At 45.1% G+C, this 71,126-nt stretch overlaps 4 protein-coding genes across 4 annotated transcripts in view; 1 reads left to right on the top strand and 3 right to left on the bottom strand.

Annotated features, from left to right (window-relative positions):
• Positions 1 to 3,021: 3,021 nt before the first annotated feature.
• npm3 (nucleophosmin/nucleoplasmin, 3) lies at positions 3,022 to 8,283 on the bottom strand. Its single transcript, XM_063191806.1, has 5 exons — positions 8,107 to 8,283; positions 7,806 to 7,891; positions 7,474 to 7,593; positions 7,207 to 7,300; positions 3,022 to 4,114 (listed from the first exon to the last, which is right to left on the bottom strand). The coding sequence occupies exons 1-5, from the start codon at positions 8,183 to 8,185 to the stop codon at positions 4,014 to 4,016; spliced, it is 480 nt and encodes a 159-aa protein (XP_063047876.1). The 5' UTR covers positions 8,186 to 8,283; the 3' UTR covers positions 3,022 to 4,013.
• A 77-nt stretch (positions 8,284 to 8,360) lies between these two features.
• On the top strand, positions 8,361 to 11,001 carry setd6 (SET domain containing 6, protein lysine methyltransferase). Its single transcript, XM_063191805.1, has one exon. The coding sequence runs from the start codon at positions 8,562 to 8,564 to the stop codon at positions 9,978 to 9,980; it is 1,419 nt and encodes a 472-aa protein (XP_063047875.1). The 5' UTR covers positions 8,361 to 8,561; the 3' UTR covers positions 9,981 to 11,001.
• A 1,431-nt stretch (positions 11,002 to 12,432) lies between these two features.
• Positions 12,433 to 50,104, bottom strand: oga (O-GlcNAcase). The gene is made up of 19 exons (XM_063190965.1): positions 49,400 to 50,104; positions 48,640 to 48,691; positions 48,419 to 48,516; positions 48,174 to 48,304; positions 47,095 to 47,266; positions 46,820 to 46,918; positions 46,480 to 46,597; positions 43,856 to 44,022; positions 38,152 to 38,310; positions 34,494 to 34,768; positions 34,152 to 34,343; positions 32,504 to 32,752; positions 30,182 to 30,356; positions 23,272 to 23,357; positions 21,577 to 21,681; positions 18,505 to 18,599; positions 17,661 to 17,859; positions 16,690 to 16,849; positions 12,433 to 13,985 (listed from the first exon to the last, which is right to left on the bottom strand). Exons 1-19 carry the CDS (start codon positions 49,563 to 49,565, stop codon positions 13,849 to 13,851), a joined length of 2,835 nt encoding a protein of 944 aa, XP_063047035.1. The 5' UTR covers positions 49,566 to 50,104; the 3' UTR covers positions 12,433 to 13,848.
• A 5,033-nt stretch (positions 50,105 to 55,137) lies between these two features.
• The window catches only part of pprc1 (PPARG related coactivator 1), a 20,881-nt gene continuing 4,892 nt past the window's right edge, over positions 55,138 to 71,126 (bottom strand). The window contains exons 4-14 of the mRNA XM_063191588.1: positions 70,968 to 71,051; positions 67,579 to 70,300; positions 67,367 to 67,420; positions 63,907 to 63,967; positions 63,447 to 63,514; positions 61,915 to 62,602; positions 58,451 to 58,690; positions 57,644 to 57,719; positions 56,955 to 57,076; positions 56,646 to 56,797; positions 55,138 to 55,667 (exon numbers count right to left, since the gene is read on the bottom strand). Of these exons, the coding sequence (XP_063047658.1) occupies positions 55,567 to 55,667; positions 56,646 to 56,797; positions 56,955 to 57,076; positions 57,644 to 57,719; positions 58,451 to 58,690; positions 61,915 to 62,602; positions 63,447 to 63,514; positions 63,907 to 63,967; positions 67,367 to 67,420; positions 67,579 to 70,300; positions 70,968 to 71,051 (4,368 nt within the window). The 3' untranslated portion in view covers positions 55,138 to 55,566. The remainder of the gene's footprint in view (positions 55,668 to 56,645; positions 56,798 to 56,954; positions 57,077 to 57,643; positions 57,720 to 58,450; positions 58,691 to 61,914; positions 62,603 to 63,446; positions 63,515 to 63,906; positions 63,968 to 67,366; positions 67,421 to 67,578; positions 70,301 to 70,967; positions 71,052 to 71,126) is intronic.

Below are 71,126 nucleotides of genomic sequence, written 5' to 3'. Positions count from 1 at the left end.
AAACCACATGTATAACTCAGTGTGTGCCGAGCGCAAACTTAACAATGGGCATGTGTGATGGACTGGGACAGGATGTGGTGATACCCAGCTGTGTTGAGGGGATAATCCAGTGTGTGGGTACGTTCCAATATGCGACCTTGCGTCCTCCACTTGAGCATGTGGCCCTGTACCAGGAAATGATACGTCATGATGACATCACTGACAACAGCATTATATTTCAATATCTTGCAAAAGCTCAATTGTAAAGATATTCTCATTTGCAAACTGGATGGTGAATGAAGAATAGTCCCCCAAAAGTTGTTTTGGCTAGGCTGACAGCTGGGAAACTTTCTTGCTTTCTCCACAGAGGAGGGGCCAGGAGGCGGGGGGAAGCCACAAGCACAAGTGGAGGATGAAAGGTCGCATATGGGAATGCACCCTGTGTGTGTGTGTGTTCTTCACACCACCTGTGCACTGTAAGAAGGAATGTGTCATTTGTTTGACACATGCATTGTGTTATGGTGATTTTAACACATAGTGTGTGGAATGTGACACAACATAGGCTATGTATTATTTAGTTAAAATAGCCTACTGTGTCTGACACATTTTGTGTTGCAAAATAATTATTATTTGAATGTATTTAAAATTTACAACGTAGCCAAATACTCATCACAGACAAGGAATGTGAGTTACAGTATATGACTCAACAACTACTTATTCAATTGACTCCTTGTTTTTTTTGCTTTTAAAAAAAGTATTTTCAAGCTATTCGATTCTTTATTATTTTATTTTTTTATGAGACAGGATAGTGGAGATACAGGAAGTGAGTTGGGAGATAGAGATGGGGGAGGGCTGACAAAGGACCTGGACCAGGAATCGAACCCGGGTCGGCCACGTAGCAGAGGAGTTAGCACCACGGTAGGGCCCATCGATCCTTGTTATTACACAATTATTAGGCCTACAGTTTTCTTACATTCTGTTTCTTACAGTATGTGCAGTCAGACTGTTACAGACATAGGCCTCTATGACACATCTAACAATTGACAAAAAATGTGTTGTCCCTGAGCACACACAAGCAAGAGCAAAGCATTTTTGACACAGTAAGCCCTACTTCTTAGATCAGGGGTGTCAAACTCAGGCCCGGGGGCCAAATCTGGCCCGCGAAGCCATTTTATTCGGCCCGCGAGATCATTTCAAATGTGTATTACAGTTCGCCTTGGCCCACATACACCATTAATTTCATGGTGAAAAAAGACTTGACCAAGAAATTTGGTGTGTCACATGATGTGCAGATACATTTCAGCTATCATATATGATGGGAAAGAGGGTGTGTGAAATTTAACTCTGAGTATGACGCGCATGTACTCATAATTTAAGTCCAGATTTTAATATAAATGTTGGGTTCGGCCCGCGACCTTGTTCCAGATTTTGATTTTGGCCCTCAGTCAATTTGAGTTTGACACCCCTGTCTTAGATTGTGTAGGGCAGTGGCTCTCAACCTTATTTGAACAAACGCCCCCTTGACCTCATAAGCCTCCAAACGCCCCCTGGCCTCATCATAAGCCTGCCAATGCCCCTTAGTATTGAAAAATAGAATAGACTAATGCTCCCAATGGTGAATAAGCCTGTGGCCCCGCCCCCACTCAGTTGTGTCCTTCTCAACGCCCTAGTACCCCCATTGAGAAACACTAGGGGTTAAAGCCCTGAGACGCCAGCTGTTTGAGAAGAGAGGTTTTAATGACCTCCGTTATCTAACCCCAGCAATAGGATACGCACCTCCCGTTCCAGAGCACTTCTTTAATATTCGGGGAAAAAAAAGGTCAGGAGACCCTGCAAATTATATTTGCAAATGAACTCTGTGACGACTCCTCTGGACACATTGTTCGATAATGAATGTGTTGACTTAATGGGAAAAGCACGAGACAATAGGCCCAAAGGTCCGCAAAATTACATGAATAATATTCCGATTTTCTTCAAAAAACAAAAAAGCATGAAAAATATCTTGTGTTCTATTTAGAAATTGGTCACGTGTGCCGCATCAATTTGCACATTTTTCGTGATTGTTTTAGAGCACCATCATGAACGTCCTTGCCCAAATAGGTGATAGGAAAAACGGTCTCCTGAATGGATGACTCAGTGGTAACACAGGGATGACATGGAGCTGAGTGGCAGGGCAAATGCAAAGTTCACACACTGAAAGGTATGTCAGCTGATTGGCAATGACAAATTGGTGTCTGTGTAGGCTATCTACAGATCATATTTCCTGTGAACAGGTAATATGGGCTTGATTGGCAAGCCTAGGAATCAGTAGGCCTAACCCTTATAACCAACATGCATTCCTCCTTCTTCTCAATTTTTAAATACATTAAGTCACAGCACCTTATCAGTTTTTCCCCTAAACAAACTACATATGCCTAACAAGGGAAATCATATGGCAATGCAGTGCCAAAGAAATGAAATGGAGAAAACAATTATCACGTGCTGTGCTGTGCAGAACCGTAGGCCTACACGCAGCCTTGCTCACATGCCCTCATGACTACCCCCTAGTGGCCACATGCTGCTATCAAACACAAAGGGCTGGTGGTGACAGAGGCTGGGCCGATACACAGGGCCTCCAACATCTCTTTGCATGCATGATTGAAAAAACATAAATATGACTCGGGGAAAATACATTACTGAAAAGAGAGGAGATAAAGGCACCATCTTCAGCGTCAGTGTCATTTTTCCGGACAATATCACAACGGCCACATCATGGGCCCCCCAAAAATAGAGGGATAATGGAAAGAGCAGCAGTCTGCACACTGCAGCTCCGCTTTGAACATTTATTCAGGTCGTACAACGTTTCGCAAGATCCTGTTGGGTCGAAATGTTGTATGACCTGAATAAATGTTCAAAGTGGATCTTCCCTTTCCAATGATCAGATACACCTTTGTCCTGAACCTGGCCTCAGAGAGGTGGGATGTGCATGAAGTTTCCCCCAAAAAGTATTCAGGTTAAGAAAATGTTTACCTATAAACCAATAAAGACAAGCCAGTTTCTGTCTCAATTTACGTACGGTCAATAAAAAAGGCACATTTATTTACAGTTTTTAAAATGTACAAAATGGCAAACCTAAACTGTGTCGCAGTAGCCCATACCCAACATGCAATAGACCACCAGCTTTTAAAAACTAGCTGCCAGTACTAAGGACACAAACTGCATTAGTCATGATGCAAAAAAATAATGGTGAAATGGCAAATTGACAAATGTGCACTGAAAAATATCATGTGTTCTATTTAGAAATTAGTCACGTGTGCTGCATCAATTTGCTAATTTTTTCGTGATTGTTTTAGAGCACCATCATCATGACCACGGCTAAATGTGCACCTAACTTGCTTTGCAATTACATCCCTTCAGGGCTGAAACGTTTGAAGAGGAGTCAGAAAAGAGCACTGCAGAAAATCTACACAGCCCCCAGGTAATTCACAGATAAATGCAGGGTAATAAAAAAAACAAAAACAAAACAGGGCTCTAAATTAACACCAGCCAATTGGCCAAAGTTGGTGAGATTTCAGTTTGGCTGGTAGGAAAATACCAACTTACTAGCCACTTTGACCATGGTGAGTCCATGTTTGGCTAGTAAGATTATGACAACATCTACAAGCCATTTTGGCAGGTGATTAAAAAAAAATAATAATAATTTAGAGCCCTGAAAAGGCGTATAAACACATCCTACAATTCGTTTATAAGATCATAAAACATCCGACACCGCATGCAAGTAAATTACTCTACTAAAATAAAAAGTCCTCTCCCACAACATCTGTTTCCCTTATTGGGAAAGTACCCCTTCTGCATGGCCATAGTTGTACAAAAACAAAAAAACTGTTCACAACTATCCATGTTTTATCACCGTTGTAAAATCATTCCCCAAATGTTGCTGCTGGTGGCATATAATGTGTATAATGGGGAAAACATAATCCTTTGAATGTCGCTGAAGGGGAAAAAAACTTCACAGTCCAAGATTTGTTGAATTTGAAGCGTCTGTCTGAAGGTTATCATAACTTCTGTTTCTTCTTGGCAGGTTTAATGGGTTCCAGTTCATCCTCAAGGTCATCTTCGTCGTCAGTTATGTCCGACTCCTCACCATCCTCAGAGGCTAACAGAGAGAAAGACCAGTTATTAGACAATAACCATAGTATGAGTGTTAATGGAACAAAAGGCTAAGTTACTCAGACACAGCTTTCAGACCGACAAGAACGGAGCCGGTGCCGGGTCGGGTGCCCGCCATTTACGTTAGGCACTAAAGTGCTTAATCTGCAGGAACGGGCACCGGCACGGTTCTCAGTCGGCCTGAATGCGCTAAGAGTGAAACTGGCAAAGAAATTGTCACTCGCCACTGCTAACTTTGAAGTTTGAAGGAGTGGGTTAAAGCCAGCACAGCACACCCAAACGGCTGACCTGGGAGCAGGACAATCAAGAAAAAAGTCTGCTTCAAACAGGATTTTTTTGCTTTTCTGTGACGTTTTGGGTTAAAACCCTTCTTCGGACGTGAGTGACAGCACCCCAAGTTTAACAGTGTGGTGAGACGGTACCATGCTCAGTTTACCTCATGGAGGAGAGCACGGTTAATTATTCCCCCCAACAGCCTGGCAGGTCAATAATCAAACCAGTAACCCTTATGGCAACAAGCCAAACCGTAAATTCAAGTATTAGAACTGTATTACACTTTGTTAACATCAAGGAATATTCAGTAAATCGACAATTCAAGAGACCCAGGTGAAATGGGCATGTGAAGAGTGTGTGTGAAGAGGGGTGTGAATAGTGGGAATATTTAAATCACCTTAGGATTAAAGAATTTAAATAGAATTCATGTGGTATTTTATCTCAATTTTGAAAATATTTTTTTTACATTTAGTAGTTTTTTGCCGAGAAACATTGAAATTTGGGGGGGAAAACGACGCTTATCAATTAATCGTAAGTCGATCGATAAGGCTATCAACTAATGATTAATGAATTAATCGATAATTTGCATCCCTAATAAAAAATAAGAGCACTCTAGAGCCGACAACCTGCTGCCAACACTACTTGCAGTTATGGGTAAGTAGCTAGGGTGTCAGACTTGCAGCCCAAAGGTTGCCGCAGAAATGGTATAAGAAGGAGATAAGTCAGGCTCGTTGTTTTCCGGTATCCCGTTGACGTCAGGTGAACGCCCCTTTAGGAGACCATCCGAGTTTGAGAGTGAATTACGCCTCTAGAGTGCATTTGTGGGATTGAATCCTTGGATGACAGTTCAGATTTCGGATGTCAACATGCAAATTGACGTGTGTCCTCCTCGACACTTCCACCTTGAAATGCTCTTATGGAAATAAAACAAAGGGGTGAAATAGGTTTGTGTTGTGTGTCTTAGGCCTATTCATTGCACATCATCCAAAGACGGAACACAGGTGTGTTTCACATACTATTTAATTATGCCATCGTATATTTTTGGGTAACAGCAACTGTGTAGATGAGGTAGCCTAATGAGCAATATTACATAACATTGGTTGCTCTTTCTATCGTAATTTGGCGATAACGTCCAGCATGTTCACAATGTAGGCTAGCTTCAGCGCAATTCACAGAGAAAAGGCTCCCAATTCCGCACACTTTTCAGGTCACGGTATTTCCGTTGTTTATTATTCCTTTAGGCCTACTGTTGTGCTGATTTCGCTCACACTTGCAGTCCTGGCTTTACTGCTGCGGGAACTGTGATTAGTTTGGTCGTTGCTGTGGAAACGGTTGAATAATTTTAGTCCTAAAGTTAAATAGGGAAGCGGCCAGGGCGAGTTTGAAGCCAGAATGTCGTCGTGAAATTAAAGTTCCATCTCTTTCCAGCTGCCGTTACGACACCCTTCATTGCAATGCTGTCTATGGCCGTTTGACTCGGTTTTAAATGTCATCACCGTTTCAAATTGTAGGCCTAGGTTATAGCCTTGACATCTCTTTAGTAGGCTATTTCATACACATATGGTGTCCCATGTAAAGTGTTACAGACTTCTCGCGAATAGGCCTATTTCCTCACTGCCTAGCCAAAAAAGGGGACAACTAATGTGGCTTCACTGACAACTGCAACAGTTACTGCAAGCAACTGATATCTACCTGGAGTTGCATAAACAAACCAAAATACGAAAAGTGCATTAAACACCGCACACTGTGTAGGCCTAGTACTACTACCCCTACTGTTCTCTCCCCCTCTTCAAAGCACGCGTTTCGCCCAGTGCGTCTTCAGGTTCCCGAAGACGCACTGGGATAAGAGCTAATCTGAAGACGCACTGTGCGAAACGCGTTGCTCGCTCAGGGGGAAAAATACAAAAGAAGTAGGCTATCCAGTGTGCGATGTTTAATGAACTTTTCGTATTGATCAAGTTTTTCTGCCTTGCACCTGGAAGGGTTGTGCACAATACAAGGACTTCCATGCACAAATAAATAAATACTAGGCCTATATATATATATGACAGGATATTACAATAAATGTACAATGAAAACAACGTGAATGTCAACTGGGATTACTATAGGGCAGACAGTTACCATGAGCGACGCGTACCCATCCCATCCGTCTCCGCCACGCCTCTTCACAGACTACGAATCCCACCTCAGCCCTTTGGATGGCGGTAATACGCAACCCTTGTCAGCTGCCACCAAACGCAACAGTAAGAGAAGAAGAAGGGGGGACAACGCCCCCTTAGGAGACCCAAACTTGAGCACATCCATTTACATTGTGTGGGCGGAGTTCAGGGTATCTCCTTCTTATACCATTCTCTGGTTGCCGGTTCGACTCTCGACCCACCAGGTTGGTGGGGGGAGTAATCAACCAGTGCCCTCCCCCATCATGACTGAGGTACCCTGAGCATGGTACCATCCTGCCGTACTGCTCCCCAGGGGCGCCATTGAGGGCTGCCCCCTTGCACAGTTGAGGTATAAATGCAATTTCGGTGTGTGCAGTGAACACTTGTGTGCTGTGGAGTGCTGTGTCACAATGACGATGGGAGTTGGAGTTTCCCAGTTGGGCTTTCACTTCACTTCACTTCACTTCACTTCACTTCACTTCACTTCACTTCACTTCACTTTTCAGATGCATGTGATGTGTATGGTGGCCCCTGTAGATCACCCACAGACACAGCAGGCAGGGAGACAAACAAACAAACAAACAAACAAACAAACAAAGACATTTGTTTTCACACATTTGTGAAATTATCTTTAAGTGATCCTTACCAACAAGATGCATGCCACTGATAGTCACAGGCCCAGTTCCGGACTTCAGGCGAAGGGTGACTGGAGCCATCAGTTCAAATCCCCCAAGGCTCAACTGCAGTGAAATAGGGTTAAATTAACAGCAACCCTGACACCCCATTATCAAGACAACCAGTGAAAGGTAGCTAATATAGAACAACACCTGCAGAGAGGGGTATGAAACCTGGGAAATCATGACACTTGGATGTAGAGCACAGGTGTAACTGTGCTGTAAGCTCAGAACCTTACCATTGGCAAGCGGGAGATGTGAAGATTTGCTATGGGCACAGCAGTTTTCTTTCCTTGGTAATTAAATGCAGTCACTTCAACGACGTTAAACTCGTCTTTGGCACCTTCTCCGACGCAAGCCTGAGATTTGAGAAATGACACAGATGACACCTCAACGTGCAGACAAATAAATCAGTCTTGGATTTTTTTTTTTTAAATCATCATCCAGGGAACAGCGTGTTCTGCTACGGTAAGATGACACTCCCACTTTACCTAATTCGCCGCGTGTTGTTACTTTCAAGAGTTACGAACGGAGTTATTTATATATAACCTGCAAATTGCAACAAACTTACCGTTCGTAGTTCAAGGAAGTGTTCGAGGTCCTCGTCTTCATCTGCTTGAAAAGTGTAAAATGGAACCTCCGATGACAATTCACAAGCTGGAAAGTTTGGAAGTGGAGAGTTTAAAAGGAATGAAGTCAGGTAACAAACACCCCAAAGCAACTGAATACAACACGCAGAATATTGATCACCGATTATTTTTTGAAAGGGCATATTTCAATTGACCAAATTCGTATGCCATTTTAAACGTTAAACGTCCACGTGTGTGTTAAAATGAGTTCCCCACATACTACATTGAGAAAAGGGGCCTTACAGAATAGATAACTTTCCAGCCTGGACTGGCCAGGCATGCTTCCAGCGTCAGAACCCTCGTCAGCCATCATCGCCATCATTTATACGATATACATAAACTGAAGAAAAGCAAAATAACGTTATGTTTCAATGTCTGATCACGTAAATGGCTCCGTGAGAAACCATTCAGCACGCGAAGTGTCGCATAATATAGACGTCACAGTTCAGAGGCGCTTGTTATGGTGACGTTGTAATGCGGCGACACATGCTTCATCTTGGAGAGAGACTGCAAAGAGAAAACGTGGGTGTCTTGTCAAACTTAGTAAAATGCCTTGCTGACTCGCAAGACTAGTTGTAAAAAAAAAACCCTGGGAAAAAGTATAACCGAAAACGGCGGCTGGTACGTAGTTTCCACCTTTTGTGGTTTGTTGTTTTCTCCACGCATCATCTGTCTTTGTGTTGGGGGAAGAGATCATCATGTCAAGTGAGGCAAAAAGACCAAAAATAGAGGGAGACAATGTGGAGACTGGAGACAAACGCTTACAAAACTTTATACAGTGGTGCCATGAAGTTGAACTTACACTTAGCCACAAGGTCTACCTTTCCAAAGAGGACACAGTGGCACAGTATGGAATGATGGCCAAGCAGGATATTGAGGAAGGAGAAGTGCTCTTCTCTATTCCCAGAAATGTGTTACTTCACCAGCAGACTTCCAAAGTGAATGCAGTGCTTGAAAAGAGCAAAGAGACTCTTGAGAACACGTCCGGATGGGTCCCGCTTCTCCTTTCTCTTATGTACGAGTACACTGCTCCACAGTCCCTCTGGAAACCATATCTGTCCCTCTGGCCTGACTTCAAGGCCCTGGACCACCCCATGTTCTGGTCAAAAGAGGAGAGGAACAAACTTCTAAGGGGAACAGGAATTTGTCAGGCAGTGGAGACAGATCTTACCAACATTCAGAAGGAATACACAGCCATTGTTTTGCCATTTATGAAGTCCCACCCAGACCTGTGGGATCCAGAGAAGCACACACTTGACCTCTACAAGAGCCTAGTCGCCTTCGTCATGGCTTACAGTTTCCAGGAGCCTTTGGATGAGAAGGAGGCAGACGATGGTGATGATGAAGAGGACGACGAAGAAGAGAGACCCAATCCTCCAATGATGGTCCCGATGGCTGACATGCTGAATCATGTGTCCAATCACAATGCAAAACTGGTGTACTCGCCTGACTGTCTGAAGATGGTGGCCGTGCGCAGCATCAGGGCGGGAGAGGAGGTCTTCAACACCTACGGCCAGATGGCGAACTGGCAGCTCCTTCACATGTACGGCTTCACAGAGCCTCACCAGGAGAACATGCACGACACCGCCGACATCAAGCATTCAGTCCTGCACCAAGCAGCAGAGCAGCTTTCTCAGTCCGAGGAAGACAAAGATCTGCTCGCTGACAAGTGGGGGACACTCTGCGAGATGGGCGCAGTTGCAGACGAAGAAGGGGCCTTCATCTTTGGCAAAAATGGTTGCCTCACTGACACAGAGCTCCATACCGCGTTGAAGGTGCTCTGCATGGGGAAGGAGGAACTGGAGGTGTTCCAGGACGAGGATTGGCAGGAGGCTGAGGACGACGAGGAAGAGGTGACACGGGCCTTGTCCAACGAAGGCCTGCCAGCGTTGGCGCCCACCTGGCGCAGTTTGCTGCACGCCGCTGCAGGCATTGCTCTGGGCGCCTACGCAGAGGGCATAGAGGCTGACCAAAAGCTTCTGGAAGATGAGGACGTTATGGGCAGGATGAACAGCCGCAACAGGCGGGCCCTGCAGGTGCGCTATGGCCAGAAGAGGATCCTACAGCAGATTCAGCATCTCACACAGTCAGGGGCCAGCACATCCACAATGCCATAAACAAACAGGACACATACTGGACAGATTGTAATCTCACTTTTTCAGTAAATAAATACACATTCTTTGTGTGGTTATGGTATGACCCGCCCATAACACTTCTCTTCATTTGTATTCATGGTCTGGAGGTTCTTTGACCTGACGCTATTAGGGCAGAAGGGAGGATTGCCCTCAGTTCTGTTTTGAAACAATCGTTCGCTTATTGTCTGGCCGCCTGGAGACCGACAAGAACCTCCAGAGTCTGTGTTTCTCAAAGTGGGGCGTAAGCCCCCCTGGTGGGGCGCGGACGTATCTAAGGGGGGGGCGTGTGACATCTGATTTGGGCTTTTTTGCCCCAAGGAAATTATTTTCGGTCTCGCCAATAAGTCAATAATTTTAAAGCCCTCACCAACATTATATTATTAATTGTCATGAATTTGAATAGCATAGGAAATGAACACGTCTGCATTCGACTGCAGTCCCTCTTTGTTTAATCTCACCAGTACTGCTGTTGCTTGAGGGGGCTCGGAAGCATTCAGACCCTCTGAAGGGGGGAATGATGGAAAAAGTTTGAGAACCACTGCTCCAGACCATGAATACGAATGAAGAGAAGTATTATGGCTGGGTCACTAGGCTAATTAAAAGTCAGGACATGCAACAAAATGGACAAATTGTAAATAAATTCCAAAAGCTTCTGGAAGATGAGAACGTTATGGGCAGGATGAACAGCCGCAACAGGCGGGCCTTGCAGGTGCGCTACGGCCAGAAGAGGATCCTACAGCAGATTCAGCATCTCACACAGTCAGGGGCCAGCACCTCCACAATGCCATAAAAAGACAGGACACAAACAACAAAATGGACAAATTGTAATCTCACTTTTTCAGTAAATAAATACACATTCTTTCTTTGGGTGTTTACACACGTTTGTGTCAGTAAGAGTAAGCTTATTGACACAAGCCGTCCAATCCTGCCATCGAATAAAAAAACTACAAAATGGACAAATTGTAATCTCACTTTTTCAGTAAATAAATACACATTCTTTCTTTGGGTGTTTACACATGTTTTTGTCAATAACCGTAAGCTTACCACCAATAAAGTTGGAGGTTTATCATCATGGGACCCAAGAAATGCACTTTTTATCCATTCTATTCATATTGAACCAAGAGTGGTCCTTGAAATAAAAAAATAAAAAATCTTTCTATTCTATATGCATGCTTTCTGAATGGAAATGTGTATGGATATGTGTAAAACTCACTGCTAGTTAAGTAAGCCGAAGACACAAATCGGAACACTTTTTAGTTGAGTCGTAGCGTTACACATTGAAATCACGGGACCGAGACAGACATGTTACTTGAACAGGTTTTATTAACATTATTAATAATAATAACCATCTTACATACAAATCTTACAGAAAGTATACCTACATGACTGGTCTTCCCCCAACATTCCATGACAGGAAATGTTAAACTTTTAAATGTATTTACACACCAATACACTTGCCATGAATGTTTTTGAACATCAGAAACTCTTTTAAATTCTGGGTGAGCTGACCTTCCTCCTCATTAAGGGCATGGAGGTAAGATTTGAGAACTGTTTCAGGCCAACGCTTATGTTTCTATTTACAAAAAATAACAAAGAAAGAAAGAAAAGAAAAGGAAAAGAAGTCATCAACAAGTCGAGATCAAATTTACAGACGGATATGAAGTAAACGGAAGACCAATCGGCAGTCTGATTGGGCAAAGATGCCCACTGGGAGTGAAATCCACTTCACCATTTGCCATGCTTTATACATAAAGACAATACAAAAAACAAACCAACAAATGCCATGGAGGAAAATGCACTTTTTTGTTAAGATTGTGCGCCTAAAATCCAAATCTTTTGGCCAGAGTGCTCAAACTTCCTGTTGAACCTTGAAAACAAAATCCCCAATTTGCGTAACACATGGGCAATTTGTACAACGTGCCGACCCCAAATGTAGCACGGCACCAGTCACCCTAGACAGACGTACATTTCTCCTCACTTTGGCAAACATACTGGACACAACGGTAACACTTTACTCGACGCGGTGTCATAAGCATGTCACTACAGTGTCATAATAGCATTATGCACGTGTCAAACATTATGTCCATGTCATAAACATTTTATGACTGTTGGCCTTAGTCTTACTGAATGTCACTTAAGGCTGACAGTCATAAAATGTTTATGACTTATCTATGACTGTCATGACACCATTATGACACTGTAATGACATGCTTATGACACCGGCGTCAAGTAAAGTGTTACTGACACAACAGACAGCAGCAGAGAACAGCCAGAACAAAACAACTCTTAGATATATATAGGTTACATCACAGGACCAACACACCTGGCTTTAAAATGCCTGACTGGCTGCATCAAAGTAATTGGTAACGGGATGCTGGTCTGTTTGGAAGCTCTTCACAGTATACACCACCAAGAGCAAATTATCTGAGAGGAGTTGCGATGAAATACTTAAGTTGGTCAAAATTTTGGAACAGGCGTATGATCATTAGATTGGCTGTCATGACAGCCTAAAAATTCCACATTTTCCCGGTCCTCCCAACATTTCAGAAAAAAAAGAAGGAAAACAAAAAAATCCCATTACATGAGTGTATATATGGGAGAAGGCAGCAGGCCTAAAGGCATTTCTGTGCTTGAGCGGATCTGTCCCAGGGCTGGGCCAGCCCCGTCCTGAAGCCAACCGTGGGGAGAGCAGGGCTCTAAATTAACTTTATCCCTTACCAGCCAAAATGGCTGGTAGATGTTAAATCTTACTAGCCAAACACACACTCACTAACAAGTCAAAGTGGCTAGTAAGTTGGTCTTTTTAATAACTAGCCAAACTGAAAGTTCACCAGCATTTGGCCGGTTGGCTGGTGGTAATTTAGAGCCCTGGTGTGGTGTGGACTATATGGATGGCTGGCTTGAGACCACACTGTGCTCCTCTGGCACTGCTGTATTACAGTCCGTATGAACTGAAGGTCACCATCTTGAGGAACCTACGAACGGGGTCGCATTCCCAGACACATGGGCGCCATGACTGATGATCTTCCATTTGGAAGGGGGACTGACAAGCCCACTGAGTGACCACCCTGCCTTCAGTGCCTTGCCTCAGATGGCATAGCGCACGTCTGAATGGCTTAGCTGACTGTGCCGTCTGAGCCGTCTGAATGTACCGTGATGTGTGCTTTGTTGTTGGCGGCTGACTGTGAAACGGGTGTGGGATAAGAATGGAACTAAAAGCTGCAGAAAGGCCAATCTGTGGGCGATTTAAGCCATTGCTGTACACAGCAGCACGTCTTTAGTTTTTTTTTTCAGTTACATTCGCTTCATTCTTAAGTGTTCATTCTCACACTCTCTCGCACGCACGCACGCACACAACACAGTCTCTAACAAAACACAACTCACCCACACGCGTCCAAATCCTTTCCCACAACACACTCCCATACACGCAAAATGTACAGGGAAGACTGACATTAGTAATTCAGCCTCAGCCCATGTTTGTGTATGCGAAACACAAGTGCTCTCAGCATAGACAGGGGAGAGAGAGCAGAGAGAGAGAGCCATGCCTCAACCATCCTAACCTCCAGTGCACAAGATAGAGAGTAAGCTACCTTGGTTAAAACCTTACTGTTGAGGTGAACTACATGAAATATTTAAAAATAAAAACTCAAGGAAAAGCTTAAGTACCCACTAGGGCTTGAAAGATGGAAGGCATGTTGAAGGCCGTGTTGTTCCGACACACATACACACTCTCTGTGCTCATTCCCCGCCCCCAACATCTATCTTTTTTTTGTTCCTTAAAAAGATGTCACTCCTCCCCACTCCTCCTGTTTTTTTTCCTTCTTCTTCACCATCAAACGATTTGATTGGCTCATAACCTGCGGCCCATGATGATGATGTCCTTGGGAAAGCCCTCCATCTTGGCCACTTCGAAGCAGCCCAGCTTGCTGTAGAAGTCCAACATCCGCTTGTCGACCTGCCTCACTTCACAGAAGGCACCGGCAGAGCCTGGGAAAAGCAAAACAAATTGTACAGGAGAAGGGGAAAAAAACGAAAGAAAAGAAGAGAGGATGAGTGTGAAAGATAAGGCAGAGAAAGACAAGGAGAATGATGGAGAAAAAAAAACAATCAGGCAAAATGAAACCACCCCGATCACACACACACACATTTTTTTCCCTTTCAAAAAACATTATCAGTTTTCCCAACGCTAATGGTACTCAAGGTCAGTGCTCCTCATTTTACAAGGCTAGGGCCTGAAATCCAGCACCCTCTTAAAGAAAAGGAAAAAAAAGAAAGCGATGAGAATGAAAGGGGTTGTGGAGGGGACCCTGCCAGAGGCTACATTTAGAGAGGTGAGGTAGAAAGGACCACACACCGACCAAACCCCACGACAGCACTTAACTAGGAGCAACACACACACCTCCAGGGTCCACTAGACCGGGGCCTCTCTACTGCCACTCCCCTCCTGCCTCCATCTCTTCATTCCTTCCCTGCCATTCTCCTCTTTCCCCTTCCATCTCTCTCCACCCTTCTCCCTTCTTCTCTCTCCTCCACCCTTCTCCCTTCTTCTCTCTCTCCTCCACCCTTGTCTCTTCTTCTCTCTCTCCTCCACCCTTGTCTCTTCTTCTCTCTCTCCTCCACCCTTCTTGTTCTTCCATCTCTCCAGTCTACACCCTTCTCCCTTCTTCTCTCTCCTCCACCCTTCTTCTCTCTCTCCACTCTTCTCTCTTGTCATCCTCTCTCATCTGTCACTCATATTAAATGATGTTGTTCTTCCATCTCTCTCCACCCTTCTCAATTCTTCTCTCTCTCCTCCACCCTTGTCCCTTCCATCTCTCTCTCCTCCACCCTTGTCCCTTCCATCTCTCTTCTCCACCCTTCTCTCTCCACCCTTCTCTCTTCTTCTCTCTCTCTCTCCTCCAACCTTGTCCCTTCCATCTCTCCACCCTTGTCCCTTCCATCGCTCTCCACTCTTCTCTCTCTCCTCCACCCTTGTCCCTTCCATCTCTCTCCACTCTTCTCTCTTGTCATCCGCTATCATCTCTCACTCATATTAAATGATGTTGTTCTTCCTTCAGGGTGGCAGTATTCATGAGGCCTGGAGGACTTGTGTCTGACAGCCAGCAGTCATGCACTGAGAGATGGGTCTGACTCACCCTTCCTCTCCTCTCCTCTCCTCTCCTCTACCCTCTCCCTCTCCCCTCCCCTCTCCTCTCCCCTCCCCTCCCCTCCCCTCTCCTCTCCTCTCCTCTACCCTAGCCTCCCCTCTCCTCTCCCATCTCCTTTCTCATTTCCTCTCCTCTCCTCTCCTCTCTCTTCTCCTCTCCTCTCCTCCCCTCTCTCCTCTCCTCTCCTCTCCTCTACCCTAGCCTCCCCTCTCCTCTCATCTCCTCTACCCTCTCTTTTCTCATCTCATCTCATCTCCTCTCCTCTCCTCTAACCTAGCCTCCCCTCCCCTCCCATCTCCTCTCCTCTCCTCTCCCATCTCCTCTCCTTTCTCATTTCCTCTCCTCTCCTCTCCTCTCCTCCCCTCTACCCTAGCCTCCCCTCCCCTCTCCTCTCCTCTCCTCTCCTCTCCTCTCATCTCCTCTCCTCTCCTCTTCTCTCCTCTACTCTCCTCCCCTCTCTACTCCCCTCTCTACTCTCCCCTCTCCTCTACTCTCCCCTCTCCTTTCTCCTCCCCTCTCCTCTGTTCCAATTGGCTCTGCTGCTCTAATATGCATCTCACTAATTATTCAGTGCCTTGATGGGGTCCAACTGGGCAGACTCTATAAAGGTTAGCAGACGGCCACTAGGATGCAGTAATTCCAAATGGTGCTCCAAATGGGCACATAAGGCATCCATGGGCGTAATTTTAGGTGTGGATGGTGTAGTAGACACTAGACATGTCCATGCCACTTTTGCGATAAAGATGGCTTGTCCCCATCTCACTTTTTCACTAATATAATGGAAAAATAGCATACCTGGACAATTTGCCATTCTAAATGTCCCCACCACTTTCCAAGCCAAACCTACACCTTCGTAGGCATCTATACCTTCTTTTGACTCAAAGTGCTTTTGTTTTGTTAATTGTTCCCCTATGTCAGGGGGCTATTCCAAGAACATGGTTAAGACATTAACCCGCGTAGGTTAACCTTCATGAAGTGGTAAATGTGCTAATAGATAGCACACGGCTGTCGTTTAGAGAAGAAAATAAGGACTCTACGCGCTTGTATTAAATGATGTATCACTATACCTCAAGGTTAACATACCCTGGATTACTTCTTGTCCAGGTTTGCGGCATACTCCCCAAGTTAGGTTCTAACAATAACATTAAATTATGTCAAACAATTAGTTTGGACACAACCACTACTGAAACTGGATCGAGACAACCATCAAATCATTGCTAACCAGGGGTGCGTTTCTTGTTCTTGACAACATTGTTGCTATCTAAGTTTACAACTTACTTGTTTGCAATTTCTCATTGGAAACCTTGTAGGTTGTTAAAAACAAACCCTTCCCCTGTACGTCTAGTACAGTACTTGGGTTACGTTCTGTGGTGTAGTCTACTTTTTTAAGGTGGGTATACTGTATATATTTGTGCTATTCTAATTCACGGATCAATCAATTTTAAGTGAGTATACTGAAATCCCTGAAATTTTGAAGTGGGTATACTGCGTATACCTGCGTTCTACGTAGACTACACCACTGGTTATGTTCCTGTTGAACCTACCGTTGGCTTTCAGTGACGAGAGGAGGCATCCCATCATGCTCTTGGCCACGCTGGGGTCCGTGACCTTGGCGTGAATATCGACCTTGATGAGGGAGGGGAAGTTGTGCAGGAACGACTCGGGCAGACCCTCCTCCTCTTCGTGGAAGCTCAGCATCATTTTCTACAGCGGAGATTGATTGATTGATTACATTTATTGCCATTTCAGCAGCTATGACTATATCATGGCCAATACAGGTTAAAAAAAACCCATCACATCACATTTACAAAACCAAAAATTCAAAACCTTTAAAGGTGGGACCTTGTTAAAAATATCAAAAACAGTATCTTTCTTAAAAAAAACTGCTGCCTTTTCATTCTCAGTGCAGAGCAAGTTAAAATATGTTTAATAGAAAGAGGGCTACAACAAAAATTACAAAGAGGGGGCACATCTCCAGTTAACAAAAAATTGTAGGTTAATCTGCAATGACCAATTCGACACCTTGTATATGCAACTTGGTCACGCCTACATGAAAAGGACTGGATTCTACAGCAGAGAGAGAGAGAGAGAGAGGGGGGGGGTCTGTTAGTTCAATAAACACAGAGAGGGGGTGACTAGAAACAACGTGGCCGGCTGGCTGGCCGTGGGATGCTGGAATTCTGAGAACAGTGACTCACTCGGCAGCATACTGGAAATGATACTGTGTGTGTGTGTGTCTTAAGTGTTTGTCATACCCTCACACACACACACGCACACACGCGCACACGCCCGCACACACACACACACACACACACACACACACACACACCTGCCTACAAACCTCAACACACACACACACACACACACACACACACACACACACACACACACACACACACACACACACACACACACACACACACACACACACACCTACAAACCTCAACACACACACACACACACACACACACACACACACACACACACACACACACACACACACACACAGCCTTACCTCGGCCTCTGAGAGCTCTTTGTCGTCGCCCTCCTCCGGCTTGCCGTACTTCTCCTGCATGAAGGGGATCCAGCTGGCTTTGCACTTCTTGACAAAGGGCTTGACGTCCACGGTGCCCAGAGCGTAGCCACAGATCCCCTCCTCGTCCTCCAGCACGAAGCCGTAGTCCGGGCTCACCGTCAGGAAGCCTCCTACCAGCCTGATGAGGAGGTGGTGGAAGAGGAGGAGGCGGAGGAAGAGGAGGAAGAAGAGGAGGAGGTGGAGGTGGAAGTGGAGGAGGTGGAGGTGGAGGTGGAGGAGGAGGAGGAAGTGGAAGTGGAGGAGGTGGAGGAAGAGGAGGAGGAGGAGGAGGAAGTGGAGGAGGTGGAGGAAGTGGAGGTGGAGGTGGAGGAGGAGGAGGTGGAGGAGTAGGAGGAGGTGGAAGTGGAGGTTGAGGAGGAGGAGGAGGTGGAAGTGGAGGAGGAGGAGGTGGAAGTGGAGGAGGTGGAAGTGGAAGTGGAGGTGGTGGAAGAGGTGGAGGTGGAGGTGGAGGAGGTGGAAGTGGAGGTGGTGGAAGAGATGGAGGTGGAGGAGGCGAATAGAGAATATCAGATTTGTGCAGAAAAAAATAATACATGAAATGTAATGGAAGGAACTCAGAAAGGTCAAAAGTGAAGGTTGACAGGTCTGTCTTTCAGTCTTTCTTTTCTTTCACCAAATTATTAAAATTAAATCATGACATGAAAAAATATATAAAAATAGATTTTCTGAATGATTAAACACTAGCAACTGCTACTGGTATAGTAATGGCGCCACCCCTGTAAGCATGGACAAAGTGCTGGAGGAAAGCCTGGCGTGCACCTACCGATCTCCTATCAGGTCTGCTTGAGAGCCGTCTGAAAAAGGTATGCCATCACAGCCTTCGCTATACATCTCTTTGCAGATCTTGTAAACAGAAGCCTGAAGTAAAAAAAAAAAGAAAAACCATTACAAACCATTTAGAACATGAAAAGTGTACATCGCTAAACTCAGTGGGCATCGCTAAACTCAGTGGACATCCCTAAACTCAGTGGGCATTGATAAACTCGGGAGTGAAGAGAGCGTACTCTTTGAACATGCAGGTGGAGTGTGTGTGTGTGTGTGTGTGTGTAGGACTGCTGACTCTGCAAAATGGATCAGTAACTTGGCAGATTAACCTCAAAGTGCCAAGAAACTGGAACGCCTCAGCAGGGAATAGGAGGTGGCCGTGGCCTAGTGGTTGGAGATTTGGTCTTTCACCCCAGGGGTTGCAGGTTCGAATCCCCCCCTGACTTCTCCCTACATCTCCATCCATGGCTGAAGTGCCCTTGAGCAAGGCACCTAACCCTACACTGCTCCAGGGACTGTAACCAATACCCTGAAAAATAATAACTGTAGCTTTGAATAAATGAAAGCGTCAGCTAAGTGCAGTGTAATGTAATGTAATCAGTCCCCCCAGGAAATCGCGATGTTGCGATCGCGTCGTTTTTCGCAACTTCAATGAATTCCCGCGAATTCTGCGCGAGAGCGCAACTTTAACCAATCACCGCGATTTTCCGCAACTTTGAACACTTTGAACCAATCCATGTTGCGCTGACTTCACTGACGTCGACAAACTTCCTTTCAAAAAGGATAATACAATAAAAAATACAATAAAAAAGTAACCTAGCAATCAGTCCCAGCACTTTACTATGCATGTACAAAGTTGTCGGTGAGGGGGAAAAAACTAATAAATACGAATGTAGGAAACGCCATGTTCTCATTGCGCGTCTGCTCGGGGAAAATGTAGGCCTATGACTAGTCTGGCATAACCAATAGGCCTACATTTTTAAAATGTGCTAGGCCTACAATATATAATTAACACTTCATGACAGTCATCTACATTACGCCAAGTATAGGGCTCCTACAACAAGATGTGTTTTCTTTTTTCTAAAGCGGTCCACCTGCTGGACCACTTTGGTGTTTGACTTGTGCGCATACAGAAGGCAACATTTTCCCTCCGAATTGAGATGCGCAAATGCCTTGTCCACAACAAAGCAGTAATTTCCATCCTTCATTGTGAATGTTGCGTGCGTGCCTGGCCGATATAGTAATCTCTTTCGCGCAAATTGGGCTATGGCTGGATACTGTATTGTTTGAATGTAACTTCAAATGTAATGCGCATGCAGGATGTAGTTTTGACAGTTGATGTTACAGTTACGACAGGAGTCGGCTGTGTGTTTTGGGTCTCGCTTAATAAACCTCCAAGAAAGACAGAAGTTGTCCGCTCGTCCATCTAAGGAAAATACTACAGATACCAGCACTTGGTGACCGTGGTGACCATGTCGTGAAATCACTTTCGTTTAACCTGGCGCGGTCAAACGGACAAGGAACACTGAACATGAATAAATCCAGAGCAGACACGTTGGAAAGCTGTGGGAGTAAGTTGGAAAACTACTTTCTGTCTCTCCTTGCGCGATTGACGGTATTGATTGACAGCTGAGACCTCCGTTCTGCAGGCGACGTGGTGTTTTATAGATAACAATGTCGTCGTCTTTTATATTCACAAGAGCACCAAAATTAATATAATTTCTGAGCATTATTCAGCAAGCACCCTTCACAAAAGGAAATCTGTGAACTCCATCCTCGTTACATTGAATGATGATCATCAGCCGTTAATTTAAAGCCGGCTGACGGCGCGGGAGAAGAAAAAAAAAATCCTAGGCTATGCCTTCTTTCGAAAGCGACCCCTCTCTCTGCTTTTATTTGTGTTGCTTTTGACAAGCTTGAAAATTAAACGCCGACACAGGCAGGCTATGTGTAGCAGACGACTCACATTAACCAGGATTTCAGTCACAAGAGTTCCTGTCGCGCAGCCTCTTCAACTGGGTGGACATGCCCAATTCCGCCCGCCTACTTATAGTTAATTATGTATCCACTTTTTTAAGTCAGGAATGGATATCGACATGATACGAAGTTTGTATGCTTACAATTTGAAACGGTGATGACATTTAAAACAGAGTCAAACGGCCATAAACAGCATTGTAATGAAGGGTGTTGTAATGGCAGCATGAAAGAGATGGAACTTTTCACGACGACATTCTGGCTAAAAACTCGCCCTGGCAGCTTCCCTGCTTTGCCTAAGAACCAAAATTATAATATAAAAATGGAAATAATATAAAAACACCAGAGAACTGGAATGTGGCAGTGTCCTTTACTTTCAAGCGTGGGGAAACACATTAAAAATCGCAACAAAAATAGCACCTTTCACTTCATGTCGCAACAAAATCGCAACAACACAGTAAGAAGCTCCGCAACTTTTATCGCGATTTTCTGGAAATCCTCGTGCACCATCTGGCAATTCCGACCGCGATTTTTTGAGAAAATGCCCGCGATTTTCTGGTGGGACTGAGTAATGGAGTCAGCCGCCAGCCTATGACTACACACACACTGGAGTCAGGACTCAGGCTGCAAGTGTCTCCTCTAGCATTACATCAGGAAAACACCAAATAACCAGATAGGCCTTGACTGACTACCGGTAACTTACTGTTTTGCAGTTTTTAACCTTGCTGTTAATCTTGAGCATTTCACTTTAAGTACAAATAACCTAATAACTCCCAACATTTGAACAAGAACTTTAAGATTATTTACACTTCTTTTCAGAAATTGGTCCATGGAGCAAGTCATTTTTCTTGATGTTTTTAAACTTGTTTCAAGCAAATGCTTGATTTACTTCAACTTACTATTCAAGTAAATTTCAAGCTTTTACTTTCAAGCAAATGTACTTGAAACTTGATAAATAAGCTTGCCTTTTTTTTGCAGTGTGGTATGCACAATCTGAACATGTGCACGATATAGAGAATAAGAGGCTAAAGAGAGAGAGAGAGAGAGAGAAAAGAAAGAGAGAGGTGTAAGAGTAAGAGGAGGAGGTGGTACTGACCTCGTCTTTAGGGTAGTATGGTCGTATGGAATAGAGTTTGGAGGTGGGCATGGAGGGAGGAGGCTGGTAGAAAAGATCGTTTGCCCCGTCTATGGGCAAAAGACGCTGTGGAGGTGCCAAGCAGAGGAGAGAGCGTTCAGAGCGGCCCACAACAGACCCCAGCAAGAATTAGGAACTAGAACCAGAACATAGAACTAGAACCAGATTCCAGCACTGAGGCCAATCGGACCTCGAGTCTGCTCACCACTGCTGGGCCAGAGTCAAGACGAGAGAGAACCACAAGCTCCGGCTAGCTAAAGGAATAGCCCCAAATTCTGGGTTCTCTACAGTGGAGGGATTATTATTATCATCAAGATGAAACATTTATTGTGCCAACTCTTGCAATGTCCAGCAAAGGTGAGCAGAACTCTCAGTTGTTTGTTGATTTTTTTCCCCCTTGTCTTTTATGCTTTTGTTCCACACAGCAAAGTGTGAAGGCAGCAGCGCGCAATAATACACACACAAAAAAGGGGTGAACAAAAAGAATGAAGCAACAAAGCGCTCAAAAACAACACAAAACAGCGGGGTACTTGAGGCTTGGTCTGAGAAAGGCTTGACTGGCTGCAAGAGGAGATGCTCCTTTTCCTTGTGCTAAGGCGTAACCTAACGCAACACAGTTTTCGCTGCGCGCTTTTGACACTCCTGTTGAGAGAAGCAACAACGCAGGCGCACATCATGGATAAGCCCCAGGAACAAAAAAGCCATCAGAAAACCAGCACATGCCCAATAGGACGGATCAATTACTCAAGATTTTTTTTTACAAGCTTAAATCGTTCCTACAATTATTAAAAGATGAAAGTTAGGACATTAGATAAGAATTTCTGATTGAACCTTGCGGTACAATCAAGACAAGACTATAGCCGGTGTGTGTATGTTTGTTCATGGAGCTTGTTTCGCTGGCGTTCTCGCAGGCGGACTCGCGTGCGCGGGGGAGCTGCAAAGGGGGCGAGCGCAGAAAGGGTCGCAGGGGAGGGAGGTGCGGGTAGGGATGAGGGGTGGGTGGATGGTGGTGTCTCAATATTAGGATCAATTACTTTGCTTTTTCTAAAATGCTGTGCTTTTCCTGCAAAGAAATGAGACGTCATGAAAAACAAAAAAAGGGGGAAAAATAGGATAACCCCTAAAGCCAAGCTGCGCGTTGGGTCGCTGGCGCGTGGGAGAATGGCGGGAGGAGGGGGGGAACGCAGGCGCAGCGCTGGAGGAAAAGCAGCATCTCCTTCGAGCCAGCAGCTGTAAGAGACTTAAATGTCATCAGTTTATCTTTCTCTCTCTCACACACACAGGTAAACACACCTTCGTCAGCACAGGTCTCTGTGTTTTCCAAGTTACCAAAAGCTGAGACCTGCTCACGTGTCATGTGTTAAGCACTGACTAGCGACTGACTTGTAGGTGTCGCCATGTCGGATGAAAGCCAGTTACACTCTGAGTAAAAAAGCGTGGACACTGCCTATCTTAGGTGTTTAGAAATGCCCAAAAAGACATCAAAACATCAAAAACAGCTGACCTTGTACAGACCAAACCCTTACCATCTCTACCGCACGCTATATCAATAACAACCAACTAAAGAAACTAAAAAGAAAACATGACTACTTTTTTTTTTGTCAATAAACATTTGTTTTTGTTTGTTTGCGGGTGAATTCAGTAGCGATAGGATACCTGGAACGCTCCTGCTAGACCTCCCCTAAAGGCCCACGGTTCAGGGTCTCCACTTAAGAACTGTGCGGAGGACTGACTACGACACCCTGTGAGGATCACAGCCAAATGGAAGAGGCGTTACGTTAGGGGGGATGAGGTCAGGTGAGGGGTCACAGGAGGGCTCACTGGCCCAAGCTTCAAGGTTGAGGCGAGCAAGGGAGGGAAAAAAAAGAGGGAGCGGAGGCGTCTACCTCCCAAATTATTATTATTATTTCTTCCCTCCTCACACTGATTTTGTTTAAAAAAAAAAGAAACATTTTTTTTTTTTAAATAAGCATTAAACGGGTTCATTAGGTATGGTGGCCCTTGTGAGTTTGGGGACTGAAGCAGCTAAAATGTTTAAGGAAGGCGAGATTACAATGGACAGCCACTGCATGTACTGCAAAGGGAAACGAGAAATTTAAATACACTTTTTGGGCTCTCAGTAAGCATTCCCAACGTTGTCCAGTGAAGGGCTGCATGGACTCAATTCCACCAGTCTGTGGCAGCACTTGATCACACTCAGTGCAGTCAGCCATTCATTCAAGAGCTACTGAAGACCAGACTCCCCCTAGGGGAAAATGCAGGTACTGCATACCAGGCTCCCCTAGTGGAGAACGTAGGTAGTTCAGACCAGGCTCCCCCGAGTGGAGAACGTAGGCACATAGCGCCCTGTTGTCTGCCCTGACGCTACAAGATAAGCGCGAGGAGAGTAGAGATCCTTTAGCTGATTAAGCCCCATTTCCTAGAGGCTGCGTCGCATCTTCCCTGAAGTCACATTTCTGCCCTTTAAGTCTTGTCAGACGGTCTATGAGCACCATGTTTGCACGCAAGTGAAACCCCAAAAGCAAATCTGTGTAGACAACCCCCCCCCACTTGTCTTTCTGATTGCATTCGAGCAGATCCTCAAATCCCATTAACTGATTTGGGGTAAAGTTTGCAACCCCCCTAACATGAGACGGGGGGGAGTGCATGTGTACGTTCACACTTGAGGAGAAGAAGTATGCAGTCGTGCCGGCTGTAACGCATGTCCATTGAGCACTCAGAGGCCATGTGACAAGACTATGACATTTAAAAGCGCAGACACGGGAGCTCGTCCCCGTCCCCTGCTGCCTAGCCGTCCCTACACAAACTGTAAACATTTCAAACTCTATACAAACATCCTGTAAACAAGAGGGGGGGAGGGGGGGTGCAGGCCATCCATAGACTGCAGAGACACCACGGAAGAGGAACTCACATCGGATATGTGTGTGTGTGTGTTTTGTAACATTTCGTTTCTTGTCTTGTCAAGTCACACAGTTAAACTTAATGGACTTTAACAGAGGCTCGAGTACTTGAGTTGAAGTGAAGCAGCCCACAAAGACTTTACACATTAGCGTTGCAATGTCAATACAATGTGATGATTTCAGTTCAGATTGATTCTTCAATTAGGGTCTTAACGACTTCTGTTGTGTGATTGTTGCTCTTCGCTTGAGTCAATTTGGATAAAGGCGTCAGCTAAATGCACCTTCACTTGATCACTTTTCAATCATTGGATCATTGGGCAGTAGTTAGTAGACTATGACTACGACTGAGCAATAATGAAAAAAAGAACAATCTCTTTTACTTTACTTCACAGATCCATATGGCTTGAGCACCCTTGTCCATTTTTATTTTATTTTTTTAAAGTGGCTACATTTGTGAGTTTGTGTCAAACGTGAGTTCCTTGTAGTGATGCCCCCCGCTGGCCTCCAAGGTCAGCACTGCAAAATCCCTCCCCCTTGGCCTTCTGGCCAAAACAAACAGGGTTAGAGAGGGATGTCAGAGGGAAGGCTGTCATCATCGCTCGCTCGCTTGCTCGCTCGCTTGTTGGCTTTTCTGCTTGAAAATCGCTCGCTTCACAGTAAAAACATCTCAACATCGCCGCGCAAATGTGACTTCAGAAAAAAGCAACAGCAGCCACCGGCCATCTCACGGACACACCAACAACAAAAAAAAAAACCCAATACGATCAAAAGCAAATCGATAAACAATTGGCTTTCCATTTCTTATTTTTGGTACATTTTTAAAAAATACCAAAATGCAAGGTAAATAAATTTGTAAAAAAAAAAAATTAATCCGACGAGCAAAAAAAAATCAAATAAAAAATTAAACGCAAACGAAAACAGGAACCCCAAAAGGAACCCAAACAGAGAGGTTAGAGAGCGGTCAGCGGTCAGAGTCGCATACATCGGCCAATGTCCGTCCAGTTGCAGAGGACACTGGCGGAGAGGACACGTCCATCTGTTGATAGTGGAGGGAGGAGAGAATAGGAGAGCAGGTTAGAGGGTGCCGATGGACATACACATCAACCAGTGAGGCACTGAGCCTGGCCGACCAGACCGCCTGCCACCTGCAATGCCTCCCATGGCCAACAGGGGGGAGTAGCAGCAGCGACTTGGTTAAGTCAGTTGCAGAGGGGAACTTTATGTGCACCGCACGCATGCACGTGCATGCACACACTCTCTGTCATTAACCTGCTCTCATACAATCTCTCTCTCGATCTTTCTCTCTCTCTCTCTCTCTCTCACACACACACACACACACACACACACACACACACACACACACACACACACACACACACACACACACACACACACACACACACACACACACACCTTCCTAACGTGTCCTCTGCTATCCCTGAAGCATACAGATGAAGGCATGATGAGTCAGAGAGAGAGAGCAGGCCTGTTCTACTGGCTCTGCTCTGCTCTGCTGACGGCTTCATTAATGCGGCCCGCGCAGAATAAATATGTTTAATTCGGCTGCGGCACATTTTCCCAGCCTGCTGACTGCAGCAGTAGCATTAGCTTTAGCTGTGGTGGAGGGAGCAGCAGGGGCCTGTTCGAATTCATTTTTCGTATTTGTTTTCCCTAAAGGGACTGAAAAGGAGATGGCCATGGGCAGCCTGCGTTCAATGTGCCCTCAGCCATACGGTGCTAAAGGGCGGGTTTTACATAGATCACAGCCAATATGTATTTTGGAGGGGGGTGGGGGGGGGGGGGTGTCCCACATTCTTCACAAGATTTGGTGAGAGAGAGAGAGAGAGAGAGAGAGAGAGAGAGAGAGAGAGAGAGAGAGAGAAGACATTGACAGAGTGAAAAGTAGAGAGCACAGAGAAATCTGAGAGGGATATGGAGATAGAAGAAAGTGGTAGAGAAATGAAAGGAAGAATGACAGCAGAGGGGGGGGGGGGGGAGAGAGAGAGAGAGAGAGAGAGAGAGAGAGAGAGAGAGAGAGAGAGAGAAAGAAAGAAAGAAAGAAAGAAAGAAAGAAAGAAAGAAAGAAAGAAAGAAAGAAAGAAAGAAAGAAAGAGAGAGAGAAAGAGAGATGGAGGCGTGGGGGGTATTTAGTTGGCAGTGGCTTAAGCCAGCGTGGGTTGCTGCCTGCTGTGTCCATTGAGGTCCGCAGCTTTACCATTGAGCTGCTCTTGGGAACACCTGTGGATGAAATGGTTACCGCGGCTGGCCAGCCAGGTGCCATTCTGGTGCTTATAAGTCAGTTAAACAGGAGCTTCCATCACAGTGAAGTCCTCCATCCAGACCAGAACAGAACAGACCCACCAACTGAAATCACCACGCTGTGTGCTGCCAGACCCAAGCTGTGTGCGTGTGCGTGTGCGTGTGTGTGTGTGTGTGTGTGTGTGTGTGTGTGTGGAACATATCTCATCTTTGCTGGGTGTTGGTTGAGACAGAGTGTGTGTGTGTGTGTGTGTGTGTGTGTGTGTGTGTGTGTGTGTGTGTGTGTGTGTGTGTGTGTGTGTGTGTGTGTGTGTGAGAGAGAGAGAGAAAGAACGTGTGTGTGTTGTCTACTAGCTATGCAAATGATAGCAGATTTGTCTATGTGTGTGTTTCTGTGTGGTCTGTGTGTTAGAAAATAAATGCCAAATCATATACATTGTGTTGTAGTGTCAAATGCGCAGTGCAGTGAACACATCTGCTTTCTTTAATGCATTAAAGCATTACCAGGAAGGTTTTTAGCAGCAGAACTGTCTTTCAAAACTACAGAAAGTGTCAGACTCAAGCTGGGCGTGCGTGTGGTGTGTGTGTGTGTGTTAGTAAATAAATGGCAAATCTACATTGTGTTGATGTGTCAAGTGTGCCGTGAATGCATCTGCTCTCTTTAACGCATTAAAGCGTCTGTTGCCTTTCAGAGCTACAGAGAGGCACCCACTGTGCTACTCCAAAGTTACTTTTCTGCAGCTACACCAGATGGAGGAAAGCAACGGCAAATTCAGAAGTGGCAGTTAACAATTCAGCGAACCAATGAAACCTTATTTTAAACAGCTTTACTGTTGCTTCAAAAGCATTTGCGAGCATGTGTGTGAGGGCTGGCTGTGGGTTTGGGTTCAGTTGGAGGGCCTGCCTGGGGTCGACAGGGCTCATTTTGCGTGGAGCGGAGAGAGAAACAAGAAAAACATAGACTTTCTTTTTTCCTTTTTTTTCTTTTTTGGTGACTGGGCTAAAGAATCGAGTTGGAAGGAGGGAGAAGAGTTCCAACCATCTGCCACACATCTGCAGCACTATGTAGCAGGGCTTTCACACTTCAACGGCCAAATTTGGGGGCTCGTTCGGGATAGTTGAGTAGCAGATGGAGATAGAGGTGGGGAATCTGAACTGAATTCTCATCTATGCACCAGAATAGCCTTCATTAGCCAGCCGCGTTCGCGCTTCAAACTTTCGCATGCGCACCAGAGAGAGAGGAGGGGGGGGGAGCACCGGTCAGCCCCGCCAGCACCACCCCTCCTCCACCACCACCACCTTCCCCGGCCCCGGCTGGGAGGCCGTCAGGTGGTGTGAGGTGGAGGAGACTGGCGGCAGCAGGTGCCCACTGTGGTGAATCATACAGCAGCAGCAACAGCAACATCAGCAGGTCACGTTACTGCCACTTTAGCGTGCGCGCTAAAGAGAGTTGGGGTGGGGTGGGGGGTGGGGCGGCTCACAGCAAGCAACAGTGGCCACGCCGGGACGCCTGGCCAGGATTCCAATTAGCATTGGAGTGGGACTCCACAAGGGGCCTCCGAGTATGCCCATGGGATCAGTAGGTAGCTCGCAGATGCCCCCTTTATGAAGAATATTTGTAACGTTTGTGTCATGTGGTGCCCCCTAACTGGCTGTAATTGGTTGGTGCCACTGGCCCTTCCATGGATGGAGGTGGTGGAGGGAGGGAGAGAGGAGGCACTAAATGCCAGTGGCAATGCCAGGGGGTGGGGGCGGGGGCAGGGTGGAGTTTCTGTCTTTCCTTGTTCTGGTGTGGTGGGGTGGGGTGGCGTAGTCGATACAGTGTAGAACGGTACGGAGGCATTGCAGATGGCATTCAGTCAGCAGCAAGAAACAAACAACAGCATTTACAACAGTTACAAAGGTCAAATTAAAATAAAAAACAAATAAAATAAAATGACCAAAGAAAGAGTGCAGTGAGTGATTGTGGTGAATGTGATGGTACCTGACCTGTGCTGGTTAGGAGTCCTGTTCGTGTGTGTGTGTGTGTGTGTGTGTGTGTGTGTGTCACATGTGTCTTTATGTGTGACTAGATGTGTGTGTGGGCATATAAGGATGTGATGTTTCTGTCTAATAAAACAGTTGGGAAGTGAGAAAGTGGTGTTCTTAACCTGAGCCTAAAAATAATTCAGGTCCATCTGCTTCTGGGAGCTATGCCTTCAAACTATAAAGTATGTCGACGCTAGTGTCAGATTGGATTGTCTACATGTAAAATGTGAGCCTCAGTTTTGAGGCAATTTGAGTAGAACTACAGGAAAGGTAAAAAACTGAATGACTTGAATCACAGAGGCAGGGGTGATGGTGAAAAAAAATCCTGAGCCTGAACTTTTCCCCCTGCTCTAACGACGATGACAAGATACTGCATAGTGACGTAACGTAGGCCTATTTTGACACATTATTCAAACATTTAATAGCCTGTGTATTACCATTATTCAAGACTGATAGTAGAAGAAAACCCTGAACCTGTAACACTTTCTGAGATAAGAATAACCTAATGGCTAATTTTATCAATGTTTTTATTTTTGCAAACTCTGTCAAGCCTGAAATCAGGCATGGAGCCTGAATACTATCAGCCCTGCAGAGGTGTGTGAGGCGTCTCTGGGTATTCGTTACCTAGCTACTGCACAAGAGAGACTTCAGGGTGGTGTGGTGGCTCAATGTGCTAAGATGCCGTACCATTACACCGTCGACCTTGAGTACGATTGCGGACCAAGGTCATTTCCCTCACTGTCCTGTCCTAAGTAAAGGCAAAAAGCTGAAAACAACCAACAAGTTTTTTTTCCTTTTAAGAAGAAGAAACTTTTTTTTTACTTCAAGTGTCTACGACTTCATGTGACTATAGACCTCATGTGTCTAAGTAATGCCAAACTAAACTGTGTCCCAGTAAGACGAAAAGGAGAGGAGAATATATGGACAATTATGGTGCAGAGGTAATGACTTGGCTATAAATATTACTTCCTCAGGTATTTGTAAGACAGGGGGGTGTTGGATGAAGGCCATACGACTGAAACCACTCACCGTTCTTATCTTTGTCTACCCAGTGTAAAAAAAAAAAGGTTTCAAAATAATTCATTTTCTCAGATGCGAGTGCTTTCCATTTTTTTCATCAGTCAACCTATTTTTGTGTTGTGCTGGTGTGTGAAAAAGAAAAAGAAAAGAAAAGAACGCATGATCTGTCAGAGCCGCAGAGGTGTGTGCGCGAGTGGGTGCGCGTGTGTGTGCCAGCGTCTCTGTGAGGGCCATACCTGTGTTCTGTTGTGTTGGTGTGTGAAAAAAAAAACAAAACAAAAAAACGCACAAGGCTGGCAGAGTTGTGCGCGTGCGTGCGAGCGCCTCTGTCTCCGTGTGGGGGCCATACCAGTACCTACCTAGCCACTGCACAAAAGACTTGACCATAGAGATGATGCTCTTGATGTCCCAGATGTAGGGGTACAGGTCGTACAGGATGCTGCGGTTGGCCGAGTTGGAGAGCCGCGTGAACATCTGGATCACAGAGCCGCACATCTCCTCAAACTTCTCCGCACGCGTCTTCCACTCCTCCACCTGCGACCAAACAAACACCATGACAACAACATGACGACACGACATCCACCATCATCATCAAGACCATGACGACGTGACATCCACCATCATCATCAAGACCATGACGACGACACACCAACCATCAACACCATGATGATGCCCACCTCCATCAACAACATGGGCACATATTTGAACTGTTTTTGACTGTTAAAAATGGGTTGAACACTAGTTGCGGACGTCATCTAAATAAGACTCAACATCTCCTCAAACTTCTCCACACGCGTCTTCCACTCCTCCACCTGCGACCAAACAAACACCATAACGACACCATGACGACACCACATCCACCATCATCATCAAGACCATGACGACGACACACCAACCATCATCAACAACATGATGATGCCCACCTTCATCAACAACATGGGTGCATTGTTTTGACTGTTTTACGACCGTTAAAAATGGATTTAACACTAGTTGAGGATGTTATCTAAACAAGACTCTGGAAAGACATCTTTCCACACTTTCTGAAAGTAAGCTCATTTTACACCTTGAGTGAAATGACTGTTTCACCATTTTCCTGATTTTTCCAGACATTCTCTGACTCTATTAATGCAATTCTACCTCAAAGCTGGCATTTAGAAATGAATAGTGAGGGACTCAATGGTGATGGCTAGCTTAGAACTAGAAGTACAGTAATATCACCAGACGCGGAGAATGACAGAAAAAAACAGGATAAATGTTTAAAAGAAACTCAATTATTCAACTCAAGGGGAGGAATAAAATGAGCTTAATAATTCCAGACATGGCGGAATGCTGCTTGAAGACAATGAAGAAGTGGAATCATCAAGTAATGTTTAATAAATATGTATGTGTAAGCAGGTCTAGTGCCGGTGTTGTATAGCCACCTAATGTGGCGCTGAAATACTTCAAGTCATCATGGTGTGTGAACTCAACAGCAGATCTGCTTCTCTGTGTAGTGTACTCCTCTTTCACTACTTCCCTGGGAATTTCTCAATGTGAAGTGTTCTAGCCTTGGAAATGTGAGTAACGGACATTTTTCGTGGGACTATCCAATTATTAATTAAATTTACAGCTTGTGATTGGATACTCTTTGGCGAAATCCATGAAAAATGGGCGTTACTCGACCTAGCAAGGCTAGAACACTTCACTTTGAGAAATACAGACCGTCACCGTTTCTCCTCTGGAAACTGATGATTCTAAACTGGGTTACAGCACCCCCATATGGTGGCTATGGAAACTGGACAGCCTCCATTTTGTTTGAGGTTCTCCGTTTCAGCTGCTGTGGGGGAGCCGGGAGCCCTATGCTATGCATGTTGAGCACTGCCGGCCCAGTGCTGGCCCAGGATCATCTTCACCACCTCCGTCTCCACCAGTGCTTATCTTTTGCCACCGTGTTATTCTACAAGTGGCAGCTGATTCCAGACCATTCGAGCACAGTGTGATGAAGCCACATGGCATGTTTGTCGGTGCGTGTGTGTGTGTGTGTGTGTGCGTGTCTGTTTGTTTGTTTGTTTGTGTTTGTTTGTTTGTTTTGCTGTGCCCAAACTTTGCCTAATGGTCTATACTAAGAAGCTGGTTCAGGAGTAAACCAGGTAAAGTTATGAGGTAAATCATCTAATAGAAGAGACTTGAGTCCTCATTTTCTTAGTATATCCCTCACAGTGTATGAAGTAAAAGTAGAAGTACTCTTACAGATGTTATTACAACCCTAGTACATTATTATTTAATACAATATCAACAACAGTTATTCCACTGCATAACCTCTGACCCTGCCCCACTGACCTTCTTAAGGACCCCCACAGTTAGAAAGCATGTTTGCTAGGGCTGTAACGATATTGGATCGAACCGAGAAATCGTGATACTCAGTCACAATACTGTATCGTGATATAAGGAAGCAGTATCGTGATACGCTTTTTCAAAGTTTTGTTATCCTTCACTCCAGAAAACAACCATATGATATGATGTGATAGTGCTTCCAAACTTCAAATGAGATACATTTCAGAAATCGTGGGCTCTATCAAACCGTAGGTCAAAAATCTTGACACGAACCGAATCGTGAGTTGAGTGTATCATTACAGCCCTAATGTTTGCCCTGGTTTGTTTGTGTTTGTTTGTTTGTTTTTCCATCCCAAGCCCCCACTGACCTTCTTTGGATCCTTGTCCTCGGAGTTGATGCTGACGTAGCTGCTGTTGGCGCGCAGCCAGTTGAACTCCTTGAGCATGAAGGCGGCCTTGGGGCCGTGCTCGTAGGGCAGGTAGAAGAGCTCGGCCAGCAGCGTCAGGTCCTCCAGGGTCAGCGCCTCGGCCGTGTACAGGGGCTTCTCGTCCGGCCCCGGCACGAACGCCGGCTCCTTTGAGGCCAACAGGACGCCCAGCGGCTGCTGCTGGTGTTGCTACGATACGATACAATATTTCTTTACAACATGTTTTGTAGTACACGGAACACACGCACGCACACGCACCCGCATGCACACGCACACGCACAAACATGCTGCCCAGCTGCTGCTGCTGCTGCTACAATACGATACCATCAGGACCCAAAATTAACTTTTTTCATCACCAGCCAAAATGGCTAGTAGATGCTAATCTCACTAGCTAAACGCACACTCACTACTGGGTCAAAATGGCAAGTAAGGTGGTCTTTTCTACCAGCCAAACTGGGCTGGTGTTAATTTAGAGCCCTGGATACGATGACACTTTATTGTCAATTTACACTGAATAATTCATTGAGCAAGCATTGCATTGCATTGAGCAAGACACATTTAAGACAGGACATACACACAACATCACAAGCCTGTTGCAAAACTTATAAAAACAGAACATGGGACCTTGGACTAGAGTAGCCCAGAGGACAGAGGCCTATGTACAGATATACAGACATGCATACAATACATATTACAAGATATTACCATCGTGGAGTGATAACAATATACATACAGTGTTAAGAGGACTGATTCAGCAGGAGAATTGATTGATGCATGAAGGAATGTCTAAATCTAACCCTAAGGACTCTGATGAAGAAGGTTTGTCTAATGCACTGTAAATAACTAGAAAATAACTAAGACGACATCCGTTTGGCACCAGATTTCTTCCCTTTTTCTTTTTTCTTTTTTTAACTAATGTCTGGTCCTACACTGGTTGTCACTTGTAGCGCAGAGTACGTGTTTCTTTTGTTCTACAACATAGATGTTAAACTTGTGCCCGTGGGCCAAATTTGGACTACAATATATGCTGGGATTGGGTGTTTAAGATGTAAGTATTTGAGTATTTTATGCATGTGCGTTCATGCACAATTTGAGTAATTTTTGAACGTTGAGTTCAGCCCGCAACTTCTTCCTGGATTTACATTTTGGCCCACTGTGAATTTCAGTTTGACACCCCTGTTCTACAGGTACAAATGTTTAAAGGGAGAGTTTTTAGTTGTTTATTTTCAGAATTCATGCTGCCCATTCACTAATGTTACCTTTTTCATGAATAATTACCTCCACCACTGTCAAATTCTAAGTATTCATTATGACTGGAAAATTCACACTTTTCATACATGAAAAGGGGGATCTTCTCCATGGACCGCCATTTTGAATTTCCAAAAATAGCCATTTTTAGCTGCTCTACTTGGACCATACAAGAAAGTATGTGTCAATTACTTAGTAAACTTTCATGTAAAAATCAAAATTGGCAATAGGCAGCCCAGTTTCAATGAGCAGCATAGTTGCAGTACCTTTTTTGACCATTTCCTGCACAGTGTCCCTTTAAGTCTGTTGCGGTCAAAGAGGGGAACTCTGAAACACCTACTTGCTGGTGCTGCAGCTGCTGGTCGTCCGTCTGCATGGGTGCGATGTCGCTGCCGGAGTCCTCCTGCACGGACATCTCGGGCGACTTGGACTCGGCCAGGCTCTCCTTGTCCGTGTCCATGGGCCGCAGCTCCTCCGCCGTCATCTTGGCCGCCACGATCTCCGTCAGGATCTGGCTCACGTTCTCCACCACCTCCAACAAATTAACAATCTTCTTTTAATCAAGTGCACAACATAGGGACTAACAGAATGGAGAGTCCATAAACAATCAGGTTTCTTAGACAAATGGTCACAAGGAAAAACAAAAAACAAAACAAACAAAAAAACGTCAACAACAACAGACCTCCTCCACGGCCTCCTCGTGTTTATCGGCAGCAGTCTCCATGGGCTCCTCGTCCGACTCCTTCTTCACCTCCTCCTCCACCTCCACCACCTCAGCGTCCTCCTCCTTGCCCAGGGGAAGGGTCTCCAGCTCGGGCACCAGGGTGGCCGGCGCCGGGCTCATGATGGGCTGCTGGAAGATGGTGGTGACGGTGGTGGCGGCGCCCAGGCTGGAGCAGCCCAGGGCAGGGACGTCGATGACCGTGCTCTTGGCACCACTGTGAGGCACCTGCCGACCTGCGATGTGGACAAGATGAAAATTGGTAAGATGCTAATTGCTAATTCGATTAGATTAGGTTAGATTAGATTCCACAGCATTGTCATTACACTCATCTGCCTTCACAACGGAATTCTCTTTTCTGATTGGCTGATGGGGTGACCATTATTTCCATGGAACCAGTCAGGCGACAAGTGCGTGCTTAAGTTAGACGCGCATAGAATCTTCGTTTGGAATGCAGACGTATGTAAGGGATAACGCAGTAGGAACCATGCACACCATCTAAGGAAAATTAAATAATCACAACGTCGGCTTTCCAAACTAAGATTCTAGACGGGGCTAGTTTAGTCGCACTAACTTGACGCGACGCGTCCATCTTGCTCACAAGGTTCTGGTGCAGTTACCATTGTTTCTACAACTTTACAGACGTCACCAAAGTTCTGAGCCACCGCCTCACCATTAACTTTGAGGAACTTTTGAGTCACCCCGTCGGCCGTTATCCCTTACATGTATGAACTGTAAAGAAATGCAGTTTGGCATCTAATTACTTACAAACTTAACCCATCATGCCATTCGGCGCATAGGTCAGCAACAAAGTCTCTCCACTTCGATCTGTCAGTCATCTAATTAGATAGTGCGAACAGCACTGCAATATCGCTGCTACTTTGTGTAGATAAGGCGTGCACATATCCAAATACAACCGCAGCAGGTGGCGAATCAGAAAGTAGTATGTGGGACAAGGGAGAAGGATTTGCACGCAAAAGACTTCATTTACTGGGGATTGCAAGGTTTTGATCATAGATCTTCGACATTAGATTCAAATTGGTCCATTCACGTGTATAAATGTACGGTAACAAAATGCCCTTTAGCGACTAATCAGAGGTTCACATCACTGCAATACGTAATGCATCTAATCAAAAGTGTGTGTAGCGCTTGGATAGCAATACTACTGCACACTAATAAACGACATGCAAGAGGAAGCAGAGACTATACTATGCATACTATACTATGCATACTATACTATGCATACTATACTATACCTGTTCTGCTTCTTGCAAGTTATCACTCTAGAAATCAGTCAAAGCATCATTCTAGACATGAATCTTTTGCAAGACCGTACAAAAAGGAGGAAGTGAACATGAATCTAAAAGTCACCAAACAGGATTTTTCTTCATTTCCTTTGGGATAGGCGAAGTAGGGTATCGGTATTAGGTGTGCAAAACGTATACAAGTTGATCATTATGGTTCGATCCAACCAGCAAAGCAGCGTAGAGTCACTGCACACGACAGAAGTTAACGAAGCAGCAGAGGTAAAGTAAGGAGCAGCCGTGGCCTAGTGGTTACGGAGGTGGTTTTAAGCTCAGAGAGGGTGGCAGGTTTGAATGCCACCCTTACCTCTACCTATACCTCCATCCATGGCTGAAGTGCCCTGAGCAAGGCACCTAACCCCACATTGCTACAGGGACCAGTGTTTCCCATACATTGAGGAAACTATGGCGGCCCGCCATAGTTTAAATTTGGCCGCCATAGTTTCCGAAAATGTAAAAAAAAAAAAAAAAAAAAAAAACCGTTTTTGTTGAAAACGATTTGAATTACGATTTCCTTCGCATTTTCCTCCTGGAGTAAATACATCCTATAGAGAAAACCACAAGTGCTTGAAAGACAGGGGGATCAAAAGCCTAGTCAAGTTGTTGTAGTTAACTTGGGTTTGGGAGCAATAAAAAAAACCTTCAGAGAAGGGACAGTTGGGATGAGTTTACTAACACTCCCCAGGCTTTGTTTTACAGTTGTAATGAGTTAGGTGACAGGCCTTCATTGACAACATCGGGCTGCATATAGAAATTAATGTGTAATGAATGTGAATATACAAAAATGTGTAATATGTTGTTCAGCCCTTTTAATGGGAAGAATTTTGAAAAACTGGCCCTGTGACCAGCACTCCTCATGTAGAAGGTGTACGCCTATGTGTGTGTGGGGAAAAGGCATAGCCTACCCTCTTAGACCCTTTTTGTTTATGCGTAATCTTAAATTCTTATCTCTGCTCCTATTTTGTTTTATTATTTTTTTCATTACATAGACCCCTGCATGTGTATTATGTAGCCTTATTTCTCAAAATATAAATGGCTGAAATGTAGGCCTAGGCCTATACTGTACTCATTGTTTTGCCATTTTGCATTTACACTGCGCGAATACACCCCCCCCCCCCCCCAAAAAAAAACAAGGCCAGCGTGAAAAGACCCCCCCCGGGCAAAAAAAATCCCGGCTGCCCCCATAGTTTCCAAAATTTCTGTGGGAAACACTGGGGACTGTAACCAACCAATACCATGTATCCAGGGCCCTAAATTAACATTCATCATCACCAGCCAAAATGGCTAGTAGATGTGAATCTCACTAGCCAAACATACACTAACTAATGGGTCAAAGTGGCTAGTAAGTTGGTCTTTTCTACCAGCCAGACTGACATTTCCAGCAGCATTTGGCCAGTTGGCTGGTGTTTATTTACAGCCCGGCTATTAGGGCTGGGCAATATGGAAAAAAAACACTATCACGATATGGATTACTTTATATCACGATATAGCACAATTACATACATTTTCAGTTATTCTCTTTATTTGCTCTTTATTTTTTCATGTCGCAAAACAACCTTTCTTTAAAATGGATCTTTTTTATTGTTATTTTTACAGTTACATGAACTTATAGTGTGTATTGTGACAACATGAATTGTAATTAAATGATATTCAATTGTATACAACTGCTAAAAATTACTATCACGATATAAACAATATAGGAGAAAGGTCACGATATACACTTTTACATCACGATAACGATATATATCGTCATATTGCCCAGCCCTACCTGCTATTAACCAACATGCAAGAGGAAACAGAGACCGGTTCTGCCACACAAGAATTCTTCTTACAAATTATCATCCTAGATATCAGTGAAAGTATCATTCGAATATATAGATATGAATCTTTTGCAAGACTGTAGAGAATGGAGGAAGCTAGCATGTATCGAAAAGTCACCAAACATGTTTGCAAATCGCTTTGCATAAAAGCGTCAACTAGGGCAGGTAAGTGGTTAGGCTGTCAGAATTGCATCCCAAAGTTAGCCGGTTCGACTCCCGACCCGCCAGGTGGGTGGGGGAAGTAATCAACCAGTGCTCTCCCCCATCGTCCTCCATGACTGAGGTACCCTGAGCATGGTACCGTCCTGCCGCACTGCTCCCCAGAAGCGCCATTGAGGGCTGCCCCCTTGCAGGGGTGAGGCATAAATGCAATTTGGTTGTGTGTAGTGTTCACTTGTGTGCTGTGGAGTGCTGTGTCACAATGACAATGGGAGTTGGAGTTTCCCAATGGGCTTTCACTTTCACTTCACTTAATGTAATATATAAGGAACTCACTGTTGTACTGGTGGGGGTCTCCGAAGTCGTGGAGCCACTCGGTGAGGGCCATCTTGAGGGCCAGCTGAGGGCTGTACAGCATGTCCGTCTCCAGCTCCTCGTCACTGCCCTCGTTCTCCAGCTTGATCTGGATGGACACCGTGCTGTCCTCACCATCCGCTGTACGCAGATAGGGGAGGAAAGAAGAAGAAAAACACAAATTACATTACATTTCACTTAGCTTTCATTTAATTCAAAGCGACTTACAGTTATTATTAGTCAGGGTATTGGTTACAGTCCCTGGAGCAATGTGGGGTTAGGTGCCTTGCTCAAGGGCACTTCAGCCATGGATGGAGATGTAGGGAGAGGTCAAGGGGGATTCGAACCTACAACCCCCAGATTGAAAGACCAACCACTAGGCCACGGCTGCCCCACAAATGTGAATCAAAGTTGACGATGATGGTGGAACAATGCAAGTTTTGAATAATGTTACTGCTCATTGCAGTTTTGAATAATTGTTGTTAGCCCCATAATGCACGCTATTCCACCAGTGGAACACTGTAATAGTCATTGAAAAGTAACTACCATAGAACTACAGTGAGTCCAATATGTATTTGATCCCTTGCTGATTTTGCCCGTTTGCCCACTAATAAAGACATGATCAGTCTATAAATTTATGATAATATGTATTCAAACATGGAGAGACAGAATATCAAAGAGAAATTCCAGAAAATAACTTAAAATAATATATTTTAATTTATTTGTATTTAATTTAGGGTAATAAGTATTTGACCCCTCTAGCTAAAGAAGATAAAGTGCTTTGTGGCAAAGCCCTAGTTTTCTAGCACTGAGGTTAGATGCTTCTTTTAGTTAATGACAATGTTTGTGCATATAGTAGAAACTATTTTTGCCCATTTCTCTTTGCACATTATCTCTAAAACATTAATAGTTTGTGGCTGTAGCTTGGCAAATGGGAGGTTCAGTTCTCTCCATAGAATTACTATAGGGTTAATATTTGGAGACTGTCTAGGCCACTTCACGACTTTAATATGCTTCTTATTGAGCCATTCCTTCGTTGCTTTGACTGTATGTTGTGTATTATTGTCATGTTGGGAGATCCAACAATGGCCCACCCATCAGTGTAGTGGTGGAGGGAAGGACGTTTGCACTCAGGATTGCACATTACATGTCTCCCTCCATCCATTCATTGACGATGTGAAGTTGTCCTGTGCCTTGGCCAGACAAACACCCTCAAACCATAATGATACCACTTTCATGCATGATGGTGAGGAGGGTGTTCTTGGGATCATAGACAGTGGTACTCTTTCTCAAAACACATTGAATTGTGATAATGCCAAACAGCTTGATTTTGGTTTCATCTGACTACAGCACCTCCTTATCATATCCTAAACCAGTCTGATGTCCGTTGGCAAACCTCAAGTGGGACTGCGCAGGTTCCTTCTGAAGTAGAGGTACCATGTGTGCACTACAGGATTTTAAACCTCTGTGGCATTAAGTGCTACCAGTAGTTTTCTCAGTGATTTTGGTCCCAGTAGCTTTGATATCATTGCCTAGTTCATCCCGTACAGCTCTAGGGTGATTTCTTTCTGTTCTCATGATTATCAAATCCCTACAAAAGGTCAAATCTTGTATAGAACCCCAGACAGGCTGATGGATAGTCATTTTGTATTCCTCACATTTTGGAAGAAATGCATCAACAGCTGGGTCATTATTACCCTGTCTCTTTCTTGTGGCTTTGCAGCCCATTTAATCTTTGTTCAGGTCTAAAATCGTGTCCCTGATATCATTTGACCACTCTTTGGTCTTTCCCATGCTAGTGAGGTTGGAGTGTGACTGATTCATTCATACTATGGACTGATTCTGCTGATTCAATGTGTCTTTTATGCATGTTAGTATGTACAGGTGTCTTTAATTCAGATGACAAGTTTTTCGAAGTGCCCATCTGGTCTGTGGGCCCGGAACTGTAATCAGTTGGCAGGGGATCAAATACTTATTTTGCTCGATGAAATGGAAATAAATTAATATATATTCTCTTCAGTTAATTTCTGGATTTTCTTTTTGATATTCTGTCTCTCCATATTAGAATACATATTATCATAACATTTATTGACTGATCATGTCTTTGTTAGTAGGCAAACCAACAAAATCAGCAAGGGATCAAATACATATTGGACTCACTGTATACCACTATGACATAACACAGGGCCTTTGGCAACGCACTACAACTTGGTCATTGTCATTCTGGCAAATTCATAAAGCCTTGTCTTAACTGGTTAAATTACATTTTGTGCTGATGGAAACATAACAACAAAGCATGAGTCAAAAATGACATTCACATCACAAGGCTAGAGAACACTAACAAGGCAGTGAGTGTGGTAACAACGCAAGTCCAAGACAGACTCTTCAATTTTTAGTTAATGCTCCTTGCACTTCCGGTTAGATGATCAAACCCATTTTATGACCTTATAATTATACATGTGTAATAACGGATATGTTCAGGGCTCTAAATTAACGCACGCCAACACGCCAAATGCGGGTGAAAATCAATTTTGGCTAGTAGAAAAAATCATCCACTAGCCAAATTGGCCGGTAGACTCTAGCGCACGCCCGAACGTCAAACAGCTGCCAGCACAGATCTGTGGATGAACGTAAAACGGTGCCTACATTACCCATGAACATTAGGCCTACCGTCATGATGTAGCCCACACCCATTGGCTGGCCGTTAATCACAATAACGCAGCTTCACATTCATTGGCTGCGTGTTAGATACTGGAACTACTGTTGATCAAATATTTTCAATGAGCGGACTAGCGCTGATTACTTCGGTTTTGTAGGTTTTGGACGGGTGAAAAAGAATGCGGCAGTGGTTAGAGCAAGGTTATGTGTTGGCAACTTGCAACTGTAGTGACGCTGAAATGGAGTGGTGGTGGTGGAGCGAAAACGGCATGAGTGGAGGAGCATGACAGCTGTCTGTCAAAACCGTGTAGCCCTGCTGTCAGAAGTCGTCTGATATTTGCGAGGTCCTCGCAACTACCTACGATGGAGTTGTCATTTCCTAATAATGCCCACGCCATCGGAAAGACCATGTACGAGTTTGACATGGATGAACGAGTAAGTGAAAAAAACGGTAACAAAAAACTAGCGACGCTATGAAAGTACCAAAGTAAGCTGGTGGTCTCCGTAATGTTATTCGATGTCTAGTTTAGACATAGCGTTGCCTAATTATTGTCATTAGCGCATGATATTAGAGTGAAGCAAGTATTAATCCTGCAGTCCTAAATGTGTGAAGCAGCAGTAGCAGCATAAAGAAACACACAATGCAGACATCATACACATCGCACTGAGTTGGCTGTGTGCGTGTGTGTGTGTGTGTGTGTGTGTGTGTGTGTGTGTGTCAGGGCTTAACACTAACACACGCCAGGTAGCCAAATGCGGGTGAAAGTCGGCGTTGGCTAGTAGATACCGAAGGTTCACTAGCCATTCTGGCGGGTCCGTTACATTTCTGAATGATGAGGCACCGCATTTTGTAGTTTTTTTTTCTTCGGACCGTCTTTGCTACAAAAGCAATACAATGCGATTTCGCGAGCCTACAATACCCATGAAGCACCTGTGTCACGTGTCACCTGTGTCTCACGCAAGCCAGGAATCTGATAGGCCTAGAGCTAGTCTTGCGAAGAGGAGTGACAGCGAGCTACCGGGACATCAGCGTGCGCTTCGAAATCCCTCCAGATTAAAGACTCGTGTAGCTTACATTTGTGCCCTTCCACAACACTGTGCTTGGTGTTTCTGCATGGTAGCCTAAATATACTATAGGTTATGCCATTCCTCTGATCAGTAAATCTGTTCTTTGCATAGCATGCATGCATGGACCAGTTAATAGGCCTAACAATTCTAATTGCCCTATAGCATATTATATTATATTATATTATATTATATTATATTATATTATATTATATTATATTATATTATATTATATTATATTATATTAGGCCTATATTATATTATATTAGCCTACATTACATTATTAGGGCCTACAGCCTATTATATAATTAATTAATCAGCTATGATGGCTAAGAAAATTATGGCTAGTGAAAAGGCCCAATGGCTAGTGAGTCAGGAAAACCACTAGCCAAAATGGCTGGTAAGCGAAAAAGTTAGTGTCAAGCACTGGTGTGTGTGTGTGTGTGTGTCCTCTTCTCCTCCCCACCCCTCTCTTCTGTGCATTGTCCATGGCATTTGGCCTACTGTGTGTGAAGTTTAAGTGATACTGTGTGGGGGATATGAGGTTTTGTAGTGTTGATGTGGTTGTGTGTGTTTGGCTAGTGTATGTTGAAAGTCTGGTATGTGTGCAACATGTGTGTTGAAGGCATGCTGTTTTTGTGTGAGGTGTAGGCCTATACTGCATGTGAGGTTTGGGTGATGGTGTAATAGGCTAGTGTTTGGCTGTCTGGTCTGTACAGTATATGTGGTCCAGCGTAGGTCTGGTATGTGAGAGGCATGTGCGATGCAATTCACTGTTTTCAGAGGAAATTGAATAAAAAATAATGACAATGCAGGTAATAAAAATAATTACTAAATAATTATAGAATAAACTGAACAGTGAAATATGTTGAGTATAATGTTTATATTGTTTGTCTGTGTTGAGGTTATAGTTTAATGGAATAATTAAAAGCAACATAATTAACGCATGGTTTATTTTGGTGAGATAAAAAAAATGGCTAGTTGACCTTCCATTTGGCTAGTAAGAAAAAATGTCTACTAGCCAAATTGGCTGGTGGTGGAAAAAGTTAATTTAGAGCCCTGGATATGTTCAATCTAACCAAGTCTGGTAATTGCAGCATGCGGCTTGTACGTAAAAATGTACAATATGTAGTGATACACAGTTTAAGCTAGAAGTACATAAAGTGGAGGAAAAAAACTCACTTGCAAGCTTAATCTCATTATTCATCTGACCTTTTAACGCACAACCAAAGTTGCTTTTTTGTTTTCAAACAAAAGGGTAATTCCTCGCGCTTCTGCTTTATCATCTGGTGCATCGACGGGAGAGAGGCAGGAATTCTTCACTTGAGAGACAACACCGGAGCAGCACAGATGTAATTCTTTGTGTTTTTTATTATTTAAGTGCACAACATGACTAACATTTCGATGGTTAGACAATGTTAGTCATGTTGTGCACTTAAATAATAAAAAACACAAAGAATGACATCTGTGCTGCTCCGGTGTTGCTTTTTTGTTTGTTAGAAGTTGAGCGTGCCTGTCGCTGATAAGCTATAAGAACATCATGGCTTGTCTCGCTCCTAACTAACTTACATCACCTCAGCCCTGTCCTGCCTACTACTGTAGCTGAAGCATGTTGCCTCCACTGTTGCTGCTGTTGTTTTTGAAACATGATTTGCAAATCCATGTGACTTCACTTTTGGCTAATAGAACACAGAATTTGTTGACATTTCAGGAATCGTCAGCACAGACACAATCTTGGGACAGGTCTGGGTCAACCTGATAACTTACTCATGACAGGCGCCCTGCCATGGTTCAAGCGGTAGGGCACTGCATAGATACACTGACAACAAGGGTTTGATTCTAGCCTGGGTCCTTTGCCGACCCTTCTCCATCTCTCCCCCCCACTCACTTCCTGTCTCTCAACCGTCCTATCAATAAAGGCAAAAAGCCCCGAAAAAGTATCTTTAAAAAAATAAACACTTACTCATGACCACGTCCTTTCGCACGCCGTGCATGTTGGACTTGTACCAGGTGGCCAGTGTGTGGATGGCCACGTAGTTGGACTCGAATTCGCAGTTGGGGTTGGTGAGCACCCCCTTCAGCCGGGGGATGAGCTCCGTAGAGCGTCCCTTGTAGGGGCCCAGGAACAGCCTGGGGAAATGAGAGCGGAGTAAGTAAGTAGGTACGCAGATTTTATTTATAAAGCACATTTAAAAATAATGCAAACTGACCAAAGTGCTGTACAGTGTCTAACTAAGACACTAATCAAAACAGTAAGACATTTTTAGCAACATAATAAAACATTTTTGCAGCATAAGGGCAGTAGGCATTTAAATAGATGAATTAAGTAGTTAAGCTTATGCAAAGTGCTAAGAATAAAAGAATATATATATGGTTAAAGGACATAAAGGTAAGAACTAGGAATCAAAGGCTAAGGTGTAAAAATACGTTTTTAGTCTGGATTTAAAAGTAGAGGTAGGGTAAAAAGTAGGGGTCGTATGTGGTGGAGAGGAGTGTATGCACCATATGTAAAGGAGTGTTATATGTACTGGAGTGTAAATGGATAGATGTCTGTATATGTATTGCATATTGGATGTCTGAGGATGTTTAGGTGTCTTATGTCGGAAAATGGTGTCTACTACATGTTTTTCAAATGAGATGTGCACCACATAGATCTAATTAATGCCAAATCTGACGGAACTGACTGTCTGATGTGAAAACAAATATCCCTATGGGACAATAAAGAATTAGGGCTGGGAATCGATCCAGAATTTCCTGGATTGATTCGATTCTAATCTAGAAGGTCACGATCCGATTCGATCCCAGCCCTATAAAGAATTGTGAGAATAATTCTTAAACTTAGTCGTTTCATACAAGGCCTAAGAAAAATAAGAGTTTGGTTCCGGTTGGTTGTCAGGTTTGGTCATGGGTCGGTCGGATTTTTTTTTTTTTTTTTCCAAAACATTTTTTTTTTCTTTTCTTTTTTTTTATGTCCGACCCACCCAACCCCCCATATGCGCCAGATTTCGTCATAAACTTTGTTGAACAATGCCAACGACGATAGTGGAGTGTGGCCTGCTAAAGCTACAATGAAATATAATAAGTATTAATGAGCCAAGATACTGACCGTCACCGAAATGAGGATGATCATACAGCCGAATGAGGATGCTCATACAGCCTACCGTTTCTGGCAATACCTGTCCAGCTGCCAGTTGCCTGACACTGCTATTTTAGCTCTTGTAGGCTATGTCCCGTTTTCTTTTTTTTTATTCCTTTCCATCATCGGTTGTAGACCATATTTTCCTTGGGATGAAGGTTCTGGCTTGGAAACATTCTATTTACACACTTTTTTGTTTTACGCGAGGATGTAGACGCCTGAGGCGATATGAATGTTTTAATGAAGGGTGATCGAGGGGCAACATCGTCATTGCCATTAAATCATTATTGTAGGCAACTGTAGTAGTCCTAGGACTTCATCGAACAGTCGTATTTGTGGCGACATTATCGTTAATTTCTATTTCATTATTTGGAGGAGGTGCGGAGTGAGACAGTGACAGACGCCCTGCTGCGCGATGGTGGAGGACAAGCAGAGAGAGAGCAAGAAAATAACGGGCTCGGGCCAACGGACTTCTTGGTTAACAAGGCCTTGTGGTAAATGAAAGAATGAAGGAAAACTTGGGCAAAACATTTCCCTTCTCTCGTATTAACTTATTTTACAATTACAAGGTATTGATACAGTGCTACTTTAGAATTGCTGTAACGAGTTATGCACCTCGTCCAACATGCAGCGTGACTGAATGGAAGCCCTTTTCTAATACGACGAGACAATATCAATACATTCAAAAATCGTGGATACTCATTGTTTTCTGTGTGTTGCATTTCGAGGCGGGTGGTCAGGTTGTGTCCGTGTCGGGTGTTGAGGTAAGGTGATTGACTTATCATTTGACAGGCATTTTCGCCAGGTTCCCAAACTACATCGTAGTCTATTAGTCTGCAAGAACGCTGTGAGGCAAGTTATTTAAAAACTTACGAGCTACAACGACTACCAATTAGCATGTTGTAGCATAATAATTAGCCAACAACCTGACCGATAGGTGCGCAACTCTGCAGTGACATTTGGTGTTTTCTAATATCAAGCCGGGCGGCACTTGTGGCGCGCGCTTATGTTGCTCCTATGTGGATAGTCATGCGATGCAAATTCAGTAACTTGCAGGCAGGTAAAGTGAGAGATGGCGAGTTATGGGAATGAAGAAACGTGTTGTGTCTTGTCTATATGAACAACCCTCCAAAAAACATCAATATTTTTTTGAGGATTCCAAAAACTCAAAAAAATATTTTGGGTCGCACAAAAAATGATAGGGTCGGTCGGCAACCGGAACCAAAACATTATTTTTTTTAGGCCCAACATACTTTCTGTATGTTTCTCTGTGTCTGTGTGAATTCTTGGCAGTGCACCTGCATAGATAAGGATAGGGAGTGTTATCTCCCTACTGAAAAATGTGACCCCTGTGTTTTTCCATTCCTTCTGTGCTGCCCATTAAAAAAGGGCCTTCGTGGGAAGAGAGACAGAAAGGCCAAGGATGCCAAGCGAATCTGATCTAATCTAACCTCTTCTGGTCGTAGTCGTTGGCGTGGATGTTGTCCCAGATCACCGGCGCCCTCTTCAAGATCTTGGACACCTCCTCAATGGACTCCACACTGATGTCTTGGGACACAACCTTAGGGCCTGCCACAAGAAAACCAACAGGTGAAGAGTTTCATTGCAGTCATTTTACTATTGGAAATGACTGTTCAGACATCCTCACGTGAGAGAGAGAGAGAGAGAGAGAGAGAGAGAGAGAGAGAGAGAGAGAGAGAGAGAGAGAGAGAGAGAGAGAGAGAGAGAGAGAGAGAGAGAGAGAGAGAGACAGACAGACAGACAGACTACACCAGCTCCTGTGCATCTCACCTGTCCACAGCACTTCAATGCCGGGCAGCAGCTTCTCCCCAATGGTGTGGAGGTACGGTGACTGGGCAACGTTTGGAACACAGAAGGTGCCACAGTATTCTACATGACAACGTGAGGAAAGAAACAAAACAAAATCCACATATTAGAGTAGAGTAGAGTAACTTTATTGATTATATTAGTCATAATTGTAGTCAGAGTACCACAGCCAGCCACGTGTAAATCTGTAACGGTGGTTCGTTTCCAATAGATTAGATAGATAGATTCCAATAGCTTACCAGTGGGACAGAATAAAAAGGTCTCTGGCTCTCCCAGGTACTGGAAGATCTCATTGGTAATGGACACCTGGGCATGTGCAAAAGAGCTGAACACCTCCTTGTCTGCCGGGCACATGTTGTGGTCGATGTCGTCGAAAAGTAAGGCAAAGGACTTGCAACCAAAGTGGGAAACCTAGAATGGAGAGTGGAAAAGGAAAACAACAACAACACCAAAAACACTTTAACGTGCATTTCTGGACCTGCACAAACCCTGCTTTATCAATGCTCATGAAATCCATTCCTCTATGTCAGAACGAGAGATAAAGTGATATTGTCATGTGTACTTGTTTGTTGACAAAACATTAACAAATAGTACCATCAGAGTCAATACAGGAAGGGTCAGGCCGGCCGCACATTGGCTCAGACAGCACTCTGGCGCACTTTTGCTCCCGACAGAATTCGGACCCCCAAACCCAATTTCACACGAACATAGCATTGATAGTCAATGGGCGGCGCCGACAAAATAGAACTTGTCTCTAATAGCTATCAGACATCGGCGAATGTCCGCGGACATCTGCGCCAGTGTGCGGGGTTCTATTGAAAACAATGGAATCGAACTTTTGCGGAGCAGTGCGCAGCACTTTGTCAGAGCCTATGTGCGGAAGCCCTAAGAGCAGAATCTTACTGTCTCTGGTACCATTGCAGTAGCACCCTTTTAGTATCAACCTCCATCTACTAGGGCAGGGATGTCACACTCAAATTGACTGAGGGCCAAAATCAAAATCTGGAACAAAGTCGCCCGTCCAAACCCAATATTTATTTTTTAAAAATGGCCTAGAATTGTGTGTGCATGGATTTAATAATAGTTAGATTTCATGCACACTATTTCCCATCATATGGTAATTCAAATGTGCCTTCACATAATGTGCTGCATATGAGTGTTAGTGTGTGTGAGACTGTGAGAGTATGATCTTGCATTAGAATGTGTTCATAAAATGTCAAAAAACCTCAAATCTCAAGTGCCAGATTTCATGTTCAAGTCTCGTTATGCTATACGTTCATGAGCTTGACATCCGCGGTCTATGGTCTGATGGTCTCACCTGGTCCAGTTTCCTCTTTAGCGTGGACACTTCCTTCTGATTGGAGAATGTGATGTCGAGACCAGGGGAGAGGGCGTAGATGAACTCGATACCATGCTCCTTGGCTGCACTGATCAGCGTCATCAGTTGCTCTGAAAAGCACGAGACCGCATTATAATGCATTAATTATCGGCAGCTTATGTCATTAACAGCCCTGTGGAATCTGTTAAGTCAGCAATGTATGATTCATTATTCTGCAGCCTTACCAGCCTCCTCCACGGAGTACATTTCTCTCCAGAACATTCTGTGTTTGTAGTCATCCTTTGGCGCGTACAGATACGTGTTCAGCCCCCACTTCTGTAGCCTGTTGCATGGTCACAACAATTATTAATTATTTATCTATTCTTTTTTTCACGGTTGTTCATTATTTTCTTTTAGCAATATTTTGACAGTTTGGGAAATTACAGTGTAGAAAACAAGTTAATACCTTCTGAAAAGCTCTTTCCTTTGTTCCATTGTCCATGGTCTCCCATAGAACCCTGGCCAAAGAGGAGTGGAAAAAAACAATTGGTTCCTTTCACAGGGGTTACAAACTACACTACACATTCCAGCCGCTGCACTGCTCACAACACAACCTGCCGACATTTTGCAAAAATCCACCATATACACTGAAGGAAAGAAATGCACCGGCAAGGCAACACCTAGCAGCTCTCTCCACATGGCACCCAGAGAGATATATTAGGTTGCAGATCCTAAAATTACACCCGCATACCACTACGAACTTTTATGTAATAACACAGCGCGACACAGCCCTAAGTCGATTGCACTGCATTTAAAAAGACCATTTAGTAAGGTCTAACCGACCAAATACCGGCAATTAGTCTGGTGTGGATTGCCTTCTCAGTAGCTATGTAAAGAAATATACAATTGATTGTGAGAGTGGATTGGTCATTTTATCATAGCCCTGCCACGAGCAATGTATAGAATGTAAATAGAACCCCTCGTGAACAGGAAAGAAGAAAGCGAAAAGTCACTTGTCACATTTGTCAAATTGACTCTGCAGCATTGGCTAAGCAAAGGCTGTGGAGGAAAATGGAAATTAGCACTGATCCCCAATGGCACAATAGCAGGCCCATACCATCAATTGCATCTTTAAAGGCCACAAGAAACGGTTCATATAGATGATAACAGTTGCATTTTATTCTATGTGGAAAAAGCCAAGGCGTAAACCATTTTCATTTGCTCACCCTCGACGACTCCGCTTGTGAATTTTCTCCGGCCTGTTCTCTCGACACCGATAACGGGTCCATCAACGGGACCCAGCGCATCCACACAGGCTTCCACGGAGGCTGGGCTGGGGCTGGCCTCGTTTTCTGTTTGAGGATTGTCCACCGTCTTATCTTTTTGAACCATTTTCACGACTCCTGCCGTTGTACTGAAAGACGGATATGCTACGCCTGCTACGGGGATGTAGCGCTAGAGCTAGTTCTAGTCGCGAGCAACACAAGTATATAGGTTAGTAGGCCACTTCACGTCGACTTCAAAGACGAACAAAGATGAAGCATTTCCGACGTTGACTAGCGAATATAAAATTCCATCGACACCCGTATGCTTGATAAATACAAATTTTACGGGGTCTTGAGAGTAAAGACTGCGGGAAATTGTGAGACTAAAAGAATGTATTAACCTAAATTCTGGTCTGGTATCGTACCACCGACGTATGGTACCTAGCTCGTTTTTTTTGTTAGCAACAGACGTTGTAGCTTCAATATGTCATACATTTCATATTGGACACTAAGGCCTGTCTATTGCGAAAATATATATCGATATCACGCAATTTGCATTACACAGTTGAAAAAAATATCAAGCATAACAACAGCTCCGATGGTCTCCTGGGTTTCTCTGCGCGAACGTTTAGAGGTTTCTTCCTGTTTACACCTACTGCGCAAGCTCGATCAGCAAGCTCAAACCAGTCAGAACTGGAACTTGTTAAAGGGGCACTGCACAGATATGTGGGGCACTACCAACACGTTCTTTGACTGTGCGGGATGGTGGCCAGAGTAGGTATTGCAACTATGCTGCTCACTGACAATGTGCAGCCTGCCTTGTGCCTGCCAAATATTTAACTAAACAATAAACTAATAGTGTGACCAAAGTAGGCCTATAATAAGTTTTGCAGCTAAAAATGTATATTTCTGGAAATTCGAAATTGCGGACATGGAGAAGATAAACATTTTCATAGCCTGTACAAAATATGGTAGGCATATGTTACTATTTTGACCTAAACCACTTCCAGTTCCTTTGGAAATTACTCACACTAACCTGATTCTCATCAGACGTCTGTACGTGTGTCTTTAGAGCCCCCTTGTGGAGCTCCAACTCACACAGAAACCTCATAGTGGAGCTCAAGAAGCTGCGTGGAACTACAGGAGTGCGTTGCAATATGCGACCTTGCCTCCTCCACTTGCGCTTGTCTCCTCGTCCCACCTCCTGGCCCCTCCTCCGTGGAGGAAACGATAAAGTTTCCCAGCTTTCAGCCTAGCCACAACAACTTTTGAGGGACTGTTTTTCATTCACAATCCCAATTGCTGCAAATGAGAAAAAGACTCTACAATTCAGCGTTTGCAAGATATTGAAATATAATGCTGTTGTCAGTGATGTCATCATGACTATTACTTCCTGGTACGAGGAGAGAAGCAAGTGGAGGAGGCAAGTGGAGGAGGCAAGGTCGCGTATTGGAACGCACTCCAGGTCAGGCAAGAGCCAGGCGATACTCACTCCAGATGAAAACCAGAAGTTGATCTCTCCATCACTGCATCCTGGCTGGAGTCATTCTCATCCATTCCTTCTCATGTTGGTTGGTCCCTTCTGGAAGGCAGTGACACTGACACTGACAAAATAAACAGCCATGCCAACATCTACCATCTACATCTACTGTGGTTAGTAGCATGATCTTCACTGGTCTTGTTTATGTTGGCATACTTCATCAGAAAATGACATCCAGGGGGGGAAAAAATGGAAACAAATCCAACACTTTCTGGACCTCTGGCAACTGGAGGCCCGGGGGCCACAAGCGGCCCGCCCCCCTCACTCAGTCTATTGTGTCTATAAAGTTGACGTATAGGGAACACCTACACCCACAGGGGTGATAGTGAATACAAATCCTGAGCCTGAACTTTTTCCCCTGCTCTAACGACGACGACAAGATACTGCATAGTGACGTAACGTAGGCCTATTTTGACACATTATTCAAACATTTAATAGCCTGTTTATGACCATTACTCAAGCCTGATAGTAGAAGAAAACCCTGAACCTCTAACACTTTCTGAGATAAGAATAACCTAATGGCTAATTATTATCAATGTTTTTATTTTTGCAAACTCTGTCAAGCCTGAAATCAGGCATGAAGCCTGAATACTATCAGCCCTGCACCCATCTTCAAAACAATATCGTCAGTCAGTGAGCAACCAACTGCACCTCAAACTCTGCAAGTTGCAGTCAGATCCGTGGACATGTGGCCCTCCAATGGAGGCGATTTGCGGCTCTTCTCATCACCAAAGCTGCACATCACTGGTATAGACAGGGTGCTCAGTCATAATCATGCATTTCCCCCTCCCCTAATGGTTCCAATCTTTTCCCAATGGAGAGCCAACAATATTTTCTGTGCGTATACACTAAAGAACCCATACTGTAAAGGGTATCTACTGTCTATACTTCTTTCATCACCTTCAACAGTTGATTGACTTACCCTCCTAACACCATTCTGGGCACTTTTTCAGGTCTCTCAAATGAGACATTTTATCAGGACTCATACACCACAGTATGAACATACACCCCCAACACAATGTTCTGGACAGTCTTATATGTCTAACTCCAGGTAATAAAAATCCCATCAAAGAGCGTTCACTGACTGATAAAGTCAAAAATAGTTGGGAACAGGAAATTGGAATGGAACTGTGCACAACAGTAGGCCTATGGGAGCAGGTATGCTGGACATGATTCATAGCACTTCAATAAACTCCAGACAGTCTTTGCTACAGTTGAAAGTAGTCCACAGGCTTCACTTCTCAGTTAGGGGATGCCCTAAAGCAGTGTTTCTCAACTGGTGGGTCGTGACCCAAAAGTGGGTCGCGGAGGGGTCATGGGTGGGTCACGAAGCCTTGGTGTAAAAAAAAAAAGCGTAATTCAAAAAAAAAATCCAACTTTTCCTACAACAATTAACAACTTTTATTTTGATAGGCTAGTGAACTCTGTGTCATCTGTCATCATAGATACAATCTGAATGTTTATGTGAGATAGGTAGCGTGTAACCAGTCATTCGAGTCTTGGTTACATTTTGAGAATTGCATTGAATTGACTTGAACGCTAAAAAAATTGGGTCGCGACCGAATGAGTGGAAAATGGTGGGTCCCAAGACTGTTCCAGTTGAGAACCACTGCCCTAAAGCAACCATTTGGTCTCATTTGCGTGTTTACATTTAAGGATGCATTTAACCAATCTCTAAGGTAACATGACTATCATGTAATTTCACTACCTTTAATAACATACCCAAAATACCCTACAAGTTGTATACAGACAATTAAAAAGCATAAATAACTTTTTTTTTTTGGGTCAAGACTTATAAGACCCTGCGGCTATCCTGAAAATACTGACTAAAGGGAAGTGATCTATATGCAAGAGTAAGAATAAAGATTCTGGCTGAGCACAATGGCCCCATGTACTTTATGTTGTATGGTGGTTTTGTGTTGATGTTGTATTGTGCTGAGCTAATATAATTGTATTATTTTGCTGGGAATATTTGTCAAAGTAACTTCAGTGGCAGGACGCAGCAGTTTCTTCAGTTGCCTGAAAGAGCGTTTTTTTCTTGATGTGTCCACATACACAGTACATTCTGATCCATAACCTCAAGGCAATTAGATCAATTAAAGGGACACTGTACAGGAAATGGTCAAAAAAAGGTACTGAAACGATGCTGCTCATTGAAACTGGGCTGCCTATTGCCAAATTTGATCTTTACATGAAAGTTAACTAAGTAATAAACAAATATTTTCTAGTATGGTCCAAGTACAGTCATTTTTGCAGCTAAAAATTGCTATTTTTTGGAAATTCAACATGGCGGACCATGGAGAAGATCCCCCTTTTCATGTATGAAAAGTGCAATTTTTCCAGTCATAATGAATACTTAGAATTTGATGCTGGTGGTAAGTATTCATGAAAAAGGTAACATTAGTGAATGGGCAGCATGAATTCTGGAAATAAACAACTAAAAATCCCACACAGTGTCCCTTTAAGGTTAGAGCCTGATGTAGCTTCCCACAGCATTATTTGGAGCAGTGAGGTTCAGGCCATTACTTTCTGCTCTAGTGCCATGTTTGCATACTGACCATCTCAGATACCGGTACTTACAATTTATTTTTTATGTTATTAAAATTCACATTCTTGTTCAACATCTGTAGGGGTTAACAGGTATGAGATGTGTTGAAAGAGGACACAGGGTTATATCAGTTTACTGTCTTTTCATTAACATCCCAGAAGTTAATGAACACATCAGCTTGAAAACCAGCTGGAATTCAAAGTGCTCCAGGGTGTTCACCTTTTTTCCTGGGTGCTCATCAGTGCAGGGACTCGCACACGTAGAGGAAATCTGAGGTACCAAAGGATATGGGCCAAAACGGGTGTGCATTGTAGCCAAATAAAAAAGTATAAAAATTGCAACCTTTAGTGCCTTGGATTTAGGGTCGCCGCCAGCACTTTTGGGCCTCATGAAGGATTTGAAATTTGGGCCCCTTAGTGCCGTCAGTGATTGGGCCCTTAGAATATGTAGCCCCCTCCCCACAGTGGCACCCATGCTCAGATTTCCTCTACCCCGAAACAAATCAGTTTGTAAAGTGTTGCTGGACTCAAAGGGTTTCATTCCTTCACTTGAGTAATTAAATGCCATTTTACAAATTGAAATCTGATGTGTCAAATGCTCCTATCACCATATTGTACTTCACAATGGCAATATCAACCATTAAATGAATTGGAAGTTTTATTTTTGCCAACTGGGTTTGGTGATGTGGATGAATATCCACTTGAACCGACATGCCAAACTCTGTCCAAGTTAAACACATGTGCCAGTTAATGTCTGAACAGCCAGGATTGGCTTAAGACAAGGGTCCCCAAACTAAGGCCCGGGGGGCGGTTACGGCCTGCCACGCCCCTTTGACCGGCCCTCCACCTCACCATTTGAACTGGCTGTATTTTTAAATATTTTATTTTGTTTATCAACAGGCCTTCCTACAGTTTATAATGTTCACTAACCTAGTGTGAATCACTACAAGTTTCTTGTCTTGATGGTTTCTCATCTCACTGTAATATAAACAGGCCTACCATTTCTATTGCATCACTCATAAACTGTCAATCACCATATTTTTCTAACCTTTCCTTGCTATTTTTACATTGTTATTAGAAATTAAAAGGAATACCTGTGGTATTTCAAATTGAAAAACATGTGAAGTACTCACTTCTTTTGCAAATCACTTGTAATGATAGATGCTAGAAATTATGGTTATAACAGGCAGTGGCCTAGTATACAGATTGATCCACATGATTGATCCCGGCCCCTGATCACAGTCAGGAACAATAATGTGGCCCCCAGAGAAAAAAGTTTGGGGACCCCTGGTGTAAGACGATGAGTTCTAATATCCCAACTACCGTCCTCCCTTGCCTGCTTGTGGCCTCCTGAGGGCGTCACTGACGACAGAAGTGTATTTCAAGAAACCGCAAAAGTGCAATTGTTATTTTCTGATTTTCAAATCGGGATAGTGAATGAAGAATAGTCCCCCAGAAGTGGTTATAGCCAAGCTGACAGCAAGGAAACTACAGTGTTGCGAAATGCAAGGCCACAAGTACAGGGCAAGGATGCGAGTCAAGATATTGGAATGAACTTCAAGTGTAAAACGTATAGTGTGTGGAGAAAAAACAGCACACACGTAAACATGGCCACGCTTTCAGTTTAAATATTTATTAGGGTTTTAACATACATTTTCTGCAATGTAATTCACAAAGCATCCCCAAAACACTGATAGCTCCTACATTTCAACATAATTTTCCATTTCTTGAAATGTTTTCCAGCACATGGGCATGTCAAAAACATTTAAATAAATCTTTTTCTTCTTTAAAAAAAAAATCAAATTCCATTCAGTTTCAAATAATGTTTTCATGTTTTTTTTTGGTACTATTTTAAATCTTTTTCATACAAATTCTCTCTTCAATAGAAGGTGTAAGCTTGCAGAAACAAAAACATACTAGGACAAACCAAAACGGTCAACCAAAAACACACATCTGAGTGTCAGAGGGAGCTGGGGCCTGCCACAGGCCTGAGGTAAATTGGATTTCAGTCTCCCTTTCCGGCCACCCAGGCTTCTCCAGGTTACCTCTTCAAGTTTTTCTGGGCTTGTTTAAGTAAAGTGTCGAAGTCTAGTGCAATTTTCTGTTTGGTGTTTGTAGTTGGATCATACTCTCGATTTGAATCTAGGAAGAGACAAAGAGGGGGCAGAGGGGACACAGACACAAGATATTTAGATACAAACCAAACACATTAGATACAGAGCAAACGTATGAGTAAAGCTAGGTTGCCTTAGTGTTCAATGCACTTTGTACAAAGTGGAACAATACAACAAGCCAGCATTTTTTATCGCAAAGAAGTGTCGTTTTTCTGTATCAGCAGTGAAGGAATCACCTTTCTGCCCAGACAAAAGCTTTCTAAATAAGGCGCTACCAGCAGGCGTTCAGAAGTATTTCTTAAATCTACTTGAAACTGTCCAATTTCTAACAGTTATGCATTTAACGGCCAGATTTATAAAAACAAAGGGACAAACGAACTGGATTGAGAAGTTGAACTCCTGTCAGATATTCCTTCAGCCTGTGCACATCTCTCAGTGATTTCACCAATTAGCTCATCAATCTGTCTCTAGAAATTAGGGTCAGTTGGTTCATTAAATAGGCTGAAGCAAATATGTGGCAGGTTTTCACTTTGAACCCGACAGGTCGTCTTCGGAAACAAACCATGCTGACGGAACAAGTAAGAGAAATTGGGAGTTATACTGTCTGCCAATCAAAAATGATTACCAATGCAGTGGAGATGATGTGAATTCAACTCCACTGACACGTGGAACACCATATTTCTAAGTGGAGGCATTTTACCAGCTCAGGAGAGGGAGAACGAGACCTGGGCATTATTCTATGAAATTTGATGATGGCCTGCCTATCGACACCTGTTTAACAACCAGGGCTCTAAATTAACATCAGATTACCAGACAAATGCTGGTGAACATTCAGTTTGACAGGTAGAAAATAATTATTACTAGCCATTTTTACTAGCCATACATGCACTCACTATTAGTCAGACTTAACATCTAGTAGCCAGATTGGCTAGTGATTAAAAACAGTAAATTTAAAGCCCTGCTAACAATGGTACAAATCTCAAAATTAAACTGTAGCTCAGCTCACCGAGATCAGCGTAACTAGTTTTGCAGAACTGCCGCCGGCCCCCGAAGCAGAGGTCGAATGGCAGCTCGTTGGGGCGCCGCAGTTTACTTCCGTTCTCAATTGCAGTGAAGGCATCTTTCGTGTTGTAGTAAGTGACAAAGCCGTAGTTGTCCCTAAAATGGAGGAGGAGGAAAAACAACCTTAGTTGGATAGAAGAGCTTTTTGCAATGTCAAACACACTTAGGTCAACAGTATGCCAAAAGTTGAATATTATTTGAGTGGAGAAATGCATTTAGAACGGTACATAACAAAAATCATATGCATTCTTACCCATGTTCCCTAAAGTGCAAGGTGCAGTCCTCGATATCGCCGTACAGCGAGAAGCGTTCCTTCAGTTCTGCGTGGGTCATACTGGCACGAATGCGACCTACATAAACCACGCGGCGTTCCTCCTGTGAAAACAGCAGCCACAACATCATGAGTAACCAGCAACGCTCTGGAAGCCTTCACACCACCAACGACTATATTAAACAACATGGTGGGTGCATGTGTCAAGTAGTCAAGTCAAGTAGGTTTTATTGTCAATTTCTTTACATGCACTGGTCATACAAAGAATTTGAAATTACATTTCTTGCTTTCCCATACAGACATAGATTAATCTAGGTAAGGACATAGACAGTATAGACATAGACAGTACTTATACATGGACTTAAGACAGTATGGACATAGACAGTGCTCATACAGACATTTAAAGTGCAAGACTGGACAACAGAAGACTTGTAGAGGACATACATTAAGAGGTATTGTTGTGCTTTTGTGCTTTTCCTAAAAAAGTCCTTTATAGCGTTCTGACATGGTAATAGTAGCATTTTGAAGAAAAATAAATATTAAAAAGGTCTGTCAAGTACACCAGCAGCAGTGTGTGTGTGTGTGTGTATGTGTTTAGTGCAGGTAGAAGGTGCGGTGTGCGTCTGTGTGTGTGTTCGTGTGTCTGTGTGTGTGTGTGTGTCAGAACTTACAATAGCCTTCTCCTTGCGTCTCTTCACTTCTTCATTGCGCTCACGGTGGGAGTAATTCCTGGATTGACTGGGAGGACTGGAAGGGGAAAAAAAAAATCCATTATAGCAACAAGAAAGAACAAGAACAAGAAAGAAAATCCACCTTTTCATGCCTGTGCAGTTGTCCATAGACCAAAAGGGCGCAAGTTAACACTGCAAATGTGAACAGTGTGCAGTAGCATTCTTGTCTTTCAAGTTGGCGACACATGGGTTCCCCTCCCGCACACCAGACCAAAGGAGGTGTGCAAGAATTCTACACAAAATGAGATGTTGGCAAAATTCCACGACTTTCCATAACTGGAAAAACTGGGAACCTGAAAATATTCCAGGATTTCCATAAGCAGTGGGAAGGAACCCTAACCCTTGTATGGGACGCAATATTTTTTTCCTAGTACAAGGACGCCACAGGTGGCCTCTGATTGGTCGAACTTCCAGAGCGGCAAGACTGCAACACGTGCCACAGGAGAGTCTTGAAGCCAACAACACGCAGACACTCGCCACACTTCTGATATGTGCCTAACCTAAACCTTCCCTAAACTTAACCTGTCACGATAGCAATGTTTATGATTCTTTAATTTTGCCAAGAAGGGCGAAAAAAGCAAGGTATTGTCAAATTTGTTGTGAAATTGTGCCCAGACCCAAAACCATGCCGAAACCCTAACCTGTCACAGGAAGTTGTGAAGGTTGACCAATGAGAAGCCGAGTTTGGCCATCTGTGGCGTCCTTGCACTAGGAAAAAAAAATTAGCGTATGGGACTGCTGGCTCACCTTCTCCTGCCCTTCCAGTGGCGTGATAGTGGGGAGCTGGACCGGGACCGGGACCTGCTCCAGGAGCCCGATGAGGAGCTGGAGTAGGAGTACCGGCGCCGCCTGTGGGGGGAGCGCGACTGGTACCGGGACCGGGATTGAGACCGGGACCTAGACCTGGATCCGGATCGGGACCGAGATCTGGATCTTGATCGCGATCGAGAGCTGGAGCTGCTGTCCGAGCGCCGCGAGCGGTAACACCTGTAACAGAACACAGGCAGAAATCGAAACCAGTCAAGAAATACCCATACAGAATTGTTTTTAAACAAACAAAAAAATAACCTGGGTTGCGTTTCTCAACAATATTGTTTCTAACTAATCGGTTGCATTGGAAACCTCGTAAGTTGCTAACTGGTTAGCAACGATGCTTTCAAGAAATGGGATCCAGGGGAGCATTCCGACAACCTGGCTAAGCAGAACACCAGGCTAAGTTAGCCTTGAGGTTAGGGATGCAAATTATCGATTAATTAATTAATCATTAGTTGATAGTGTTATCGATCGACTTTCGATTAATTGATAATCGGCGTTTTTTCACCTGAATTTCATAGGGCCTTTTAAAATATCAGCTAAATAGTTAAAACACTGAGTTCAAAAAGTATAGGCCTATATTGTTATATTAAATTATATTATGAGAATTAGGCCTACATTATGATCATTAAGCCCATATTGTATTGTATTGTATTATGTTATATTATATTATATATTCCTCAAGTAATTATGCATTAGGAAAAGAAAGCAGACATGTTTTCTATGGCATCTCCACACCACCTTTGGGGGGGCATCGCTTGGTTTCACCCAGGAGTGAACTAGTAGCCCCACGCCCCCTCTGTCGCCTTGCAGTTGCATGAGATATGATGACAGACAACGTTGAGTGAAACGTGATCAGAACTTGTCTGCATATAGGTGTGTCAGCCAGCATGATCAACCACAAGCATTTTAATTTTATACGCTTCAAAATAAAGAAATGCTATCTTTTGGGTGGTGTGTTGTTGTCCATAATGCATAGTAATGTCAACAAACTTCGTTTCTGAACAAAAAAGCTATTTCCTGTGTCTGTAAGGAGAGCTAATAAGCTAACCGGCTCCATTGAGAATGAATGGAGCTATGACAACAACACTTACAGCTAACATGGATTCACCTGAAATTGAACAGATGGTGCTCCTCTTCATGCATGGTCATGTACTACCATGCCCAGTTCAGCTAATACTTGTCTTGATATCTGACAGGGTGTTAGTGATTAAAATTACAGCTCACAATTTGAAATGACTACGTTTGTGATTTCGCTAGTTAGCACGCTAAGCTAACATAGCAAGCTTAACCCTACAGTGAAATGCTGCTTGCAGTGACATTTGCCTGTCTTGAAAGATCGTTTTTCTCATAATTCAAACAGTAACAACTTACACAATTGGGCTTGACATAATCACAGATTCAAGTACACATCTCCAAAAGACCCACAAGAACTCTAGAAGTTGCAATGACTTTGATTTAAAAGATAAAATCTGCGCACCATGGATTTGAATAGGACTAGAACTAGAACTACTCAACAGTCTCTAGCGCCCTCTAGCGATTAATCGTGATTACCGTATTTTCCGGACCATAAGACTCATATAAAATCATAAAATATTGTCAAAAACTGCCAGAGCGTCTAATAAGCCAGTGCGTCCAATGTGTGAAAAAAATCATGGCCGCGAGACTCTGTCGATATTTTAGAACGACTTTGGGGGGAATCGGGTCTGCACGTTATGAAAAATAGGCTTCTTCTGGGTAGCCTATACCAGTAATCAAGAGCGTCGCGGGGCAGGCTGCAGTAGCCAGGTTACAATGGCACCTGTTCAGAATGACGCCTCTCTCTCTCTCTCTCTCTCTCTCGTGCGCGCATTGCAAGCTGTTGCATTATTTGCTCGATACAGAGTTATGATGGCGTACGCGCTCTCGTTGACATAGTTGTGTGCATGGTTGCATGCATTCGCAAGACGTTATTGCAGTAAAGCATGTGAAAAGCGTGGAAGGGCCGTTGACTGGTATTTCAGTGTCCTTGACTGAAACAAGTTGCAAGACTCTACACTTCAACATCCTTTGCGATCGGCACACCAGTGATTCTTATCAGAAAGCTACTGTGCCTACGCACAGACCCTATAGTTAAATTTCAAACATTAGCGAACATTGAAAAAAGATCAGACAACAACCGTCGGGTAGGTTTATGAAAACGGAGTTCAGAAGTTCCGCGAAAATGTATCGTCACGTCAGAGAAAGATGTTTGCTATTGTGCGACAACACTACCACTATTTCATGACTGCCTAAGTGTCTTCGTCATGGATGAATGGGCAACAATGTTTTTTCCAGCCAGGATTGCACTGAAAAGTAGGCTACTCCTGTTAAAAAAGGGCACGGGTGGCCGACGCTGTGCCTGCGCATGTGTGTGTGGGAGGGAGGGAGGGGAGGGAGAGACACGGAGCAGATCTCGAGGAGAGATGAGGGTCGCGACTCCTGAAATACCACCAGGCGATTCTTTTTCAATGTTCTATGAATCTTTTGCTGAATAGCCTACATTAAATGTGTTTAAACATTTGTTTTCTTTCAAAGAACATGCGTACAATTTAATGTTGGCTTCATGTCATACTTTAAGAAACTGCTCGAAAACGCTAGTGATATTCGGCAACGTTTGATATTGCGTGTATTCGGCCACGCATGTTATTTTTTGTGCATTCCTAACAACAACAGCATTAGTTATGAAATTATGACATTAGTTATGAAGTGCGTCCTATGACGCAGTGCGTCTTGTCTGTGAAAAAAGTCATGGTCCTTGGTGGTGCGTCTTTTAACCCAGTGCGTCTTTTGGTCCAGAAAATACGGTATTACATTTTGATCGAGCAACCTCTTGCTCGACAACTAATCTAAAGTCGATTAATCATTTGCATCCCTACTTGAGGTTGTGGTAAATCTTCTAATAGAAAAGCTGTGTCCTCATTTTCTTAACTGAATGACACCTGTGCCCTATCTATTAGCAGGTTTACTACTTCAGGTCAGCTAATTAAGCATGCATCATCACTTAACCATGTACTTGGGGTAGTACCCCAAGCAGGAATAAACCAAAGATTACACAGAGTAGAACCCCCAAGTCATGTAAAGTATTGCAAGATACCAAACAAATCAGTAAGTATATCCCGTCTTGTATAGTCACCCAAACAAAAGTGAAATTGCAACAGCCTTCAAACTCACTTCACCCCAAGAACAAACTTTACAGACACCCAGATATCTAAAGGAATTTGTCAGTAGCATCAGCCAATGTTATGAATGGAGTTTCTGTTTTAGTATCTGTGTGGTTGTGTATGTGCATCAAGGACTTTTTTTAAAAACTTCTTTATCACTGCATTTGACCAAAGCTTTCAATAAACATGACTTTTAAAAAAGCATCAGCCACTTACCGTTTCCTGGGGGGAGACCTTGAGTAGGATCTGGACCTTGAAGACCCGGAGCTGGACCCGGTGCTGCTGGATCTGGATCGAGCCGAGTGCCGGCGCCTCCTCGCCCGGCCCCTCTTGGGGCTGGGGGACCGCGAGTCACGACCCGAGGAGGGACACTCGCGCTTGGGGCTCCTCGTTCTCGTCACCTCCTGTTCCACCCTGGATGGAGAGGCGTCCGGGGTGACCAGCACAGAGCTGTGAAGAGTCTGCTCGTCCAGAGAGCGAGAGCTGTTGGTAGTGGCAATGGGCTTGTACACAGCAGCCACCACCGGGGGGCGCTGTGGCACAACCTGCTGGAGCTCCTTCCTCTCTACAGGCAGCTCGGAGCTCTTGGCTGCAGTAATGCCTGTCGTCTTCTGCTTGATGACGATGTTGCAGTGCTTGCCCGCCTCAGGGGAGGATGAGGATGAAGACGACTCCTTCGAGGGTAGGCAGTAGTCGTGATCGGGGGAGAAGGGTGCGAAGGTGGCCGGGCGCTGCTGAACCTTGCCGCGGAGTTTGTTTGGCAGGGAACGAGGTTCGATCTGGATGGTTAGTTTGGTGGGCGTGATCCGGGAGCCGCCGTCGGCCATCTTGGTCTTGCCCTGCAAGACGGCAGGCACCAGGGGCTTCCACATCTGATGCGGAGGGGTGCCCGGAGGAGTGAGGCCTGTGGGAGGGGGAGAGGGGAGGAGAGGGGAGGCAAGACTAGGGTGAGGACCAGTTGAAGACACTTGTAGAGTTACTTGTGCACAATCCCTGGTGCTGAACAAAAAGATTACGTATTTTCTGAAAAAAGGTTCGCACACTCCTTTCTTTGGATTCATTCAATGATTCTGAGGAAGACCGAGAGGTTGAAACATCATTGCCATTGAATGAATGAATGAATGAATAAAAAGAAGAAAAAAATCCAAAGGATTCCATTGAAAGTTGTGCATTGTGACATGTAATTTCGAGGTGGTCTCAACTTTTGTATTGCCAGAGCTGTATGTACTAGTTGTTCTGGTCTTACTATGGGCATTTACTACTCCCGCAGTTTGCCGTCTCAAAGCATTAGACAGAATTTTCTAACTGTGATTAAAAGAAATTGCATTGAGATCTGGGATGCATTCCTCGAAACCATAGTTGCTAATTACGTTTGTGACACAATTTCCCATACAACTTTGCAATACAACCACCCAAGTTGCTAACTGGCAAACAACTACGCTTTTGAGAAACACAAACCCCTAAACAGCAAGCACTGCCTGGGTGTTGTCCTTGTGTGAGGTCAGAAGAGATGCCTACATAGACCCAGTCAGCAACTGTGGGTCCACCCATGTATTTGCTCGTTTCCCCCCCCACGGTTGCTCCACCGGCTGTATGTAGTGGGTAATTAACATGCCTAATGGCTGGCAGTGATTGGCACCGCACGACCACGGGTGGAGCATTCGGAGAGGAAAACAATGCAGTTCTTTGGGCGGGCCAGAGGAGCCGACTGGGTCAATGTGACGGCTTGTACACGCAGCACAACTCACCTGCCGTGCTGCCCAGGTCATGGACTTTGGTTCCCTCCAGGGCCTTGCTTTCCACTGCCGGCTCCACGCTGGAAACACAAACATCCACAATCTTATCACACCTCCTCAGTGGTAGGAAAAACAAAGAAGCAATTTGTAGAAACACAGCCAGATAATAACTACAAATAGTAAATACATTTTTTTAAGAAGTACAATGTTTTTGTGAAGCGGCAGGCAGGCAGGACGCCCCAGCTCCACTACTTTAGGGGCTGGGGGGGAGGTGCCGCATCGCCACCTTGCATGCTCCTCTTCGGTTTGCGGCAGGTCTTGGCCATGTGCGCACAGACACACATAAACACACACCACACAGACACGGACACACATGGACGGCTGTGCTTGGCCGTGTGTGTTTCGAGAGCAGCGTGAGGGCTGTAGGGTAACTCCCATTGCGTTATTCGAGAGCGAGGGCATCGATACTCACCTGGAGTTTCCTACAGCGGCTGCTCTGCCAAAGACCTCCGGCACACTGCTCTCCACCTTGGCTGCGGAGGGGACATGGAGGAAGAAGGGGATGAATGGGCAGGCTGTACATGACATTATATTATATTACACTTACGCTATGGACACATAGCAGGTGAAGGGAGCGAGGCGAAATTCAGTGTTCCATTCTGACAGTTCAAGTCAAGTCATCGCAGCGAATCAAATGGAATGGAACGCTTATGTTGTTGATTTGATTGGCGGCCGAAGACGAAATTCGCTCCTCATTTGCATAACATTAAACTTGGTTTAAAAATGTCACTTCGCTTCAATCTTGTTCACTTGCTTTTGCCTCCCTCTCCTAAGAATGAAAGATGAAATGTGCTTCGCTTGGCCAAATTCGCATCTATGTGTCCCTACCAAGAGAGATGTCTACTTTCAGGAGGGGGGCTAATAATATATCGTCCTCAACTGTATGTGTCCCTACCTTTAGCTGACGCTTGCATCAAAAGCGACTTACAATTATCCATTTTCAGGGTATTGGTTACAGGGCCTGGAGCAATGTGGCGTTAGGTGCCTTGCTCAAGGGCACTTCAGCCATGGATGGAGGTGCTGGTAAGGGTGGGATGTGAACCTGCAACCCTCTGATCTGAAGGCCAGTGCTCCAACCACTGAGCCATGACTACCCCTATACACTTTGTTTTAGAAGCATTTTGCACTTCTATGGATATTTTTCAAATCGTATTGTTTTGGCCTCTTGTTTAAGAGTAAACAGAGTTTTAGAATGCACATTTCAACACATTTACGGGGCTAAAAAACACCCATCACCCGTTTTTATTTTTATCCACATGTCGTGCTTACACGTGAACGGATGAAAAATACCCACATACGCGCAAAGGCACTGTAACACACACACGTAAAAGTGTCCTATAGATAATGTCTAACATCAGTGCCAAGTGTGACGCCCGTGCGACGTCAGCTTTGATTCTGTGACAAATGCTCCAAAGTATGAATGCAGCCTGCAGGAGCAACATTTAAAAAAAAACCTAGTCTCATTTAAAAAGGTGCACTGTGTAGGATTGTGGCCAGAGTAGGTTTTGCAACTATGCTGCTCATTTAAACCATGTTACCTATCGCCAAATTTGACCTTTTCATCAACATCAACTACAGACGAGGTGATGTGCTGCGCCAAAATGGCAGACATATTTCCCCCACCAGACAGCTGCCTCTCCAAAACCACAACAATACCAGTCACAACACAACTCTCTTTCTCCGTCTTCAGCAAAGTGCTACAGCCTTCCCTAACAAAGAGCACCAGCCAGGCCCTGCCGTGGCAAACTGGTAGGGCACTCGTCAGCCATGCGGCCGACCCGGGTTCGACACCCGGCCCATTTGCCGACCCCTCCCAGTTTCTCTCCCCATTCGCTTCCTGTCCACCTATCAAACTGTCCTGTCAAATAAAGTTGTATAAGACAACAACAACAAAAAAGAGCACCAGCCGACATTTCAATGTTGTTGACAAGGTGGCTATTGTGCAGGAGGCCAAATAAAACCAGCAATACCAGACAGGTCGGCCTGAACGCCACGCCGAGTCAGCCGTTCTATAATCAGAGAACATCCCTCAGGCAGACAAACAGACCAGACAGAGAGGAGTTTCCACAGGAACAAGTTCAATTAAGGATGCCATGATTTGGGGCGTAGGGGTTGGGTGTTCACAAAAAAAATGGTTGCTGCTATTCAGAAAAAAATTGGAATTCATCTCATATTCACAACAATGAATTCCAAGGGTTTTTTTTTACATGGGAGAGTTTTTACACCGCTTTCCCACAATGAGATGCCAGGGCTCGGCGGACGTTGTCATCACTAAAGCGTTATCAGTCAGAACATCTCCCTGCTGGCCCCTCTCTCCCTCTCATACACAGTGCTGATGCCCAGGCTGACCAGGACGCCGGCCGGCACCCACACACACAGACAGACAAAGGCAGCGCAGCACACACACCCGTTCAACTGAGTCAGTCAGACACGTCCCCCGCCACTCCACTCCACCCCAAACCATGCCAGCTCGGGTGAAAATGGATTTGCGGACAGGGCAGAATTCCAGCAGCAACACGGAATGAGCACATAGCAGCTGTTCAACGTGGACAACACCGGTCCTCTTAAAGGGCCCCAGCGCTGAGCTGGGAGTGGGGCCCCCCTCTACAAGGGGGAACGGACGGAATGTCTTCCCACAGGCCTCCCCCTGTTTAATGTTTTTATCTTACAATTTTAGTTTTCTTTGGCTCCAATTCTCTTTTTACTTTTATTTTTTTGTGAAGCGCATTGAATTGTACCCATGCATGAAATGCGCTATACAAATAAACTTGCCTTGCCGGACAAAACACAAACACATCAGACGTCACGTCCCGTGACACCCTCTTGGTTCCCAAATATTCAACCCGTACACTAGACTAGAGCAGCCTACCGTGGCAAGGTGCAACATTTTTAAGGTTTAGAAATCTTCCTGTGTTGTTAGAGGGTGAAAGACTCATCGTAACAGGGTACAGTAAAACCATGCTTGGCACTTCGCTAGTGCCAGGTCAACACTACCACCACCAGTGGCCTGGCGTCTCTGCTAGGGGAACTTTTTGAGTCTGCCATTTAAGACGAGGCCCATACAAAAAGTAGCGTAGTGTTACTGTGACATGCAGATAATTTAAAGCAGACATACAGAATGCATACGACGACTCACACAGGGGCCAAAGGCTGTGTAGATAGATCGCCTCAGCACAGATAACAGTTGGGGGAAAAATGCGACCAAATTCCAAAAACGTGGCTTTTACACCAGAAGGACCAACTAGCGTACTCTGAGATAAGATGCAATCGAGGAACGTGCCATCTCGCATGCAGATAGTGTTCTAGAACTTTTAGCGCTAAGGATGGCTGGTCCAAACCAGCCAATCAGAACACACCAAGCGTCACACCGTCCACTTGAGGTCCCCACCCCGCACAGACTTTGCAACGTTACCGTTGGCAAGAAACTCATTGACCTACCTCATGTCGCTGAAATGCCACAACTACCACTACTACTACCACCAACAAACAGATCGTCAGACAGCCTTGCCGGGTCACGGTGAGAGTGACCCGAACGGGCCACAACACCAAGGAATCCCACCCTGCTCCAATTCTGTGCCGTCACTCAACACCAGAGAAACCTGCTCTGAAGAGAAGACCCCTCCCGAGTCTGACATCGCAACGCCAGCTTGTGCCAGTTATAGCACTGCCATACTACACTTCACCTCTGTCTGCTAAATTTAGAAAGGCAGAAGGGGAAAAAGAGGGAATGGGCTACCCCCGGCTCCACAAGCAGAGGGGCTGTCCAGTCCACCAAGGCTTTCACTGGGTCAACAGGTGACGCGAGGGGGGGTGGGGGTGGAGAGGGGAGAGATTGGGAGGGGAGACGGGACACGATCAGCTGCTTTGCTTACCTTGAGTCTCCTCAAACTGCTCCAGAAGGCTGGCCAGATCAGACGCTTCAATACCTAAACACAAACAGAGGGGTGGACTGTTAGTATATGTAGTAAAAAAACGAATTAACAAAAAAAACAACCTTTGTGTACATTTCAAGCGCTACACAAGTCTCAGCTTAACTTTTCACTCACTCTCACACACATTGCAAGACAAGAACTGGACTGCTCACCGATCTCACTTGTGAAGGACTCGATCAGCTCCTGTGTCTTCTGACTCTTGCCTTTGGGTGGTGGTGTTGGTGTTGGTTGTTGTCGGGCAGTCACAGCGGCTGGGGTTTGCCTCTGCGGTGGCACAGACTGAGCCGGGGGTGTGAGAGGAGGGAGGACCCTGCGCTGGCTGTGAGCCTGAGTGTTAGCGCTGGTGGGCACCACAGGACGAGCAGTGGGTGCAGCAGCAGCAGCAGCGGCGGCGGTGGTGGCTGCAGGCCGCTGCTGGCGGGCCACGGTGGTTGGCACTGCCACAACTCTAGTGGGCTCAGGCCTGGGGAGGGGGGCGGCAGCAACCGTCACACGCTGCTGCTGAGGGGGATTCAGTGCTGCCAACGATGGAGCAGCAGCAGTGGCAGCGGCGGCAGCAGCCACAGGTGGTCGTGCAGGAGCAGCAGCGTTCACTTTCTGTGGAGCTGGAGCCACAGGAGCAGGCGCAGGAGCAGGCGTGGCAGCAAGGAGAGGAGGAGCAGTTTGGGCAATTGTAGTGGTTGTGCGGTAAACATCACTCTGAGCTTGAGCTAGAGCCTGAGGTTGGGGTTGGGCCTGGGCATTGGCATTGGCGAGAGCAGCACTGAGGGCAGCTTGGGCCTGAGGAGACGCTGCCACCAGCTTTTGGGCCTTGAGGGCCGCAGCCAGCAGCTGGGCGATGTAAACAGCGGATGGCTTGGGTGGCAACGTGGTCGTCGGAGGCAAGGCATTATTGGTGGATGCGGCGGCGGGGGTGGTGGTGGTAGTAGTGTTGGAGGCAGCAGCTGGGGCCTGGCTCTGGAGCTGTACAGAGGGGCCTGCAGAGGGGAGAGGAGCAGGGGCAGGAGCAGGACAAGGGGCGGGGGCAGAGGCAGGACCAAGGGATGGGGGTGAGGATGGGGAAGGCGTGGGTGAGGAGGAGGGGGATGCAGGAGTTGATTGGGGAGTCTGGGTAGGAGAATCAGAGGAGGAGGAGGCCAGAGCGGAAGCTGGTGAAGCAGCAGCAGCAGCCGGAGCAGGAGGCTTGGGTGAGGAGGAGGCGTGGGGCTTGGGGATGGTGGTCTTGCTTGAAGACGACGCTGCCGCCATGTAGGCTGGGGGCACCAGCAGGGCCTCGGGCGTCGGGGGAGCAGCCAGACCTTTGGGCTGCCAGACAGCCCTCTCCTCCGGGACGGGCTCCTTTCCGCTGCCACCGGCGCCAGCGGACTTGCAGGGGGCGGCGGCCTTGCGGGGGTCCTTGGCCGGTTGGCTGGGGGGCTGGGGCAGACAGGGGATGGGGACCAGCTCCGTGGGGGCTTCGGGCAGCGTGGGCCACTTGGTGCTGTTGTCCACGGCGGCGGAGGCGGCCACGGGCGTGGGCCTCTTCTGCTGGCGCAGCAGGCGGTACTGCTGCAGGCTCAGGGGCTTGGGTTTGGGCTCCGACACCTCAGCCTCGGCCTCGGCTTCCTCCGGGGTGGTGGTGGTGGTAGCAGTGGCACTTGCTGGCATAGATGGCTGGACAACACAGGCAGAGGGATCTGGTGTGGGCACGGTTGTGGGTGCGGGTACGGGTGCAGGCACAGGGGCAGAAGCGGACACTGGCATGGGCATGAATGCCACAGGTGGTGGCACAGAAGAGGATTCCGGGGCTGATGAGGGTTTAAGGGGTGTGGTGTTGGCAACAGTCCTGAGCGCTTGGTTATGAGACATGGGAGTAGCTGGGATCTTTTCTTTTAGGATTCTTGGCGTCACCTGAGCGACAGGGGCGGGGGCGGGGACAGTTGGGGGGGCCTGAGATGCAGGTCTGACCTCCTCCTTAGAGGTCAGCGTCGTGGAAACGGGGGCGAACGTCACCTTTTTCTTCTCCGCCTTCCTGGGCTTCTCGTCCAGGGGTTTCTTGGCGCCGTCCTTGGTGGCGCTTCTCAAGACCCTGGGCTCCACCGGCGGTGTTGTTGTTGTTGTTGTTGGCACGAGCGTCTGCTCCTCTTTGCTTTTCCGTTTCTTTTTTCTGCGCGAGGCGCACTTCTCAGAAATCTCCTCTTTGGGCCGCTTGATGACCGGCTTCTCGTCCTTGTTCTCCGCGGGGGGCGCAGGTGCGGTGGGCGAAGCCTTGGGCTGCATTGCCCCCACGGAAGCCTCAGCATCAGCGTCAACATCAACATCTGCAACCGGCTCCTCCCCAGTCACCTGCACCACCTCCACCTTCTCCTCTTTCTCCTCCAGGGAGGAGGGCATGTGCGATGCCTTCGACGTCTCCAACGCCTTAACAGCAGCCGGTTCCTGGGACTCCTCTAAGCAAGCAGCAACAGCATCCACCATCTGGGGGCTGCTCAGGTCCGGCAGGGGCAGGGCCTCCACCCTCATCATCCTCTCCTCCTCTCCAACCTGGCTCTGGCTCTGGTTCACGAAGGGTATGGCCAGGATGGGCTCGCCGTCCTCTCCCCGGTCCACCACCTCCAGCATGATGCCTCCCTCGGGGAGGAGGTGCTCGGCGCCCTCCTCCCCCTCCTCCAGGCACACGGCCATGCAGTGCATGTGCTTGACCAGGTCGCCCAGCGTCACGGCCACCAGGCTGCCGTCCTCCTGCTCCAGGCACGCCTCGCCGTCCGCCAGGTCCAGCAGGTCCAGGGACGAGGGGTCCATCATCATCACGTCCGAGTCGGACAACAGAAACTCTTCCTCCTCCTCGCCGTCGCTCCGCTGGATGGTCACGCCGCCGGGCATCCTGGGTAAACTCTGCAAGAAAACAAACAAACAAGTTAAGTCAAGTCAGCTTTATTGTCAGTTTCTACATAGGATAATCCCTTTTTATCTGAACACCTTCCTGTCCAGGGACTACAGATGAAAATTAGCTTTAGGGCTATAATCTGGCTCAATTGTATGTTTTGCACTGTCCCTGTCAAATAAACAATAAACTAAATGAAATACGCACAGGTCATACAAGGAAATAGAAATTGCGTTTCTCTACATCCCATGTCAAGACAGACAAACACACGACTGACAATAACATGGCAGGGCAAGACAGGACCCATCACAGGGTAACAGGTAAAAATAAAGTCACAAACAATAAACAAGGGCGATGGGAAATTTATGAGTGTCTCTTGACAATACAGGCTAGGCCAGGTCTCAGGATATTCTGTAACAGGAGTCGACAGGGTTGACAAATGGTTCGGAGATCATGCTGGATTGTGAACGCTATTTGCAGCGTTCCACAACGTCGCACCTTATTTGTCAAGTTTATACCCTTGACACCAACGCACTATTCACACCACTCTGCTGTTCACAAAGAGATGACAACAGTTGGATCCCAGGTGATAAGACACCTAGCACCCTTTTTGTACACATACATCATTATAAAGGTTGATTTCGTCAAGCTAGTTTAATTCTCGCTTTTGTGCCTCACCTTTCCTGGACTGGAAAATGACCTTGCGCTCAACACAGACTCTCTGTCCGTTGGAGACCGTGACAGGCAAAGGAGCTTCCTCAGCTAGGGAGAGAGAAATAATAATTGAAAAAAAAACACAAACATTCACATAAACACCACAGCACACTACTTCCACCT

This window comes from Engraulis encrasicolus, chromosome 24 (genome assembly GCF_034702125.1).
Source record: "Engraulis encrasicolus isolate BLACKSEA-1 chromosome 24, IST_EnEncr_1.0, whole genome shotgun sequence".
In the NCBI taxonomy this organism is placed as follows: Eukaryota; Metazoa; Chordata; class Actinopteri; order Clupeiformes; family Engraulidae; genus Engraulis; species Engraulis encrasicolus.
This window is presented reverse-complemented; position numbering and strand designations above follow the sequence as displayed.

Coding starts and splice junctions, on each gene's coding strand:
- setd6 (XM_063191805.1), top strand. CDS start 8,562: ATGTCAAGTGAGGCAAAAAGACCAAAAATAGAGGGAGACAATGTGGAG.
- oga (XM_063190965.1), bottom strand. CDS start 49,565: ATGGTTCAAAAAGATAAGACGGTGGACAATCCTCAAACAGAAAACGAG. Junction 46,919..47,094: donor CTTTTTATTCTGTCCCACTG/GTAAGCTATTGG, acceptor GTTGTCATGTAG/AATACTGTGGCACCTTCTGT. Junction 17,860..18,504: donor GCAGACCTGATAGGAGATCG/GTAGGTGCACGC, acceptor CCTCCTCATCAG/GCTGGTAGGAGGCTTCCTGA.
- npm3 (XM_063191806.1), bottom strand. CDS start 8,185: ATGATGGCGATGATGGCTGACGAGGGTTCTGACGCTGGAAGCATGCCT. Junction 7,594..7,805: donor ACTTCCTTGAACTACGAACG/GTAAGTTTGTTG, acceptor CTCAAATCTCAG/GCTTGCGTCGGAGAAGGTGC. Junction 7,301..7,473: donor ACATCTCCCGCTTGCCAATG/GTAAGGTTCTGA, acceptor ATTTCACTGCAG/TTGAGCCTTGGGGGATTTGA.